The following is a 72,089-nucleotide window of genomic DNA, read 5'->3' as shown; positions in this document are numbered from 1 at the left end:
TAAGAGGTGCCTGTTATACCTTTTATTATTATTACTATCTAAGCTACAACCCTGCTTTGAAAAGCTGGATGCTATAAGCCCAAAGGCTTCAACAGGGAAAAGAACCAGTGAGGAAAGAAAATGAGGAAACAGTATTGTGTGAATGAATGTACCTTCTATATTCAAATGAAGCCAGTAGAGTGGCACGTACTCCTTTTATTACTGCCGAAGGGGGACCAGACTCCCCTTGTATATTCAGATTATTTTAAAGTTGAAGGGTTTTTGTTTGAAATACAGTTGCAAACACTTATGGTTGCATGGCTGGATGATATAAAAGGAACAAGATCCTGAGGATAGATATGTTTACAATTACATTCTATCTCATTTAAAAAAGATTTCAGTATGGTACCAAAAGAACTGAATTCATCTTTAATTAATGGGTTAATAAACCACGGTAAATTCTCAAAAATATGCTTCTTAACTATACCAAATTCTAATGCTGTACGTACCAAGTAGAACACCTCACTTTGCGTCACGCTCCCGTACTGTTAGAAAGTACTGTAATCTCTTATGCTACCATTTTTTTACTTCAAAAAGAGAGAGACTCTGTTTTATTACCTCCACCAACGAAGTGGGAAGAAGGTTATATTTTACCTCTGTTTGTGTGTTTGTTTGTGAACAACTTCCTGGCCACAATTTTAATTGTAGAGTAATGAAACTTGTAGGGATTAAGTGTTATGTAAAAAGCTGGAAATAATTAAATTTTGGAAGGACAAGGTCCATGGTCACAGTTAAGCAAAATGTACAGTTCACGTAATCAGCCATAAGTTTGGACATCGTTGTCACAGAATCTTCAAACTTGGTTTGTATTTGAATGTATTAAAATCCACGCCAATTAATGCCTGTTAAGGTCAAAGTTCAAGGTCGAGCAAAAAGTCAAGAAATATGCAGCTGCGGCGGAGGTCTGCACTCTACTGAGGGCCCCTCTAGTTCATAATGTTTACAATTTATTGAAGGCTGTGACCTATATTCTCGTATAGGCTTTACCTCCTATCATTTGGTCAGATGTTCGTCCATATATGCTAAAAAAGAATGCATCCTTGAATATAACTGAACAGACCACGGTACATAGAATAACATAAAAATCCAGAGGGGCACTCAGTAGAGTGGAGACCTCCGCCGCGACAGCTTATTTCTCGGCCTGTTATTGGCTCATGCTGGCTGATTTTTGTTTGGATCTTTAACTGGTCCATTACCACGACCCGTTTTCTGTTGGTACGAGGACATGAACTACCTGGTATTTCAGTTGTTATTTGATTATCTTGAAAGCACAACACTTCATATCCTTTGTAAATATCAAGTATTATACAAATCAAATTTTTTTCCTTAATTTCCTCCACTTTTATTTTTCAATGAACTTTGGTGAGATCTGTGATTCTGCGGTATGGTGGAATTTCTGAACTTGTTTTAGTTACGGGTACTGGTAACCATGCACCTTAATAGCTAAGCTACAACCCTAGCTGGAAAAGAAGGATGCTATAAGCCCAAGGGCTCCAACAGGTAGAAATAGACCTGTGAGGAAAGAAAGTAAAGAAATAAATAAACTATAAATGAGAAGTAATGAATAATTAATCTAAAATATTATTTTAATATCAGTAACAATGTTATATATCTGTCAAATATATAAACTATGAAGAGACTTATGTCAGCCTGTTCAACATAAAAACATTTGCTGTAAGTTTAATCTGTCCAAATGGCAGTTCAAAAGAAGCTTCAGTTCTGTATGACTATTTTGGTTAGTTATTAAAGTTACTGCATTCTGTAATTGAATAATTATAATTCAATATCCTTACTGGTGGTTTTTGGTTTACGTCTGAATTCAGTTCCACCACGGTGGTGCAAGTCGAAGTTTGGAGAAAGTTGTAACAGCTAAATACTGTATGTAATCACCAAAGTAAATTCCTTATGCTAATGCTGTATAATACTGTAATGCCATAGTCTAAGACATAAATAAACTTTTTAGATGGGGAAACATAAGTAAGGGTAAAAATAAAACATGGAGGACATAGATATTGTAATGTTGAATGATACAAAATGATAGAAAATAAATACAACTCCTTACCTGTACTCCTGTGGTTGGCTTGCTCATTGGAAAGGGTGTTGCAAGGTCTATAGTGAGAGAGCTTTAATGAGTTGAACTGGGGAGGCAGGAAAACCTGCAGAAGGCTCAGGAAATACTTGGGTAGGCAAGTCTGATGAATCTACAGAAGGTGCTAGAGTTACTACTGGTCAAGATGAATCAGAAAGGACTAAAAGAGCTTGGAGGCAAAGAAGCAGCTGAGGTAGAGGGTACGGCTGCTGTTGCTGGAACCTCCTCCTGGAAGTAGCTTTCCAGTCTAGTCTGGAAATTTACTCTTTTTTTAAATCCATGACCCCTTGGTAGTTCTTTTCTTGATAGTGTATCTCGTGTGCTGTTGGGTTGGTATGTCTTCCTCTTCAGTTTAATGAGGTCCTCAACAGATAGTTCCTCTCCATGGGATGCCAGTAGTAAAATCATCAGCATCTACCAACAAATTAAGCTGCTGACTCAGTTGGACAATCTTCTTCGTGACAGAGCTAATTGTCTCAAAGCCATGGAAATAATTCACAAACTGGGCACACAATTCCACACACCATTTTGGTTTGTCTTTACTTCAGTCAAAGCATCAACAATGTTCTTCACAGCTGAAAGGATGTTGTGGGCCTTCTAAAAATCCTTCAGTTTAGAGTCCTTGTTCTCAACTGCTCCTAAGGGCTTAATAAATATCCTTGAAAGGTGCAATGAGATCTTGGTACATAGGCTGTAAAAGACCAGTGGTATTTTCACCTGTAATCCACGGTTTTAGGGTGACCAGGGGAATTTTCCAGCACTAACGACTCTTCTAAGGGCAAACCCTGGGAAGCACAGTAATGCCACACTTGTACAAAAAAGTGTGTATACCAATCTTGAAGGACATGGAGTATCACGCAAGCCTTCTTGTTAGATATTCAAATGACAGGGAATTGACCATTCCAAATGCCTTTGAGTGTTCCTGGATTCTCAGCCTGATAAACCAGCTAGGGTTTCAGCTTGTTAGTCGTCAGTCTCACATTATCTAATTCATGGCCTGGGGCTGACTTTTCCTCTTTGCCATCATAGGTACATTAAAAGCCTATTCAGCGAGGTAACCCCCTTCTTAATTATCTCGGCCAGTGCATCAAGAAACCAACTTGCTACTGTCTGATCACAGCTAGCATCTCCACCTTGAAATTTAATACTTATGATAATTTGCATGCTCCTTAAATAGCCTGAACCAACCCTTACTGGTAACCAGCTCTGCACTCCTTTCCCCTTTTATTTTTTCAATGTGTTAATCTTTTTGCTTTCCCCTTAATTACCATTACGCTCAGTGGGATGCCCAGTTGACTGTCCTTCCAACCAAAGAATTAACAATCTTGCTATCTCAATAATGAGACCACTATGTTGCTTTGTAATCACATTTGATTTTATAGGAGCAGATCCTTTCATGTAATCAAGGATACGATATTTATCCTCGATAATCGTAGTGAGTCGAATGGCTAACTTTGAGTACGCAACTAATGGTTGATGGCATTTCTCCATATTCTTCCGGTTTCACAGTCTCTAACTTTACTTTTATAGTGATGACTTTCCTTTTCTTTGATGCACTACCATCATCGCCTGCCTCATGCTTGGGAACTGATGAAGAGCAAGAATTTTTTGTGGAAAAGTAACCAGAAAAGCACAGAGGCGAAAACATCCGAGCGACTCTCAGAATCAGACCCTGTTTTCGGATGATGAGGAGCATCAGAAATTGATGTAGGGGAGTGGTAAGAAGAAGCATGCGATCTCTTCGTCCCTGAGTGATACTCGGAGGGAGAACGATCACGCTTGGCCTTCTTCCTGTGCCCCCCAAATCTCTTCCACTGGGAGGCAGGCCACTCCCTACCCTCGTTACAGGGCGTGCCCTGCTTGCAACGACGCCCCCTACGGGATGAAGACTCTGAGTGTAGGTCGGTCTCAACTGACAACATGAAGGTCCCGCAAGGGAGACCCTCATGACCAGGGCAGGTTCGCATGGGAGCGTCAATGAAGAAGCGCAGTCACACCTGAACAAACTTCAACTCTTTTTGACATCTTTTCAGTTGGTCATCTGATGCTACACACCTCAATTGGTAGAAAATTTAATGAACTTCCTCTTTAACTGTGGAATTTTTTAGATACTGTTTTTGGGTGGGAGACTTGTCTTTACATCACATAATATTAAGAGAGTAGATGGATAATTATTTAGTTCTGACTCAGACCTTCCCTAAACTAACCCATGACCTCACATAAAAGGAACCAGTCCTTTGAATGGCTCCTTGCTGAGTCTGCAAAATTCCTGCACTATGGGCGTTTCATTCTGATTTTATTGCAGCATCCAAAAATCTGTTTTTTTTTCATTCTGATTTTTTTTTTGCATTATCTAAAGATCTGCTTTCACAAATTCAAATTAGCAAGGTTCCACTTGATAAAAATAGATATATCTCTTGCAGTAAGGTCAGACTATGCATGGCTTGACTTTTCTGCCTCTAAAAGGCATTTTCGATGCCATATACACAGACGGCTAGTGTGAATTCTTATTTTTCTCGATACCATCTGGAGATGGAATTGATACACATGTAGGCTATCGTTAAGTGGTGGCTTTGCCTAAAAAAGTCAATTTAGTTTTTTATAGAATGTATTTTTCATTCAAACCTGTCAATCATATTGAGCCCAAATCAGCCATAGTGTCGTCTGAGACGCCCTTTATTATGAAGTCTTAATGATGAAGATGAAGAGCTAAGAGTGGCTATCTAGTCATATGTACCTGTAATTCATTTATTGAAAGTGTATAGATTACACCTAGTTAAGAGAGAATGAGATGCTATTATTATTATTTATTATTATTATTATCATTATTATTGTTATTATTATTATTATTATTATTATTATTATTATTATTATTGTCGTCATTACTAGCTAAACTACAACCCTAGTTGGAAAAGCAGGAGGCTATGAGCCCAAGGGCTCCAGCAGGGAAAAATGGCCCAGCGAGAAAAGGAAGTAAGGAAATGAATAAACTATGAGAAGTAACGAATAGGTGTAGTTAAATGTCAAGGCTGTAAGGGTCCACAAAGCAGATATTAATCTTGAGCACTGGTTAACTGGATCGTAGTGACAAACCCAGTTGTGTGAACAAACACTCCACTAAAGACCAGATAGGGAGCAGATGAAACTACCAAATAGCTTGTTTACGGGTTGCCAACGCAAGGGCCTTTCTTGCTACAGGCAAGGTTATCTAAAGCGAAAATAGCTTGTTTACGGGTTGCCAACGCAAGGGCCTTTCTTGCTACAGGCAAGGTTATCTAAAGCGAAAATAGCTTGTTTACGGGTTGCCAACGCAAGGGCCTTTCTTGCTACAGGCAAGGTTATCTAAAGCGAAAATAGCTTGTTTACGGGTTGCCAACGCAAGGGCCTTTCTTGCTACAGGCAAGGTTATCTAAAGCGAAAATAGCTTGTTTACGGGTTGCCAACGCAAGGGCCTTTCTTGCTACAGGCAAGGTTATCTAAAGCGAAAATAGCTTGTTTACGGGTTGCCAACGCAAGGGCCTTTCTTGCTACAGGCAAGGTTATCTAAAGCGAAAATAGCTTGTTTACGGGTTGCCAACGCAAGGGCCTTTCTTGCTACAGGCAAGGTTATCTAAAGCGAAAATAGCTTGTTTACGGGTTGCCAACGCAAGGGCCTTTCTTGCTACAGGCAAGGTTATCTAAAGCGAAAATAGCTTGTTTACGGGTTGCCAACGCAAGGGCCTTTCTTGCTACAGGCAAGGTTATCTAAAGCGAAAATAGCTTGTTTACGGGTTGCCAACGCAAGGGCCTTTCTTGCTACAGGCAAGGTTATCTAAAACAAAAATAGCTTGCAACTTCATCACTTATCTTGAAGCAACAGTCTCACCGATGACTACATAAGGGCCACTTTATGAAGCAATATCTAAGGGGGCCCCGTTAGACTTCAGATGACTGAGGAAAGATTATATCCTACCTCTGGAATGTCTTATAGGAAAAGCCTTTCTGGGAGTGATGGAAAGGCCTTCCAAGGTCCCTGAGATTAAGTTCTTCCACAAACCAAGGTTCTGATTCTCGATAGAAGGCTGCTTTATAGATGCAGGTGTTCACAGTCTCCAGAAGATAACCGCAAATTGATTGAGTATGCAAAAACTGAAGTGGTATCATGTTATAAATTGCTCCTCATCACATCCATGAAGAAATCAGCTTTACTGGCTATTAAAGGATAAAAGTCAAGTCTGTTAAGTCAAGTCTGTTTTGACTTTGTTAATAGTTTATATGTGACATATCTGTTTTGACGTTGTTACTGGTTTTAGAATGATTTATTGTTAATTTGCTCTCATCATTTATTTATTTCCTTATTTCCTTTCCTCACTGGGCTATTTTTCCCTATTGGAGCCCTTGGGCTTATAGCATCTTGCTTTTCCAACTGGAGTTGTAGCTTGGCTAGTAATAATAATAAAAAAATGTCAGAAGATGTACAATCTCTGCAGCAGTGACTTCTGAAAAACTTCTCCCTCCGAGGCTGACTGGGAACTGTGATAGAACACTACTTTATAGCAGGGTTACCAGATTATTTCCACTGGATTATCATACATGAACCTTAAAATTATTGTTTTTTAAACCAAAATTATCGTACACACTTTGAACAAGATTATTAAGGAGTAACATATATAGCTTATTTCAAGGTATTTTAGTATAATTGCTTAATCAAACACACACACATATATTGTATATACCCAAGGTATGTATCGTACATCGTACCGGACCCAAAATAATCGTACATGTACAATAATTATCGTACGAATGGCAACCCTGCTTTATAGCATAAACAGATCTGGAAGCAATCTTCTTCTTGTCATAGAAGAGCAATAAATGACATCTTGGAGGGGCTTGAGGCTCCAGAATGCTAGGCTGTACTTGATAAACAGAAAAGGAAGTGTAAGTGGTAGATTATCACAACCATACCATACAATTCCTTGTTGATAGCATCTTGCCTTTCCAACTAGGGTTGTAGCTTAGCAAGTAATAATAATAATATGAAAAAGGAGTTAGTGGTAATGACTCATTACAAAGGTCCTTGTTAAGCCCAATACTTCTAGAATAGACTTTTCAAACTGCATAGAGTGATACTACGCTTATGACAAAACCGGCATATCTATTGAAACAAGTTGATAAAATGTTATGTCTTTCTAGAGTTGAAAAGGGAACTACTCAGATTTCATTGGCCTTCATACAAATAAAAATGTTATTACAGTTATTGAAGAGATACAGTACATGACCTGTTCCTGACGTTGGGTCTTGAACCGGAATTGTGTGCTTAAAAGTTTAACTTTCATCAACTGCCTCAGCAAAGGACTGAAGACACAGGAAAACTTCCTTTGCTTCTTATAAGAATGTACATTATTTCTTGGGATCTCCAACCAGGCTTATGTCGAGCTCTTTAACTGGGAGTATACTTACTGTGAATCCGAGGACTTTGAGAACTCCACAAACTAAATGAACACTCTTCATAAGTCACCGCGGAACCTTCCTCATCGTAAGGTTTGTGAGTACATCCACAGAAATGGCACCGGGAACGCATCCGGGAGATTACAATCCATCTGGTGCTAAGAGAAACAGGTCTTTATGGAACCACATTTAAGTAGTTGTAGAACATTAGCTGTAACATGAATTTTATTGGTAGTTTGACTGGAAGGACAGCCATGGTATAGCTGGAAGGCTTGGCTGTTGAAGGTTCCTGATTACTGAAAATGGACTCAGGACTCAGTCCACTAAAGGATAATTCAACACAAAGAAAAGTCTTGTCTCTGTCATTGGTGTCTCTGCTTCTTTAATGTGACCGAAAAATACTTTAGTGAAACTAGCAATGATGACATACTGCTAGCTACTAGCAACAGTACAACTGAAAAGGATGATTTATGAAAACTAGCAACTATGACAGATACTGCTAGCTACTAGCAACAGTACAACTGAAAAGGTTTATTAATTAGTACAAATATAACTGAAAAATAAGTAATGTAAAAATAAAGAGTAAAACTGTAAACGAAAGCAAAAGCTTTAATTCACACTTGTAGGAAGCTGTCGGTGTTATAAGTACTGTAATACTGATAACCATCTTTTTTTAAAAGGAAAAACAATAAACAAAAAAAGGATACAATTAAAATGACAAAAATATTAAAAGGATCAAAAGGCAATTCACAATTCCTAAATGCTGATATTTAAAATTGCGGGAAAAACAGAAGAAAGACCACGAGTAGTTCGGACAGCTGATGGGTGTGCGAGCAGTGAAGGTCATTATCATTATTATCATTAAGTGCTAAGCTACAACCCTAGTTGGAAAAGCAAGATGCTATAAGCCCCGGGGCCCCAACAGGAAAAATAGCCCAGTGAGGAAAGGAAACATGGAAAAATTAAATATTTTAAGAATAGTAACATTGAAATAAATATTTCCTATATAAACTATAAAAACTTTAACAAAGCAAGAAGAAGAAAAACTAGACAGAACAGTGTGCCCGAGTGTACCCTCAAGCAAGAGAACTCTAACCCAAGACAGTGGAAGACCATGGTACAGAGGCCATGGCACTACCCAAGACTAGAGAACAATGGTTTGATTTTGGAGTGTCCTTCTAGAAGAGCTGCTTACCAAAGCTAAAAAGTCTCTTCGGAGGCTCTTCTACTTTCATATTAGAGACTTCGTAATGGGCACGTCTTAAGATACTATGACCTATCGGGATTTGGTCTCCGTACCATTGGCGGGTTACACATGAATTTTTAGTTGTCGGTTATTCCGTTTCTCTAATTGCGTATCGCATTCTCTTATTTCAGACTTCCCCCGAAAACAGAACTCCATCAATTTGTAGCATCGAATGTTTTGAAATAAACAGGTCAAACGATCAATCTGGCAGTAAGTTGACGCACGCTTTTAAACTGGGTTGTACTGTGATTAAGTATGCTCTTAAACTGGGCTGTACTGTAAGGAAATATTGACTGTACAGGTATTTGATTAACAAGTTCTCATGTAATGGTTTTTAAGTAATCTGTCATCAATTTGTAATGTCAGATGTTTTGAAACAAACAGGTCAAACGATCAGTCTGGCAGTAAGTTCACGTACACTGTTAAACTGGGTTGTACTGTAAGGAAGTATTGACTGTATTTGATTAACAAATTGTCATGTAATGATTTTTAAGTAATCTGTCATCAATTTGTAACATCAAATGTTTTGAAATAAATGGGTCAGTAAGTTGACGTACACTGTTAAACTGGGTTGTACTGTAAGGAAGTATTGACTGTATTTGATTAACAAATTGTCATGTAATGATTTTTAAGTAATCTGTCATCAATTTGTAACGTCAGATGGTTTGAAATAAACAGGTCAAACGATCAATTGGGCAGTAAGTTGACGTATGTTGTTAAAATGGGTTGTACTGTAAGGAAATGACTATTTGATTAACAAGTTCTCGTGTAGCGATTTTCAAGTAATCTATCATTTTGGCTTGTCAACTTGTGAGAATTTTTCATGTAAATCTTTATTGAAGGTAAAAGTTATCTAAATGTAATAGGTTACCCTTGGTTGTGAATAGAATAAGACCAGACTCCTAGAAGCAAATGTATTTCCTTATATAGCTATGTTAAGCTAATATTATTAATTGTATTGAATGTTATTTCTTAAAATGGTTGAAAATTCTTAAGGAGGAAACTTAAAACTTCATGAACAATGAAAGAGGAATTGGAAAGTGAAATAGTTGATAGAAAATTAAGCAGATAAATGCCTAATGTGCAAGTCAGAAAGACTAAGTCATTTGTGTAGAACATTTTAGATTGGCAGAAGTTCTTTCAGACTAAGTCACTGACATCAACAATAACGTCGTACAACAGAGAAAGCAATGAATAAATTAATTCCAATAACTAGGTCTTGTGAATCCATGGCATCCCAAGACATTCCTGGTATAGGAAAAACAGCTCGACCTCCAGTCTGTTATGCAACGTAAAGTGATTGAAAGAAATAAGTAGAGTACAATCTTAAAGAACAGAAGGTTAAAATGAGTATGTTGGAATATATTTTGAAAAATAAAGCTGAAGATCCATTATCACTCTCTACAAGCAATCAGGATAGCGAGTCTTTGGTGGACTGCAGTGTATCTGCTAATGATGAAAAGCGTAATTCTTTGCCTTTGGATTCATTCGTAGAAATCAAGACAGAACCGGAGGTGTACGTCAAATCTGACGTTGACGTGAAACATGAGTGTCTGGTTATTCCAGCTGCAGGTGAAGAAGATTTACCGTCTTGCAAGGAGGAGGACGACAGCGAGGAAGAGGGTCACGGCCACTCCGAAGAGAAGCCTTTCATGTGCCAGGAATGCAAGAAAGCGTTCGCCTGGAAAAGCGATCTCGAAAGACACTTTAGGATTCATTCCGGAGAACGGCCCTTCAAATGCACCGACTGCGACAAAGCGTTCTCCCAGAAGATCCACCTCAAGTATCATAAGAAAATTCACACCGGAGAGAAGGCCTTCAAGTGCGTTGACTGCGAGAAAGAATTCTTCCGGAAGACTAATCTCACGGCACACATGGAGTTTCACACCGGACGGAAACCCCACACTTGCGATAGGTGTGGGAAGGCTTTTGCCAAGAAAAGTAATCTCCGAGGCCATCTGAAGGTTCACACCGGAGAGAAACCCTTCACGTGCGACGATTGTGGGAAAACGTTCTCTCAGAAATCGAAGCTCAAAATTCATATTAGGATTCACACCGGAGAACGGCCTTTCACGTGCCAGGAGTGTGGAAAAACATTCATTCAGAAAAGTACTCTCGATCGTCATATGACGATTCATATGGTATAGCGAGGCCGTTACCTGAACCACCGATGCCGCACCAGTAGCCGTACTGGAGGAAGACATCTTCTAGGCATAAGAAATGTGGAGGAACTTTTTCCAAAAGGCTCTCATGTAAATCCTGACTGTGGATAAGTATTTTCATGGAAAACTAATCTTGATGATTTGTGCGAGGATTTGCCGATTCCTGTACTCGAGGGTTATGAAAAGGTACTTTTATCCCCAAAATTCTTATGGTCTCCCTGCTAACAGCTGTTTGTTATCCCTTCACTCCAGAGAGACTGTGCCAATCTCCCTAGGAACTGTGTAGCTCTGCTCAAGGAGTTTAAATTTGCCATATTACTCATGGTAAAGCAAGGTGCGAGATTCAGAGGTTTCAGGCTGCCTTTTACACCAAGGATACTACAGAGCTTTGGTATATTTTGAAGTTGCCACTTGAGGAACTTAAATGAAGTTGACTACCTACATATTTTTTGGCCTCGTTTTACTCATCCCAAACCATCAAGCCATTTTTTTTACTGATTTCTTCATTGCCAGCAGTGTAAAACTTAACACTTAGAATGAGTGAACTTACATCATCCTTGTGTATTAACCCTTTTATCCCCAAAGGAGATACTGGTACATTTCACAAAACTCATCCCTTTACCCCCATGGACGTACTGGTACGTCCTTGCAAAAAACTACTATTTACATTTTTTTTTTGCATATTTTTGATAACTTTGTGAGAAACTTCAGGCATTTTCCAAAAGAATGAGACCAACCTGACCTCTCTATGACAAAAATTAAGGCTGTTAGAGCAATTTAAAAAATATATATTGCAAAATGTGCTTAAAAAAAAAAACGTCTGGGGGTTAAGCGTTGGAAAGTTCCAGATAGCCTGGGGGTAAAAGGGTTAATAATATGGCAAATCTCACAAGTCCCCTTTTCTCTCATTTGTCTCCACCTTACAGGTGCTTTCGTCATAATAAAACTATTAAATGCACAGGTTTAGATAAGAGAATTACTTAGCAGTGACATACCATTTACATAGGGGTCCGTCCTTCCTTACCCTCAATAGCCGCAAGATGTACATTTTCGAATCCTCAGCCAGGTGGCGCTTGCAATTTACAATTGAGTTTGCATCTGTAACCTATAGATTTGACTTCAAAATGGTAACAGAACCAAATGGGGCCCTAGTTATTAAGATGATACTTTCTCTGTTAAATCTTCTCATTCAGTCTTTACAGAATTTATTTGTATATTAGAATATTTGGTTTTCATATTTACTTTCCCACAAGTCTGTTGAATTATTTAAATATAACATTATTTAATTGTATTTTTCATGCATTGATAAGATTGTATTTTAGAAATTTTATTAAATTATACTTGTAACTGTGTTTGAATTTCATTCACTCGGTAGTTTTTTTAAACTGTTCTATTTTTGTTCTTAGGAGAGTTTCTTTTATTAATCACTGTATTTTTCATACTACAGTCCTGTATTCATTGTACAAGTTTCAGGGGAGAGAAGTAGTCAACATTAAAGAGCATTAGAACAGCAGTATTCTTTTGATATGCCAAGAAGTATTTTTTTCCTATAAAAAAATGCTTTCAGCCAACTATTCTTGTGGTGGCCTGGTGTAGCCTCTTTGCCTGGTGATTGCCAGACTGTGCATCGAGTCCCGCTCAAATTCGTCAGTTCCTTAGGTCGCTGCAACCTCACCATCCTCGTGAGCTAAGGAAGGTGCGTTTGGGGAAGCCAATAGGTCTATCTGCTGAGAAAGATAAACAAACTGCTGTAATGTACACTATATAGTAAAGTTACTATGTCAGAGCCTGTATTTTCTGTATTTTTGGTATGTACAGTAATCAAACTCGTACAGTACATGACGCAGAATATTTTGACTACAGAGGGCGCGTGTGTTAGGTGTCGGTGGCGTGGTCCAAGTGTGGTTTTTAGGGCCTCTGTTACGGCCATTCCCTTTGATGAAGGAATTATCTAAATGGAAGACAGCCTGTGAATAGAGGTTTTCACACGCCACTGCTGTATACACGACACCCACAAGGTGCTCACGCGAGGGTAGTAACCTCTGCATTCCATGCTTTTATCTTTCTCTGGTATATTTGGAAGATTTATATCAGAAAAGTGTAAAGAAGGACCCTTTTCACCGGGCGTCACAGGTATCTCCCCAGAAATAGATTTTTCCTTCGTCAAAATCCCTTTTTGACTACAAATATTGAATGAATATATTATGTCATAATGTCAAAAAAATTCTAATTCTAATACGACCACTGAGATATTGTTACTATAACTGTATCATGGAAATAATATCATTTTGTTATTAATATTTTTATTCTTTATAGTAGTAACAACCATGAATGGCAGAGATAAAGGACAGTGCCATTGCCCAAGAGATTGATCATACATGATCAGTGCCCGAGCCCCCCTCTCCCCCCAAAGCTAGGACCAGGGAGAGCCAGGCAATGGCTGCTGATGACTCAGCAAGTAGACCTACAGGCTCCACCAAACTCACCATCCTTAGCTCGCAAGGATGGTGAGGTTGCAGACGTTACTAGAAACATCTAGCTTGAACAGGACTCGAAGCCCAATCGGGCAGATTGTTAGGTAGGGACGTTTTCAGTAGGCCACCTCAATCGTACCGAGGATGTTTGTTTTGGGGCCACTCATCCCCTGGGATATAACGTCTAGTAGTCTAGCAGTGGTAGAAACAGTAGGACTAGTAGTAGTATCAATTTTAACTGCTTACTGTTTATATTATTACTCTTTTATGCCTGTAGACAAGACTGTAATTGTTCAGTGGCCACTTTCCTCTTGGTAAGGGTTGAAGAGTCTTATCTATAGTAAGCAGCTCATCTAGGACACTCTAAAATCAAACCATTGTTTTCTAGTCTTGGGTAGCACCATGGCCTCTGTACCATGGTCTTCCACTGTCATGGGTTAGAGTTCTCCTGCTTGAGGGTACACTCGGGCACACTATTCTATCTGTTTCCTTATTTTCTCAGTGGGCTATTTTCTTCTGTTGGAGCCCTTGAGCTTATAGCATCCTGCTTTACAACCATAGTTGTAGCTTGGCTACTAAAAAAGGGATTTTGAAGAAGGAAAAATCTATTTTTGGGTGAGATAGCCATGTCGTTCTGATGGCAGTTCCTTCTTGCAACTTCTGCAGTATAATATTTCTGCGATTGATATTACAAGAGAAATACCGTCAGGTATCACACGGTTCCAACCCTCGGAAACGACTATCCGAAGATATCGTGTATAATCAGGGACGTACCCTAAGATAACCAAAGATATCTGCACCCCAAACAGACCTTTCCCAGTCTAGTCTACTAAGGGGTAGGATAAGTAAGGAGCCGTTACACATCCTATCACATTCCAGTGCCTCAATAGGTTCCCGCTTCTCATTCCTTCGATTGCAGCTTATGGCTACAGTTTGGTTGATTTTGTGGGCGCTTTTTTCGCAGTTTTTCTTTTTTTCGCAGTTTTTCTTCAAAAGGATAGCTAGGGGTACACCAGTGAAAATAAAAATCCCTTCCACCCACTCAAGTAATCATCTATCTATTAGTCCCTTCCACCCACTCAAGTACTCATCTATCTATTAGTCCCTTCCACCCACTCAAGTACTCATCTATCTATTAGTCCCTTCCACCCACTCAAGTACTCATCTATCTATTAGTCCCTTCCACCCACTCAAGTACTCATCTATCTATTAGTCCCTTCCACCCACTCATGTACTCATCTATCTATTAGTCCCTTCCACCCACTCAAGTACTCATCTATCTATTAGTCCCTTCCACCCACTCAAGTACTCATCTATCTATTAGTCCCTTCCACCCACTCAAGTACTCATCTATCTATTAGTCCCTTCCACCCACTCAAGTACTCATCTATCTATTAGTCCCTTCCACCCACTCAAGTACTCATCTATCTATTAGTCCCTTCCACCCACTCAAGTACTCATCTATCTATTAGGAATATGACACAAAAACCGAGCTGAGGACACTTTATTTAGACTCAAACCGACATCATTCGAAATCTGGCGGGTCATCGTTGCCCCTCTGGCTCCCGTAGAAGTGGAACGAAGGCCCGACAGACACGCCCTGACATCCCGACATGTTGATGACCTGTCTGCCGCTGCCGCTCGAAGGAGCGGTGTCGTCCAGCATGATGGCCTCGATCGATTGCAGCGTCTGGTGAAAGTTCAAATCTATTTTGATTATAAGCTGCCATGATTACAAGAGGAAGTTTTTAATGTGCTAACAGATGTTAATGAAGCTTCCAGTCTGTATATATCAGGAACTGGTCAATTTTACATACAATATAACAATAAATATACAAACAAATGAATAAATAAACAGTGAGGCCTATACAAACTGGTATGTATAAGAGTATCTGTTAACATTAAAATAGAATATAGTTGTGCATGATTCTGAGAAATGTAATGTGTTGTGGTTGAAACCCTTCACAGATTATCAAGGATTTGAATGGCTGCTGCACTTGCCTGAGGGGTTTTTGGGTTCAGTAAAGTATTATACTTGTTTTAAATAACGTCACGGAGAAATAAATCGTTATCTGGTCAATGTGGCAACTTTGTAAAAAGGGGACCACAGTCGCGTTGTCATCGAACTGTATGTCCAGTTGTTGTTTTACGTAGCCCTTCTTAGTAACTGTGAGGAATACATCAGTTTAGTCACCTACTTAGATCTTTGTACCTAAGTAACTGGCACCATATCAAATATAAAAAAGTATAAATGGCCAGTAGTAGTGGACTCTAAAGTAACTACTATATTTTTAAATATTTAACTTAGCCGGTGAATATATAATAGCTGAGCCTCCGGCAGCTCGACAGAAAAACACACAAAAACTCGCGAGCGATCGCTATGAAGGTTGCGGGTGTGCCCACTAGCGCCAACTATCGGCCAGATACCGCATATACATGTAAACAGACCCAATTTTTCTCTGTCGGCCTTAACGACAAGACGTATCAATACTCGCTGTATAACCTGAAGTTTTCTCAACATATTTGGTGAAGTACTTCCTTTTGGTTTGAGCTTTCGCAGTGCAGGTGTTTTATCTTCAACTTAAATCTTGAACTCGTTTTTGGATAGATTTAATTTTTGATGACTTTGGATTGTTTTTTGGACTTTCTTTGACTTTTAAATGGCCGACCCTTCCCTTAGTACGGAAGTGTGTTTTAGGCTTTTAGCAATTATCTTATCACGTTATAAATTGTTGTTGTTAATTATAGATTTTCCTCTATATATTTTATATCTCAACCGCCTTTATTAGGCCTCTTCGATTAGCTTTCCATTTATAATAAACATCAAGATAGATTTTAATGATTTGTTTATATGCGACCTTTCCTATTCCTCCTCTAATCCGAGAGTAGGCGGTCCTAACTTGGAAACCGAAGTTAAACAACGTTGAGCCCTTTCAATCGTAAATAACTTTTACGGAGCAAATGATTTAAAACTTATTAATTGAATATTTTATGAAAGATTTTCTTTGACTAGTCTTCGTACTGTTTCAAAGATGAACTAACGTTTAGTTTATTTATGCTACGCAGTTTGCGCTCTATCGTTACGATAGAGAGAGAGAGAATCACGGTTTCACTTTGCAGAAAGAGTAAATCGATTCTGACGTTTTGTTCATTCTTCTTTCAAACTTAAATGTTTTAAATACTATTTTAAAGGAACTTGTTAATTGAAAAACCTTTCAGTTTTTTCCTTTGGTCAAATAACCTGTTTATTGACTAAAGGTAAGTGGGCTTTTCTCTTCGGTGCGAAATCAAGAGAGAGAGAAAGAGAGAGAGAGAGAGAGACGGAGAGAGAGAAAGGAAGAGAGAACGTTCCGATCTTTATTCTCGTCCCAAGCGAGTAACGTTGTTCTCGAGTCAGTTTTTTACTCTCGTCCCTAGTCTCTGTACGGGGAGAAAGGATAAAACGTTTTTAGTTTTTATTCTCGTCCCAAGGCACTGTACGGTGAGAGATTGAAAACGTAGTTTTGAATGAACTAGTGTTTAGTCTCCTTCCCAGCCACTGTTCTTTTTATCTTAATATATGTTTACTGTTTTTTTGCTTGTGTTAATGTGCTTACATTATACGACTTATTTCGCAATTATAACCTTTTGATGAGGGTAGAATTGCGTGCTTCAGGTAGAAATCAGTTTTATTCATACCTAATGTGAATTGTTGAAAAATTCGATTTCAGTGAAGTAAGTGCAAAACAGAAAATCGTAGTGATAAAGTGATAATTGCGCAAAGTGTTATCAGTGTTGCGACCGAGGGTTCGTCTGTTCGTGCCTGTCGTTCGCCTAGTCCGAGACCTCTTGCAAGCTCCCAAGCCCAGGGGAGAAGTAATGTCGTACGACTTATGGGTTCGAGAGGACTTGATCAGCGAACAGACGTTCCCTCTATGGTTTCAGGCGTGTCTCATCAACACCGCCTCTACCATAAGACGAGCGAGACGATTTTCTCCTCGTCATCCGAAGGCTTTTCGCGTAAGAAACCGTGGAGCAAGGTTTCGAGGCCCTTTAAGCGAAAGTCAGTCCTTTCAGGACAGGTCCAGCATCCTGGTTGTAACCATTAGGACAGCTCTGACCCTATGCAGTCATCGGAAGACTGCTCGCCGCCTAAACAAAAACGTAACACAGGCTCCGAGAGTCTTTTTGTAGGCAAGGTTTTGCAGTCACAGACGTTACCCTCGTCTCTTACCGCAACCATTCCCGTTGATCCTAAATGGGTTGTACGGCAAGACATGCAGAATAAGCTTGCCTCTCTTATGGAGGACTCTTCTGTTGAGCAGGTTCACGATGATCCTCGCCGCTTAGCTGATCGAGATCCTGGCCGTCAGCCGCCCAAACGAGCCTTTGCTCATCCTGTTGACATTGACGTTACAAAGTCACGTCAATCGTGTTTTGTAGAGCCTCACTCGATGCAGTCCCGTGTTGACTCTCAGCCGCTTGTGGACGTTCAGCCGCTGCCGCTTGCTCTTGTTGACGTTCAGGACGTTCACCAACCAGCATAGTTGACTTGTTTTGACGTTGAGCGTCAAGCACCGCAGTCAAGAGTTGTTTTGACTGCTCAGTCTAAGCAGTCAAGGCAGTCTCGAGTTGACGTCGAACGTCCTCCCGCACCTGTTGTTGTTACTGGTCAGTCCTTTAAGCAGTTACATGACATAGCGTCCTTGACTGCTACTGTTGCTCCTTTGCGTGTGGACTCTGCTTGTCAAGCATTGCCACCACGGCAGGTCTCTCCCTTGCTTGAGACTCGGCAATTGTCGGACAAGGTTCCTTCAGATGAGGAAGTTGCTGATCCCCCTCCTACTGATATTCCCTTGAGGACTCTGTCAGACGGAGAGGAGCCTAAAGCTGCTCAGCCCTCTATGGACTTTAAATAAATCATGCTGATTTTTAAGGATCTTTGTCCGGATCTTTTTGTAACTGCTGCTCCTCGTTCGCCTAAACGTCAGAGTTACACTAGGCCTAGCTACTTCGAAGCCGTTGTTTTCTAAGCTAGTGCTCTCTCGCTCTTCTAAAAGAGCTTTACGTTTGCTAGGCGACTGGTTAATCACCAGGAGGAGTTTGGGGGAGACAGCCTTTGCTTTCCCTACTTTTAAGCTGGCTTATAGAGCGAGAGTCTGATATGACACGGGAGAAGTTCTCGGCTTGGGAGTTCCTGCCTCTGCCCAGATAGACTTCTCAAACCTCATAGCCTCTCCCTGGCGCCTGGCCATGAGACGCTCCAAGATTTTATGGTCGACTTCAGAGCTAGACCATCTCCTGTTAGGAGTTTTTTTCGAGCGTTTGAAGTTTTGCTGTACAATTATGTCATGCATAAACAAGGCTTTCAGGGATGGCTCCAATGATCTGACAGCCACGTTCTCTGCAGGAACAAGTCCCTCAGGGATGGCTCCAATGATCTGGCAGCCATGTTCACTGCAGGAGTACGTAAGAGGCAAGTGCGCTCTTGTGTTCATTGTCAAGACAAACTTCACGATGAAGTCTACCAGGCTGTCTTGACAGCATTAATGGAAGGCGACTGGATGGTCTCTCTCGACCTTCAGGAGGCATACTTCCACATTCCTATACACCCGGATTCCCAACCGTTTCTGAGGTTTGTTTACAGGAATGTGGGGTACCAGTTTCGAGCCCTGTGCTTTGGCCTCAGTCCTGCTCCTCTCGTGTTTACGAGGCTCATGAGGAATGTGGCAAATCCCTCCATCTATCGGGGATCCGAGCCTCCCTGTACTTGGACGACTGGCTTCTCAGAGCATCGTCCAGTCTTCGCTGTCTGCAGGATCTACATTGGACGTTGAGTCTGGCCAGGGAGTTGGGACTTTTGGTCAACCTAAAAGTCCCAACTGATCCCATCCCAGATTATTCTATATTTGGGGATGGAGATTCACAGTCCAGTTTTTTTTTTAGGGCTTTTCCGTCTGCCACCCGAATAGAACAAGCCATGCTCGAAGTCCAACTAATGCTGAAAAGAGAACGTTTGTTCAGTCAGGAGTTGGAACAGTCTCGTAGGGACTCTCTCATCCCTGGAGCAGTTTGTCTCACCAGGGAGACTACACCTTCTGCCTCTCCGGTTCCACCTAGCCTCTCACTGGAACTAGGACAAGACGTTAGAGGCGGTATCATTCCCAGTCTCCGAACCAGTAAAGGCATGCCTGAAATGGTGGGACAGCAATATCAGTCTGAGAGAGGAACTATCCCTAGCAGTCAAGAACCCAAACCACGTGTTGTTCTCAGACGCGTCGGATTTGGGTTGGGGTACGACCCTGGACGGTCGGGAATGCTCGGGTCTGTGGACCTCAAGTCAGAAGAGCATGCACATCAACGGCAAGGAGCTATTAGCAGTCCACTTGGCCTTGATGATATTCGAAAGCTTTCTTCGAAACTAAGTGGTAGAGGTCAACTCAGACAACACCACAGCTTTGGCGTACATCTCCAAGCAAGGAGGCACACACTCCTTCACGCTGCTCGAGATCGCAAGGGACCTTCTCATATGGTCAAGAAATCGAGGCATCTCCCTGTTGACGAGATTCATCCAGGGGGACTTGAACGTCTTGGCAGACTGTCTCAGTCGGAGGGGTCAGGTGATACCCACGGAATGGACCCTCCACAAGGACGTGGGCAAGAGTCTTTGGGCTACTTGGGGTCAACCCACCATAGACCTCTTTGCCTCCTCGTTGACCAAAAGGTTACCAATCTATTGCTCTCTAGTCCTAGATACAGAAGCAATCCACATAGACGCGTTTCTACTGGATTGGTCTCTTCTGGACTTATATGCATTCCCACCATTCAAGATAGTCAACAAGGTACTGCAGAAGTTCGCCTCTCACGAAGGGACAAGGTTGACGTTGGTTGCTACCCTCTGGCCCGCGAGAGAGTGGTTCACCGAGGTACTTCAATGGCTGGTAGACTTTCCAAGAAGTCTTCCTCTAAGGGTAGATCTGTTACGTCAGCCCCACGTAAAGAATGTCCATCAAAGCCTCCCCGCTCTTCGTCTGACTTCCTTCAGACTATCGAAAGACTCTCAAGAGCTCGAGGCTTTTCGAAGGAGGCAGCCAGTGCGATTGCAAGAGCGAGGAGAGCTTCTACCATTAGAGTATACCAGTCGAAGTGGGAAGTCTTTCGAGACTGGTGCAAGTCAGCATCTGTGTCCTCGTCCAGTACCTCTGTAGCCCAAATCGCAGATTTTCTTTTACATCTGAGAAAGGTTCGCTCCCTATCAGCTCCCACGATTAAGGGCTACAGGAGCATGTTGGCTTCGGTCTTTCGACATAGAGGCTTAGATCTTTCCACAATAAAGATCTCCAAGATCTCCTTAAGTCTTTCGAGACCTCTAAGGAACGTCGTTTGGCAACTCCTGGATGGAACTTAGACGTGGTCCTAAGGTTCCTCATGTCAGACAGGTTTGAGCCATTACATTCAGCCTCCCTGAAGGATCTCACCCTCAAGACACTTTTCCTAGTGTGCTTGGCTTCGGCTAAAAGGGTCAGTGAACTTCATGCCTTCAGTAAGAACATCGGCTTTTCTACAGAAAAAGCCACTTGTTCACTTCAACTTGGTTTCCTGGCCAAAAATGAACTGCCTTCTCGTCCTTGGCCTAAATCTTTTGATATTCCTTGCTTATCAGAGATCGTAGGCAACGAACTGGAAAGAGTATTATGTCCTGTTAGAGCTCTTAAGTTCTATTTAGCTCGTACTAAGTCATTACGAGGTAAATCTGAGGCATTATGGTGCTCAGTTAAGAAACCATCATTGCCTATGTCAAAGAATGCTTTGTCATATTTTATCAGATTTTTAATACGAGAAGCTCATTCTCACTTGAATGAGAAAGACCGATGTTTGCTTAAGGTTAAGACGCACGAAGTTAGAGCTATAGCAACCTCCGTGGCCTTCAAGCAAAATAGATCTCTGCAAAGTATTATGGACGCGACTTTTTGGAGAAGCAAGTCAGTGTTCGCATCATTTTACTTAAAAGATGTCCAGACTCTTTACGAGGACTGCTACACACTGGGTCCATTCGTTGCAGCGAGTGCAGTAGTGGGTGAGGGTTCTACCACTACATTACCCTAATTCCAATATCCTTTTTAATCTGTCTCTTGAAATGTTTTTAATATTGTTTTTTGGGTTGTACGGAAGGCTAAGAAGCCTTCCGCATCCTGGTTGATTTGGCGGGTGGTCAAAGTCATTTCTTGAGAGCGCCCAGATTAGGGGTTTGATGAGGTCCTGTTGTATGGGTTGCAGCCCTTAATACTTCAGCTCCTGGGAGTCTTTCAGCATCCTAAGAGGATCGCTGGGCTTCGTGAGGAAGACAGACTAATAAGGCAGAGTAATCGTCTAAGTCAACTTCCTTACCAGGTACCTTTATATATTTGGATTTTGTTATGATATAACTGTCAAAAACTCTAAGCATATACGCTGTAAACTTAATTAACTCTGGTCTCTACCCACCACCATGGGTGTGAATCAGCTATTATATATTCACCGGCTAAGTTAGATATTTAAAAATGATATTTTAATTATAAAATAAATTTTTGAATATACTTACCCGGTGAATATATAAATTAAAGGCCCCCCCTTCCTCCCCGATAGAGACCCAGCGGGATGAGAAAAATTGGGTCTGTTTACATGTATATGCGGTATCTGGCCGATAGTTGGCGCTAGTGGGCACACCCGCAACCTTCATAGCGATCGCTCGCGAGTTTTTGTGTGTTTTTCTGTCGAGCCGCCGGAGGCTCAGCTATTATATATTCACCGGGTAAGTATATTCAAAAATTTATTTTATAATTAAAATATCATTTTTTGTGCAACATTCGTATATATTTGTAGGGAGCCCAACGTAACTCATACTAGCATAGCCCAGCCTCCAAACACAGCAAGAGCTGAAATCCTAATTAATTTTGACAATACAATGAATACTAAGTTATGTCCCTAATTCCCAAACTTGGAAACAAGAGGTCTTTAGTGACCATTTTAATGGCTAATTTATTGTTACTCTTCGCACTCCCCAAGAGAGATTAGTTCAAACTTTCAACTGAGCTTCACAAGACACTAGAAGAGTTGGGAGACCCAGGCTTACATGGCGGAGGACTATGAAGTGTGAAATAGGAGATGATGAATGGAGAAGTACTGATTTAAAAGCTCAAGCTAGAGAGGACTGGCAAAATCTAACTGAGGCCCTTTGCGTCAATAGGCATAGGAGGAGATGATGATGATAAACGAACACAACATCTAAGTCTTTCATGTGCTTTGGCCATCTTTAATACCTGTATATTGCTGTGCTATTTACTGATTATGGAAAAGTAGATTGAAGATTTATCTCTAAATTTCAGTATAAATTAACAGCTATCAGCTGGAAAATAAGACTATTGAAATCAGAAGAAGACTACTGAGGCAAGAATGTCTAGAGCAGAGAGTTCAATCAGTAGACATTCTGATCTGTGTGGGGTTTAACGAGCTGAAGTGTTTGACTGATATTTCATTCTCAACTCCAAGATCTTTACCAAAGGAAATTCACCTCCGTAACTTGTTCGTTTGGATCGTAGTCGTCGCCGTATTCCCTTCTGAGTCCGGAGATGACCTCCCGGATCTCCTGGATGCGATGTTGCCGCAGTTCTCTCAGCTTGTTGCTGAAGGCCAATTGAGCGCGGTCCCTCCTGGCCCGGACTTGCATCTGCTCCTCCAGGTGGATGACTCCTGATACCTGCAAAGACAGTCTTTTTTAGATATATTTCTAAACGGCTGTGTTCGATGTGGTTTTCGTTGGTGTACAATATTGATGTCTTTGTTTTCCCTCACCACAGTTAAAGGTAGAGTGGATTTACTTTACTTTAAGGGCTGTTTTTCTGGTCCTATACAGCAGGGGAACCCTACTCTCTACAGGACCATCACAGTCATTTTGTTATGTTCTTTACAAAAAAAACAAACAATTTACATAAATGGCATCTCATAAATCTCTCCATTACACTGCTTTGTTTTCTGAAATGATTATGATATTGTGACGGCTTAGCATTAAAAAATCCCTAGAAATGGGTTCTTGGCAATGATAGCAAAAATGCGTTGTGTGTGGTGCCAGGGTCCAGTAATAAGGTGCAACGTTACCATATAAAAACAATGTGATTCATATATTTCTTGGTCTTTTAAATGTTTGCTTACATTGAAGAGGTGGATATCTTGATTTCAAAATGGCAGCTATATAACGTTTAAAGATTAGTAATTTGTAACTTTTTCCCACGTTGAAAAACATTCTCAAAATATCTCTTAAACTCATTGTATAGTAACTGCTATAAAATCCAGGTTATTAATTATATCAAAAGTTATTTTGGGCTTGAATGCCATGTCGGCTTAATATTATTAAACAAAAATTAAGGTTTAATAGCTATGGTTTGATATAAGTTAGCATTTTATCTAATTCAAGGAGTCAAAAGGTAAGGTTTTAAGTTAGTACGAGGAATAGAAATATTATGTGTTGGCAACAATAAATATTTTTACAAGAATGAAACTCGTTAGCTTCAAGTTGCACCTTCACGGATGATAAAGCTTTTATACGTTTCTCCCCAGACAGGATATTGACTAATATAAATAGTTGAGACAGTCTTAGTTAATTTAGTATACTGGCAAAGCGAGAAACTACAGCAGCACTTACAAGTTCTACCACACGCGAGTCGTTTCCAATGGACAACCCTTCTATGTTGGCCAGGAAGAGGGGCGTGTACTTGGGTCCACGCGGGTGGAGAGGAATTATCTTACGACGCCAGTTAGGCCTCTGGAGTTCTTGCATCAAAGCAGACTGAAATGTGGAATGAATATTAAGTTGGGGAAGAAATAGAAAGAATTAGGTCCACTTGGTTCATTGTCACTAGAGGTCAGTTCCATGTAAAGTTTGGCTTTGATCACATCAGTGTGGATATTTGAAGCTTCCACAGGATATCTATTGTCAAATTACTTGGGAAAGATTTATTTCAATTCTTGTCAGGGATTTTATTCTAATTCTGGCTAATGAATTTGATGTCATCCAGATACAAATCCAATCTTACAGAATTAATTAGCAGAGCAGAAGGAAACAAAAAATGTCAGAATGAGATTGTCGATTTTACAAGTCTTTAACACTTCTTGCATTTTACTGAGATATTTCTAAAAGTGAAAAGCATTTGGGACTACAGTATTTGAAACACAAAGGGACTTACGTGGAAGACGTATTTTGGAACCGACTGGCTCTCTAGATGTCTGGTGGCAAGAACAAACACTTTGTTGCTCTTCTGGATCATCGTCGTGGCTGCTTGGAGAGTGTTCTCTCCAAGCGCGACGTCTCCGTTACAAGTACCTGAAGGAGTTTGGTGTCCTTAAGGTGGTGTCATATGAGTAAGCTTTCTGGCATCTTTTGGCGACTAGAGTAGGCGTTACTTGTATTTGCATTCGTGCATGAATTATTAAACGCATATTTGCAACTTTGGAAGACCATAACAAGTTTTGAAAATTTAACCAAAATTTCACAATTTTTTGGCCAGAACAGGTGTCGCTCTGATTTGCATTCGTGCATAAATTGTATAATGCGTATTTAAAACTTTACAACACCATGCCAAAAGCTGAGTATATTTCTCAGAATATGCTATAAAAGAATTAGAGTTCTGTGTCAAGAAATGTGAATACTACCATTTACCAACAATTTACAGTTTTGCACCAGAAATTTTGAATACTTCATGGAAAATTGTATTATGAAATTTTAAGATAATAAGAACACTGTCATTGTATATTACCAAATATTCCCAAGGTCGTCTCTAGTAATCTTATAAAGCTTTTGGCTGTCTGCTGGTCAGTCTCGTGCTTCGAATGGATGACGCAAAAGTCCCAGTCTTTGTGCTTGAAATTTCGCTTCTCATCTTCTTCACTGCTAATTACCTGAGAAAAACATCGGATCATTAAATGGCAGAAGTTATAGACCACTTAACCCACTGTTGACCCCGGTCGTGACAAAATCAGTCAGGCTCGTGACTTGCAAACCTTTTTTTACGGTGGGCAATGACGTCACATGTCAACTTTATGTTGTCATTTTGTATCGTAACTGACAAAGGAATAAAGGTAGAAAGAAATTATAAAGTGCTTTGGATAGCTGAATAAATTTTCTATATAGTTGTATGAATAGATAAAATAGATAACGGATCCTCAGAGTGTTAATGACAAAATTAAGAGATGATTGGTGCCATCAGCGCGCCTGACATGCTACACTGTAGGAATGACTAAAATATCTTCACATTTTCACTTCAGGCTCTAAATCGTCCCACATTTCATCGTCCTACATCACCTTTATATCCTACCAACTTCTTTTCTTCCATCTTGCTATCCAACTAATTAAAAATTGTACTTCACAGAGGAACTGCTGTAGTATCCCGTCGTTGTATCTTAGCTGCGAATGACTTCCCAAGCTCTTGTGCTGGGCCATGTTATCCCAAGTGAAACTACTTTAAGAGTACCTTTAAGACTTTGCTAAGTCGAAAATGGGCTGTGGCATACCTTCTAAAGGAGTCATAGATCATGTCTAAGTCAGTAGGAATAGAAACACTTTCAAGCTTTGAGATGGTCTTTTTCATGTGTGTGTGTTGACAGAGAGAAGGGTTCTTCCACCTCACACAAGCTCGAGGAAACGGGCGAAGTTGTAACTGGAATAATAGAGTAAATAAATATGGAAACAATCCTCAAGTGTCCAGTGTGAGTTGCAAGGGTTTGTTGTAAGGACAAATATTCCTAGCGAGTGAGATATAGAGTTTATCGGGCTGTGATTTTGGCGAACAGAAGTAGAGGACAGGCAATTAGCCAAAAAATATCAGACGACGTGAGTTGTGTGCGTATTGCGAGTGACTGTGATAATCTATAGGAAATGACTCTTGCTCATTATACGAATGTTGGTAATTTGATCCCCTCTCAAAGTCTGATAGTCTTTCGTATTGTCTCAAATGCTCCATACGTATGAGCTAGGGAAGGGAATTGGCGGGGGAGGGGGCCAGTGTTTGGAGGCATATAATTCTATCTGTGGAGTCATCAGCATCCATTGGCTGGCCATCTTTGGTTCTGTGGCTGATCTCTAGGAGATTGTGCAACAAATGCAATACCCTTTCCCTCTTCTCTACTGCATACGAGCGACGATCAATCTATTATTTGATGGAGAGGTTCTGCAAACTAACGGTCATCAATAACGAGCTAGTTTTCTCTGATTACTTCAAATCTATTAAGGCAATAGATAAAAGATACTTCTTAACCTTATATCGTAATTCAACAATGTAATTTGCGGACCACTTCATTTTTGACGGCCCTAGAATCGAAACGGTGGAGGAGAAAGAAACTCACCTGCATGTAAAGGGTTAAGAAGAAGCTTCGCCATCTGTGGTAGTTTGGAGGAGGCGGCAGGTCGACTGGACATTCCTGCGTCGCCATTCGGTACTGGTCGGACTCATTCATGCTATGGAATTCCATCTCGGCGGATCTGCCGAGTAACGAATGTCCGTTATTCCTTTGGGACAGTTGCTACTGATAAAAACAGTTGCTATTGATAAAAACAGTTGCTACTGATAAAATGTTACTCATAAAAACAGTTGCTACTGATAAAATGTTGCTCATAAAAGCAGTTGCTACTGATAAACACAGTTGCTACTGATAAACACAGTTGCTACTGATAAAATGTTACTCATAAAAGCAGTTGCTACTGATAAAATGTTGTTCATAAAAGCAGTTGCTACTGATAAAATGTTACTCATAAAAGCAGTTGCTATTGATAAAAACAGTTGCTACTGATAAAATTTTACTCAAAAAAGCTGTTGCTAGCGTTGAAAACAGTTGCTATTAATCAAAACAATTGCCACTGATATAAAATCAGTTGCTAGGGATAAGAACAGTTGCTAGTAATTGAAACAGTTGCCAGTAAGAAAAACAGCTGCTAGTGATAAGAACAGTTGCTAGTAATAGAAAACATTTGTTACTCATAAAACAGTTGCTAGTGATAAAAAAAAGTTGCTATTAATAAAAATGGTTGTTAGTAATAAAAACAGTTAATACTGATGAAAAATGCTGCTACTGGTAAGAATAGTTGCTAGTAATAAAAACAGTTGCTAGTAATAAAAACAGTTGCTAGTAATAAAAACAGTTGCTAGTAATAAGAACAGTTGCTAGTTATAAAAACAGTTGCTTTTGATAAAAAAGTTGCTAGTAATAAAAATAGCTGTGTGATAAGAACAGTTGCTACTCATAAAGGTAGCTAGTAAAATAACAGTTACATGATAAGTAATAAAAACAGCTGCATGATATAAACTGTTGCTAGTATTAAAACAGTTGCTAGTAATAAAGATCAGTTGCTGGTGATAAGAACAGTTGCTAGTAATAAAAACTACTGCTAGCAATAAGAACAGTTACTAGTGATAAGAACAGTTGCTAGCAATATAAAACAGTTGCTAGTGATAAGAACAGTTGCTAGTAATGAAAAGAGTTGCTAGTCGTAAGAACATTTGGTAGTAACAAAAAACAGTAACTAGTGATGAGAACAGTTGCTAGTAATGAAAAGGTAGCTAGTAATGAAAAAGTTGCTAGTGACGAGAACAGTTGCTAGTAATAAACGGATTTTGAGCGAAGCGAAAAATCTATTTTTGGGTGAGATAGCCATGGCGTCCTGATGGAAGGTTCCTGTTTGGTAGCTTCCTTGGGTATAAGACTACTAAGATATTCCCAGAGAATTTAACCACAGGTTATCACAGAATTCTAACTTCTGGAGCGAGTATCTCAAAGGTTTCCCTTTAAGACATCGTAATACAACAGGGGACACGCATGTCTGAACGTGCCACATAGCTATCTTCACCCCGAACAGAGTTAATGCTTCGGTGTGTAAGGGCTGAGAATAGCTGGGAGCCGTTCCACAGCTAATCTCACTCGTGGCTACTACTGATACTCGAGACGTAAACAAACGGACGCCATTGCTCTGATGACGTCACGCCCGTCTTCATCCTGAAGCCAGTTGCTGCCCATCACCATGATACAATTGTGTAGGGTGGGAACAAAACTGGACAAAGTAGTAGGGAGGGTCCATCAGGACGCCATGGCTATCTCACCCAAAAATAGATTTTTCGCTTCGCTCAAAATCCGTTTTTTGGGCTCAAGCCATGGCGTCCTGATGGAAGAGTACCAGAGAATCAATGTATCGTGGTAGATTTTTCCCCCAGTGTTAAGTGCCTGGGCATTGACAAAACAGCAAAGTAATCTTAGGTAAAGAACCATAGGAACGAAGTATCCTGCCCCCCATTGGTAGGAAGTTCCCATGGGCTATGCCGACGTCAAAGTGGTATTGAAGGGCTATTCATCCTGACAGAAGAACTTGAAGAACTTAGAGATGAAGCAGAATGTTTGATATTTGTATAGGAACATTCTAAATAGACCAGTGGTGGTTGGGCACTGTGTATAGAGTTCATCTCTTGGTTATCAGAAGTAAGTATTCGTGTAGGAACCTTACTGAGACAGGGTGAATATAATTTAGGATTAGACATCTTAAATTCTTCATGACCATAAGAAAGGAGGAATAAATAAAACTATGACAGTATGTATTTCATAGTAGGTAGGAGCTGAAAGAGACGCATAAGTAATAAAATAGAAATTTTATTTCACAATGCAGAAATTAAATAATTTACAGCAAAAGTAAAGTTCATTTACAGTAATAATAATGTACATAGAAATAAAGGCTTGCTCTTGAATCTGAAAAGGAATTTCAGGATTAGTAGGTACTCGTTCTCGAGGAACGCAAGTCTTTAAACAACACATCATGCTCAAGGCATGCGGCACTTGTGTGACACTATGACATTTCACCTGGGATAAGAACAGTTATAAAAGCACTAAGTGTTTTTTGACATCACTATGAATCGCTCGAGGGTCAACATAGGCACCCGAAGAGTTAGAGTCCCAAGTAACTCACTGTTCTACGCAGAGTTAGGTGCAGGTTTCATAACACTACCTGCGGCTACCACAAAATGTTTGACTTCGTGCACTTGTTTCGCATAATGTTTAAAGAAAACTCGCGAGGACTTCCAGCCCGTAAAGTTTTTAAGGCTTTCAAAGTCCATGCTCTGAAAGAAGTTCAGAGAAGAAGCCACTTTTCTAGGATCATGACCAGCGGGTGTACTGTTCGGATCCGCTCTGCGAATGAAGTAGGTGATTTTCGCTCTTAATTGTTTCAGTGACAGGTCGCTGCCCGATGTTTCTCCTTTGAAGAGTTGGCCTCCACCAAAGTTCGAAGTTCTGCGAAGATAGACCTTGAGACTCTCTACTGGACATAGAGAGACATCCTCCTTCAGGGGGCATATTCTCCAAGGGCCCCATCTTTTGGTGGGTAATTCGTTTTTAGCGAGAAACGTCGGATCAGGGGAGAGGGTCACTTCTCCTGAATCGGCAAACAGGATGTGTCCCTCTTCTCTTGATAATGCCACTATTTCACTGACTCGAGCTCCCGAAGCGAGAGCAAATAAAAATATAACTTTCTGAGTCAGATCCTTGAGGGGGCATGAATCGTTGTCCAAGTTGGAGGCGAAATGGAGTACCTTGTCTAGTGACCAGGAGATCGGTTTCGGAGGGGGTGCTGGGCGTAGGCGAGCACATGCTTTTGGTAATTTGTTAAAGATGTCGTTGGACAGATCAATTTGGAAAGCATATAGAATTGGTCTAGTCAAGGCCGATTTGCAGGTTGAAATCGTATTGGCTGCTAATCCTTGTCCATGAAGGTGAATGAAGAAGGACATACAGAAATCAATGGTGATTTCTTTAGGATTTTTTGCCTTGACAAAGGAGACCCATTTCCTCCAGGATGATTCATATTGCCGTCTCGTGGATTCGGTCTTGTATTCCTCTAGGAAGTCTAGACTTTTCTTCGAGATCCCAAACCTCTTCTTTGCGGCAAGGGAGAGAAAATCATGAGATGAAGGTCCTTGATTTTCGATGATGAAGCGAAGACAGTCGACTTCTGTACTTGTTGAGAGAGAACTGGGCCCGGGAGAGGGATCAGCTTGGGCTGCAGCTCCAGGACCAGGGGGTACCAGTTGCTCCGAGGCCACTTGGGAGCCACTAGGGCCGCTGTCCCTTTGAAGGTTCTCAGTTTGGAGAGGACTTTCAACAGAAGGTTGGTGGGAGGGAACAGGTATATCTTTGACCATCTGTTCCAGTCCAGTGACATGGCGTCCACCGCTTCTGCTTTGGGGTCCTCGTACGGGGCTACGTACAGAGGAAGTTGATTGTTGTCGCTCGTTGCAAAGAGATCTATCTGAAGTTCTGGGACTTGATGAGAGATGAAGGAGAACGATCTTGCGTCTAGAGACCATTCCGACTCTATCGGGTTTGTCCGAGATAGAGCATCCGCTGTCACATTGCGGAATCCTTGTAGGTGAACTGCAGACAGGTGCCACTTCTTCTTCTCCGCCAGACGGAAGATTGGGAGAAGCACCTGATTTATCTGGGGCGATCTTGAGCCTTGGCGATTGAGACAACGAACTACCACCGAGTTGTCTAGGGTTAGACGGATGTGGATCGAGGGCGGCGGGGATAACTTCTTCAGAGTTAGAAGGACCGCCATGGCCTCCAAGATGTTTATGTGGAACGTCTTGAATAGTGGAGACCAGGTCCCTTGAGCCTGTTTCAGGTGGGAGTGACCTCCCCAGCCTTCCAGTGAGGCATCCGTGTGGATGTTGAGTGATGGAGGAGGGTGTTGGAGAGGAATGGACCTTTTCAGGGCCTTTGCTTCCGACCACGGCTTTAGGAGGCGTCGAAGTCTGTTTGGAAGCCGTCTCTTGAGGTCTCTTCGAGCGATGGATGCCGAGCGTCTCCAGACTCCCGCGGCATCCTTTAGCTGTGCACGAAGCACTGGGTTTGTCACTGAGGCGAATTGTAGAGAGCCTAGAACTCGTTCCTGCTGTCGTCTTGAAATGCGTTTGGATTTCAGTAGTCGCTTGACAGACCCTGCTATTTCCTTCCTTTTCTTCTGGGGGATGGAAAGGCGGTGTGACTGAAGATTCCAGTGGATTCCCAACCACTGAAACTTCTGAGCTGGAGAGAGGCGAGATTTCTTCTCGTTGATCTTGAATCCCAGGTGTTCTAGGTACTGGGTAACTTCGTTGCAAGACTTTGCACACTCTTCGGGCGATGGAGCCCAGACTAGCCAGTCGTCGAGGTAGGCCATCACCTGGACGTTTCTTAGGCGGAGCTGTTGTACTATGGCATCCGCCAGTTTTGTGAAGATCCGAGGGGCCACATTGAGGCCGAATGGCATGGCCCGGAAGGCGTAGCTTTTCCTTTGGAGTCGAAATCCTAGGTAGGAGGAAGCGTGATGGTTCATTGGAATGTGCCAATAGGCATCCGCCAGGTCTATAGAGACCGTGTAGGAACCTTGAGGCAGAAGGGTCCTTATTTGTTGAAGCGTCAGCATCTTGAATTTGTTGTTCTCTATGAACTTGTTGAGGGGGGATAAGTCCAGAATGACTCTGAGTTTGTCTGAGTCCTTCTTGGGAACGCAAAACAGTCTCCCTTGGAACCTGGTGGACTTTACCTTCCTTATCACCTTCTTGTTCAAGAGGTCTAGAACATATTCTTCCAGAAGGGGGGTCGATTGCTGGAAGAACTGCTGGAAGATTGGGGGTGGTTGCGTCCAACTCCAGCCTAGACCGTTCTTGATGATGCTGTGTGCCCAGGGATCGAAGGTCCAACGATCCTGGAATTGGCGGAGTCTTCCTCCCACCGGAAGCACTTCATTGCTTCTGGTGTCCCGAGGACTTGTTGCCTCGGCCGCTAGCTCCCTTTCCTCCTCTACCTCTGGAGGGACGACGAGATGCGTCTCTGCTTGCACCCCTGAACGAGCCTCTACCTTTGGCATGAAAGGTAGTGGATGGTTGCTCAAAGGCAGGGGTGAAGACCGGTGACTGTGACAACACCGGTTGGGGGACCAATTGAAAGGTCTGTTGTGGTTGGGCAACCACTTGGGAGGTAGCGGGTCCCGGAAACTGACGTCGTTGCTGACGTTGCTGGGGTTTTGGTTTTTGAGGTTTTCTCTTAGGCTGAGGTCCTTCGTCCTGAGAGGGTTTCCTTTTTCTGGACATGCCCCACTTGTGGAGAAGGTTCCTATTCTCCGTGGCGGCTCTGTCAGTTATTTCCTTGACAAGGTCAGAAGGAAACAGGTGCTTTCCCCAGATGTTGGAGGAAATCAGCCTCCGGGGTTCGTGTTTCACGGTGGCACCGGCAAACACGAATTCACGACAGGCTCTGCGAGCCTTTATGAAGTGGTACAAGTCCTTCATTACTGTCAGTAAGTGGGATTTGGCTAGTACCATGTAGTGATCTGGTACTCTTGTGTCACAGGCCATCACATCCAGTTGGACTTGATGAGAAAGAGATGCCGCAAGCCTCTCCTTCGTGTCTTGTTCCCGGCGAAGGAGGTGATCGTTGAGCTTAGGGAGGTCTTCATTAAACTGACGTCCGGCGACGTCAGGATCGAGCCTTCCCACGACGAAAGTATGCTGAACATCTTTCCAGTGTCGAGCGTCAGGGGGGGTCACGATGGAGAAGGGTCTGCACTCCTCCAGTGCAGGGCAGGGTTTCCCTTCTTCCGCCGCTTTAAGGCATGCAGCTAAGGCCTTTTCCAAGAAAGGAAGAACCGCAGTGTCAGGTGCAACGTACGTAGGATGCTTCTTGCTCAAAGCCGGAAGCTTAGAGCAGGTAAAGCCCCTACTCTTAAATGCGGAGGCTAGCATAGCCTGGGCCTTTGCGAGATCGAACACTATCTCTTCTTTAGGTTCGGTCTCTTCCTTCGAGGCAGGTTCGGAACGAAGCCGGACGTAACAGTCCGGGTAGGCCTCGAAGCTTGGGAAGAACTCCACATCTTCCAACGGGACCGTGCCGATCTTGTCACTAACAAAGATCCTGCCGGTCGCAATAACCATATGCTCTGCATACCTCCACGGGTTGGCATGAGAGCAAGCTGGGAGATCCTTGACCGAAATCTTCTTCGGTTCTCTGGATCCAATCATCGACCTGATGGACTCCTGGTTCTCCTTCAGCCTGTCGTCCATGACGGCTCTAATCAGCTGGATCAGTTCTTGGGTAGAAGAGGAAGGATCCGGAGTTGAGGAGGTAGACGGAATAGACATTTCCGTCGGTGTAGGAGTAGGAGGAGGGATGGACGAGGGAGCAGCTCCAAGCTCCGACTCGGTGTACTCCACCTTGTCTTCGTCCTCTTCGGCTCCTTGAGCCATAAGCGTCTTCTCCGTGTCTTCCGAGACGTCTGAGATCTGTTCATCATCCTCGGAATCTAAACGACACTCGTGCATGGACTGAGCCATGACCACATCAGGTTCCACCGTAATTTGGACAGTGGGGATCGTATCTTTTGGTACCACTGAGTCAGAGGAGGCCTTAGGGAACAACAGGGACCTCAGTTCTTCGGTGGCCAGGTACGGTCCAGTAGCATTTTTCTGAAAGCCACGCACCCACTTGCGCAGCTTTTCACGAGAAATGTCTCTAACCTCCGCTGAGGGAGGGTTATGGAAGGCCTCAACTAGGTGGGCCTGGCAGACCGTACAATCCAGTGGATTCCAAAACTTCAAGTCCCCTTTCTTGTCTGCACAAGGGGCGTGAGTCCTGCAAGCCGTATGCCCGTAAAACTGCGGGCGTTTCACAGCGCAGAAGGCGAAGTCACACTTCATCTGCTCCTCCTGTGGAAGAAAGAGAAAATGAGTATGGGGGAGTCATAAGAATGGCTCTTAAACTAAGTTAATATTAATCATTAATTTTAACTTAAAGAAGGTGTGATGCATAGAGAATGAAAACAGTAAAGGAGAACAAGCTCCATGCATCCCGCCCGGCTGGTTACCACAAGCTTGGTCCCTGGATAATCCAAATGACCGAGATCATTGGATATAGTTTCCTAGAATTCCTAGTATTTTGGAACTCCATGGAAAACCAAGGACAAGATTGGGATCGAATTCATTCGGTTCCCAGTTAAGAGCCAGAAGGCCTCATTAAAGGGTAACTGCTTCTGGCAACCAGCCGCGCTAAGATGCACATAGCATGCTGGAAATAGAAGAATGCAAAGAGACAGCATGATCACTAATAGAGCAGTACTAGGTACTGATCTTAAAGCGGAAGCAGCTTATCTGTTTGCGATATAGGGCTATCCTAGTCTTATGATAGCTACAGTAAGGGGGTGCAAGTATTCTTGACGCCTCCGGGGCATCCGGCAAGCCGCCGGCATGCCGGAGCTCGCTCCAGCATAGATTCTGGCATTAGAACAGATGATTTTCAAAAGTCAGTTAAATACCAGGATGGCGGCCGCCGGCACAACGGCGGCACGCCGGCAGGAAGCGGCGGCTCCGGCAGTCGGAGGATGCCAGGTTGGTGACTGGGATAAGGATGGTAAAGGCAGTATCGGGTTGCCGGCAGTATATGCCGGCACTCCGGTGATCGACCGGCAAGCGGACGATTAGATAGGAGTAGGAGAGCCGCCGGTGGTAGCCGGCGGCAGCCGGCAGTCCCTCGGTACACGGGGGGCTGGCGGCAAGGGTAGGGAAGTCACCAAGTAGGAGGCAGGTATTGCCGACAGTAGAGGCGGCAAGAGACCGGCACCCGGATAGAAAGAGAGACAGGGGGAGGGGGGAAGGGATGCAGGAAGTACCGTCAGGGTTCCAGACATCCCTCCCCCTCCCTGAGGGGGTGTACCCATGATAGAGGCAGGCTCTAACATCCATGAGCAGGGGTCACTAGGGACCGGGAGCTAGGTAGCCCAAGGGAGGGCTAGGGAACACCCAAGAGGGGGGGGGGGGAGACTCCCATATGCAGAACTATACTAGTAACTAACCTTATAGGACACTATGAGGGTATATGTACCAGAGTGGACTGCACAAGGAAGCTCGGGTAGCCCTACTCTTCCACCCTAAGGAGGAGTTGTAGGACAGGGGACAGATGAGTATAAACTAACCTAAGCATAGGCTAGGCTATACAAGAGATAGGTGGGGAGGGAGAAGAGAGAAGTCTTCCCAGGAAGGGTTTCTGTACCAGAGCGGCCACTAAGGGAAGGGAGGACACTCCCTAACCTAAGATCAGGCTGATCGGCTAAAACGGTGCAAGAGTACCGTTTCAGCATGGAACAGAGAAACCTTCCTAACCCGACCTAGAACAGGGCTAAAAGTCCTGAACTAGGCAAGGAAGAAGACATATCGCTATCGCAGGAAAGTCATAGACTATCCTAGCCATAGAGGTAGGCTAGCCTAACCTCACTCTCAGACGCAGCCCTAAAGGGGGTTCATTCCTTTAGGGAGGACAGAGAGGCGATATATACTCTATTAGACAATTAATCCCTTTACTCAGAAAAGGGATCAAGGCTAAATAGAGGGAATGCCAAGGCAGGGGATGAAGGAAGCATATAGGGGTCCTAATATTAGGTTAGGCTAGAAAGAATCACTGACTAGCCTATCCCCTATATGGTCCCTGAAGGTGAAAACATTTGCATCACTGTCAAAAGTATTGTAAAATAATAATGCCACTATCTTCATAACTTAGTCTAGGATCACTAATAAATCATGCATGAACACTTGTATGTAGGCTCCTGGCCTGGGGGCTATAGTAGCCGACTGGTATGAGGTCAATCGATGACCGATAAAAAGCGTCTAAACACGATATAAAAGTTCCTAGCTATGAAGACTAAATAAACTAATGTATTCGATTAGTATATAATGCCGGAAGCGTTGTTGTGGCTAACTAAATAAGACATGCAAAACAACAACGACGCCATAAAATGGCGGGTCCGGTAGAGGCACAGCTCTGCCACAAAACATCAATTATTTCGCAAAATAATATTTACTTTACGGCCAGAGCTTAATTAAACAATACTGGAACCTTGTACTCAACTTTCCAGAAGAAGGCGAGGCTGAAGGTAACGACATAGCGTAGATGCAAAGCGATAAAGATAACACAAGGGAAAATCCGTCTAAGTAGGGCAGCTACTAAACAAAGGATGAAGACGGGCGTGACGTCATCAGAGCAATGGCGTCCGTTTGTTTACGTCTCGAGTATCAGTAGTAGCCACGAGTGAGATTAGCTGTGGAACGGCTCCCAGCTATTCTCAGCCCTTACACACCGAAGCATTAACTCTGTTCGGGGTGAAGATAGCTATGTGGCACGTTCAGACATGCGTGTCCCCTGTTGTATTACGATGTCTTAAAGGGAAACCTTTGAGATACTCGCTCCAGAAGTTAGAATTCTGTGATAACCTGTGGTTAAATTCTCTGGGAATATCTTAGTAGTCTTATACCCAAGGAAGCTACCAAACAGGAACCTTCCATCAGGACGCCATGGCTTGAGCCCAAAAAAAACAGTTGCTAGTGGTAAGCACAGTTGCTAGTAATAAAAACAGTTGCTAGTAATAAAAACAGTTGCTAGTGGTAAGAACAGTTGCTAGTAATAAAAACAGTTGCTAGTGGTAAGCACAGTTGCTAGTAATAAAAACAGTTGCTAGTGGTAAGCACAGTTGCTAGTAATAAAAACAGTTGCTAGTGGTAAGCACAGTTGCTAGTAATAAAAACAGTTGCTAGTGGTAAGAACAGTTGCTAGTAATAAAAACAGTTGCTAGTAATAACAAAAGGTTGCTAGTAATGAAAAAGTTGCAAGTAATAAGAACAGTTGCTAGTAATAAAAACAGTTGCTTGCGGTAAGCACAGTTGCTAGTAATAAAAACAGTTGCTATTGATAAGAACAGTTGCTAGTAATAAAAAGAGTACCTAGTAATAAAAACAGTTGCTACAGGTAAGAACAGTTGGTAATGGAAAGAACAGTTGTTAGTAATAAAAAGAGTTGCTAGTAATAAAACAGTTGCTAGTAATAAAGAGTTGCTAGTAATAGAAACAGTTTGTAGTGGTAAGTACAATTGTTAGTAATAAAAAAAGAGTTGTTAGTAATAAAAAATAGTTGCTAGTAATAAAAACAGTTGCTAGTGATTAGAACAGTTGCTAGTAATAAAAACAGTTGCTAGTGATAAGAACAGTTGCTAGTGGTAAGAGCAGTTGCTAGTAATAAAACAGTTGGTGTGACAAGAACAGTTGCTAATGATAAGGGCAGTTTCTAGTACTATAAACAGTTGCTAGTGGTAAGAACAGTTGCTAGTGATAGAATGTCATAAAATTACTCGTGGGTGAACTGTGTTAGTTTTCTTGTGATAAGAACAGTTGCTAGGAATAAAATCAGTTGCTAGTGATAAAAACAGTTGTTAGTGATTAGAACAGTTGCTAGTAATAAAACAGTTGCTAGTGATCGCGGAGGAGAGGGTAACAATCCATTAAGTAAAGGACAACAAGATGAAAGATAGGAAGCAGAACAGAAGTGAAATAGAAGGCTATAAGGTGGGCGCAGTCAGCGGTTGAAGACGCGTCACGAGGACGTCTAGAGGATAGATGGCGCTTCTCGCTATGACGCTCGTGCGACTGTTCTTGTAACGTCAGATAACGGCAAAATGGATTTAATGCTAAGAGAAAATGACTGATTACTTATTGCTGATCCTTTTAAAGCCTGTTTTGGTAAAATCCCGAATTGGTGTCAGTAAATTTGACTGAAAATATCGTCTTAATTTTCAACAAGAAAATTTTATTTTCTTTTAATTAAAGCAAGACATTTTCTTGTAGATTTTTCTCGTTTGATCCACTTTTATTATTATTATTATTATTATTATTATTATTATTATTATTATTATTATTATTACTTGCTAAGCTACAGCCCTAGTTGGAAAAGCAGGATGCCATAATCCCAAGGTGCTCCAACAGAGAAAATAGTCCAGTGAGGAAAGGAAACAAGGAAAGTTGAAATATTTTAAGAAGAGTAACAACATTGAAATAAATAAACCATAAACTATAAAAACTTTAACAAAAACAGGAGGAAGTGATATAACACAAATAAGCTAAAACATTGTTCATATTTTATATATAACAATTAAAGCCATCACAATAACAGTTTATAAATGATTCTAATTTCTTGAATAAGGTCAATATGACAGTTGACCTCATGACCTTATCAATCAGGTTTCATCTCTACAAAAATAAATTTTGAGAAAAGGTGGCTTCGCGGGTGTCACTCTGATTCGTGAAAGTTATATATTATTATCTGAAGAGCTTTATTTTCTTTATGAATATTGAAGGTATTATAATGTCATATTTATTAATATTCTGTCATATCTTATTGGAAAGTCTCACTAAAATTACGACCTGTTAAAATTGACACATTCACACACACACTCTACCCTTTCCTAACTACAATATGGCAGTTGTGCTCTCTAGGTGTACCTCTTGGGGTACCCCCTCTCACCTGGGAATAACTACTCCCTCTCCCACTATACGAGAGGGAGACCGAGTAGTTCATACGTCTGGCAAAGCCGCTGAACGTGACAGTAAAAACATTTTCATCCAATGATACTTTTACTCTTTTCTCCAATGCCTTATTTTTCTTCCTGAATTATATAACCTTCCCTTTATCAGAAGGCGTTTTCAACAACTCCCTTTCACAGTTAAGCACATTCATCTTATTGTCTTCGGTTCTGGGCAGTAAAAGGGTATATGCTTTGCATTCAAACTTATTTTTAAGCTACAGAAAAATGATCGTGATTTAATACCAAAGATTTTTTTTTAGTATTGTTTCTATAAAGGATTTGTTAATAGTATATTTCTTTATGGGGAGAATTTTTAGACCTTGCCTCGTAAAAAAAAATCAATGAGGCCGGATGAATAAATTTTATGTTGTTCTCTGGGACAAAAAAAAAAAAAAAAAAAAAAAAAAAAAAAAAAAAAAAAAAAAAAAAAAAAAAAAACCACTTTCGTTTTCATTAACTCTGCCTCAGTTACAGCCTCTTCTAAACGGTATTTTAAACCCATTCCCAATTCTAGCATACACTCGTGTATGCATGCATACATACATAATCATACATTGCATATATATAGCATGTGAACACTTAAAATCACTTGTCTCGTACGAAAGAAAATATGCATCAATTGAGGTCCATATTTTCCTACAGTATATTCCAAAAAGACGCGCTGATGTTCCTTGTATTTGTGAAATTCCAGGTAAATCTTTTCAAAAACATCTCTGCATTCTCTGAATTCTTGAAATTGAACTTACCTTTCTGTGAAACGATGGTTAAAAACAATCCACTCTTTGGGACGTCCAATATGTGTCCATGCCGCAAACTGGCTCACTTTGCACTGACCAAGTTGAGCAATCTTCAACTTGATTCCAGGTACCGTAGACCGTCCTTTCAAGGTCAACTCCTGGCAACTTTCCAGTCTCTCTCTCTCTCTCTCTCTCTCTCTCTCTCTCTCTCTCTCTCTCTCTCTCTCTCTCTCTCTCTCTCTCATAGTTTCCAGATGTCACTTTCCAGGGGAAACTACGCTAGATCGTTTTTGCTATTTACACTGTCGAAGTCCAATATTCATCAGTTTCTTTACTGCTCTGAACTGCTGCCACGAACGAATCAATTAATGACATTGTGATATTTTCGTGGTCTTATTTCTAGAATAGGAATAAAAGTACCAAGTGATTATTATTTCAAATAGAACTCGGTACACCTGCAGAGACCTCAGAAGACCTGTATTAGAGTGTGATGACATGAGAAAAAGAGTTGAATAGACGCATGCAAAGAATCTTCTGATGCTTAAAGACATACAGTATCAGGACATAGGTCATTTGAATGGGTCACTTGTAGAGTTGAGTTAATTCTTCTGTTTATCTGTCATTTTCTGTGAGCCTTTCAAGACTACGAGGTCAACTGCCTGAAGACAACAGTGTGTACATGTTAGTAAGTTGGCCCACTCACTTAACTTTACTTTTACCTCGTAATTACACAGCAAAGAAGAAGAATTAAAGGAAATGTTCATCTTACTCTCAATTACTGATAAATCCAGCTCAAGAAAAACATCAATTTAACGATTCAGGGAACACGGATGAAATGGGAGAATCCCAAGGAGTTAATCCTCAAGTGTCTGACGTCTAAACGTCTTAGTTATGTAGACAAGATCACCTTTCTAGCTGCACTTACTTAATAGCCTTCTACTCAATCTCCTTCCATCTTACTACCCAGCCTCTTCTAACTTCTACTCTGAAGGGTCTCACAGGCCCCAACACCAAGCTAAACACCCCAAATTCAGACATCCAATCTAAGGCTTTGAAACTTGCAACAGACAAATCATCCAATTGGAGATGGCAATAGATAGAACATCAAGATAAGGAAGAACTTGGCTGACTTTATTGTTAAGTAGAATCAGTTGTTCTAAACTAGCCTGAAGAATGGGGTGGATAAAAGAGTGGGGTTCTATACCCCCCCCCTCCTCCTCCTCTCCCCCCATGGACTAAGAAAGGGAGTGATAGCATACTATAGATGTATGGGCATAAATTTTGTCTATAACAATGAGACATTTATTTTTCTTTGAAGTCTGAGATATCTTATGGCTTTGAATATATTTTTCATTAATCAAATTTATGCTCTCTCTCTCTCTCTCTCTCTCTCTCTCTCTCTCTCTCTCTCTCTCTCTCTCTCTCTCTCTCTCTCTCTCTCTCTCTCTCGTTTTGACACTATTATTATTATTATTATTATTACTTGCTAAGCTACAACTCTAGTTAGAAAAACAGGATGCTATAAGCCCAAGGGCTCCACCATGGAAAATAGCCCAAAGGAAACAAGAAAATACAACTACAAAAGATGTAATGAACAATTGAAATATTTTTTTTTAAAGAACAATAACGACATTAAAACTGACATTTCATATATAATGTATAAAAAAAAATAAGAGGAAGATAAATAAGATGGAATAGTTTACCTCAAGCAAGAGAACTCTAACCCAAGACATTGATCATTCCAGATAAATTTACTTTTCAGATACAAACAAACTAATTATTGAAAACTTTAGACTGCAGATTTCAATCTGTCTGGACAGGAAAATAATTATGAAATATGTGACCAAGTTGTGGAATGATCTTCCTAATCGGGTAGTTGAATCAGTAGAACTTCAAAAGTTCAAACTTGCAGCAAATGTTTTTATGTTGAACAGGCTGACCTAAGTTTTTATAGTCTATATATGAATTATCTGTTTTAATGTTGTAAATGGATTTTTCAATATTTTATTTTAATTTTATCATTACTTAATATCTTTTATTTCCTTGTTTACTTTCCTCACAGGGCTATTTTTCCATGTTGGAGCCCTTGAGCTTATAGCATCTTGCTTTTCCAACTAGGGTTGTATCTTGACAAGTAATAATAATAATAATAATAATAATAATAATAATAATAATAATAATAATAATAATAATAATAATAATAATAATAATAATTAAGTTATTTATATTAATAGGTTAACAGTAGCTGGAAATATTGCTTACTGACCCTTGCTTCAACGTTGCCAGACACCAAATCAAACTTGAAAACGGGAAAAATCAAATATTTAATGTTTACCTTTTTAAGAAACTCAAATATCTTATTTAGAAAACATTATTTTTATCAGATGTACCTATAAATTCAATATAGAAATTATTAAAGATTATTCCATGCTTAGAATAATATTAGATTTCACACGACTATTCCTCGTCTTTTCAAAATCATTGGAAGGATTTTGCCTTTTATATCTGGTGTTGGAGACCAGCCGTCGTCAACTGTCCACAAAGCATGAAGTCGTAGAGAAGTTTTTGTAATATTTCTCTTTTATCTAACGATGGAAATGGAGAATTTCTTAGTACATTTAGTGATATATTGAATAATTCTTTACAAACTATTAGTAATTACTTTGATATAATGCATAAATATAATTGATATATCTGCCATAGTCCTTATTCGTTAAGGTAAATCCATTTATTTCTATTTACGTGTTTTATGTATTCCACTTTTATTGGGAACTATTTATTGTCTAGATATTTGAGTAAAATATTGGCTACATTTAAAACTAACATAGATATCTGTTGATCTTTTAAAATGTGTCTAATAGAGTCTAGTTTAGTAAGCAGATATAAATAAAAGTTGAGAAACAATACCCATAAACTCCTGGTAATGTTTCAACATCTGATAACGTAAGTAGTGTATTGTTGCCATTTACATCAATAATTTTGATTTTCTACCATCAATATATTATTATTTTAGGTTTAAAATGATGTCTTAATATATATAAACACAAATGAAGAAGCAATAAATGCAATAAACTACGCTTTATGAGTATATAATAAGAGGTAAATGATTTAGAGAAGATGTAAATGGCATTTATATTTTCGGTTACCACTACGAATTCGAAGTTATTACCAGATCTTAAAAAATTAGCTGAGTTATTTTTAACCCTTTTTGCTAAAAAAAATGACGATACTTATACATAATTAATGATTTTAATTATTAATTCACTTGCTAGATTAATATGCTTTCATAAATGATTTCTTTTACGATAATGAATATATAAATTATTATAGTTTTTTATATCCCACAAGAACTCCTGTCCCATGGACGCTGGAGTCTGCAACTATACTCTATTTGTTTACTTTAAGATCCTTTAAATACAATTTGGCTTCGGTTCAAACAAAGAAAACGGGAGTTTTTACATACACATACTTAAGTTCCCGAATTTAACAATAAATAATTATATTTATTGTTATTATTATCATTATCATATAGATAATTTAAAACAAGTCAGTTAGCCCTTCTCTTTTATCCATCTTGTCATGACAAAGTCTAAAGTCTTATGTCCGAGAATAGTCTATATAACTCCATTCATTATTTTGTTTATTAAAAAGGTGTAAATATGTGTACTTTACATCTAAAAGGGATGTTAAGGATACACATTACGGTTCTTGTGTATGTTTTCACATGAGAATGAAAGAAAGATAGAAAACTTTAATGTAAAAATGTTTTAAAATTTTCCCAAGATTATCCCACTTCGTGAACATTAGGGTGCGTTCTCACTTATTATTTTATTACTTTGATAATCATTGATGACAATATTTTATCAACATTATCAAAACTTATACTAAATTGATTATTAATAACTTTAATTTCCATTTTGATACTTATCTTGCGGTATATTAAGTTAGAAAATTATATTTTAAACATTTTCAAGTTGAACGAACGCAGCCAAATGCCCTTAAAAAGTAAACAAATATGGCCGATCTGAGACCTTCTGTGAGTGTGGAAAATTCTATATCACATTTCGATGGAAAATTACAGGTAACTACCATTTTCAGTACGTTTATTCTATAATTAAATTATATGAAGGTTTCATTGATATATATAGTGAAGATTTTCCACATTCTACGTTTTTAAATAGTGTAAATTTGAAAATTTTTACGATTATGTATGTGATTTTTACTATTTTGCATTTAAAGCGTGTACTAGTATATGGTAGATATATTTATTATAAGTAAATAGTTAAGTAAGTATATTTTCACGGCATTTTATATATCGAAAGCCGAAAACAAAGATTATAACTTTCGTGTAGGCTAGACTGAAGGAAATAGGTATTAACCTATGTTAAGACTGCGTAATTTTATATATCTTGAAATAAAAATCCTTATTTCATGCGGATAACACTACCCCATAGTTATGATCATTTTAAAAACAATGGTATTAAATTAGCCTAACTCAAGGAGAGTTTACAACATATAGTGAAGCCCAAAGTAAATATTTACCCTAACCCCATAGCAGGGACTTTCAACCATTAAAACTTGAACGTTCTTCAACTTAATCTTTTTTTAGGATAATGTGTGTTCATCCTATCTATCCTAAACTTACTAAGGACTATTTTTTAGGTCTCATTATTAAAACAGGCAATGCCACAATTTTTAATGTTGGCCGGTGTGACGGTCTGAACGATCCCCCGGTCTCAGAATTCTCCTTGACATTGTATAATGGTTCTTTTCCGCCATTAGCTCACTTCGCTCGCATGAAAATAAAACATCAAGCTCGTATGTACTGGCAAGCGGTAATGTTGAGCTGCGCATGTTAACATTACGGGAAAATAAAACATCAACCTCGTATGCACTGGCAAACGGTAATGTTCGCGCATGCGTAGATTATCAAGGAGAATTCTGAGACCGTCACACCGGACTATCGTTACGCTTAGAAATGGTATTATGACTGTCCTCTGTAGTTTCCTCTTGACAGTATCCCAGAATTGCCTTAAGAATATCTCTGTAGGCATTCTCAAGCCCCAGCATGGTACAGCCCAGTATTTGAAGTCTGTAACCTGTAAAATCATAATTTCCTATTGCCCTTTCTACTTTGGACGTAAGCCTGGTGCAAAATTACCGTCGTCAATTCCTGATGAGTAAGATTTATTCTGATTGGATTAGAAAAAACTATACTTTAGTTATTTATTGCTTAAAACCTTTTTTCCTCCAATAACTGAATGTTTTTTGGTCTTGTCACCAAAGTAAGATGGGCCCTTACATATGAATTACTAATTTTGTCAAGGTGTGTGAGAAATAATTCTTTTTACTTTGAACAATTGAGATTAAGTATTGTTTTTATTACAGGTTGATGTCATTCACTGAAGATTTTACTTCTACTCGAGAGTGTGGATGTCTCCCGAATTGGTTCAAAAGTCCAGCAGAAAATGGATAATGGAACTTAATTGGCCTCTGGAATAGCGAGAATAGATCAAACCGTAAACAAGAATAGTACGATGGAACTGCAAAAGACTTGAATTGACAGGTACAGTTTTTGAAACTGTAAAGTCTGTATTTGTGGGCCACATACTTAAAGAACATTGTCATATGTTATTAAAGCATTATCTTCTTGTAATTTCAGAGACATGATTTTTCCCCTCACATATCATCTCCATTTTTCCGTTTATTTCTTTAGGTTGACAGAGGTGTCATAGATTCTCGAACTTAGTCCCCCCTGAATAGAGAATACATTCCTTGTCCGTTCGTGTCCTTCCGTTTTCATTGATGGCACAATACAGAACAGAATAGCCTCATTAACACCTAGGTCTTTCTCTATCTCAGTTGTATACAGAGCAAAGAAACCCATTTTATTCATGCCATAGTGCAATGTAGGTTAAGAGGAGGTGACTTTTAATATACTACTAACTGATGAGCAAAAGTAAGTCTTAGAGACTTCTGTTACAGTAGACTGTACAGTACTGGTAATTTTTACCACATTCACATTTATTTTTGCGATTATTGTACAGTTAAGTACAGTATTCCTTTCTATACGTATTTACGTTTGGTCGAGTGCCGTGTAACTATCGGGTGCCATGCTGTATTTAAATGCCTTCGTCAAGCTCTTTACCTCCTGCATCTAGCATTAGTATTTGTTTTTTATCTTTTCATATTTGAGAATGGCTACGATTAGCTACAAGTACTGTTTCTTTCTAAGTACAATAAGACTTTTTTGTATCATAAAAAAAGAATCTTCCTTCAACTGTCACATGTACTTTATGTACTGTACACATCCTTCATCATATGGACCTGTAAAAGCAGATGTACTTTATGTACATTATGCCTCTTTTATAGTATTGAGCAGTCATTGCAAACATACTGCCTTTGGGACAATCAATTATTCCAGCAGGGTAGATGTCTCAAAGATATCTTAATTCTTTCATTTATATCTAAGAACACAACTGAACTCCTCTAAAACTTTCCAGCATTTTGGCATGAATGATAAATGTTTTTTGCTTATTGAAGAAAAACTATCTTTTATTTCAACGTTTGCTTACAGAATAAGGTCACACCAACTCTCAGGTTAGTTCAAAGTCCTAACTTTTATTATGTTGACGGATATCATTATTTTGAAAGATTTCTTCTGAGGGTAATAAAAGATTGAACAGGGCAGTCCTATGTAATTAAGAAAATGCTGTTTGCAGGTTTCCCTAAGGTTGAAATATTCCGTAAAGTAATCCATTACACGATTCTTCTCTCTTTCTAGAATACAGATAGTTTCTTACCTTGACTAAGTGTCATCTTTGAAAAAGAGAAGCAACACACACACACACACACACACACACACACACACACACACACACTCTCTCTCTCTCTCTCTCTCTCTCTCTCTCTCTCTCTCTCTCTCTCTCTCTCTCTCTCTCTCTCTCTCTCTCTCTCTCTCTCTCTCTCTCTCTCTCTCTCATCTCTTTTTTTGTGTGTGTAATTTTCCCAAAGTTTACTTGGGGTTAAATCCATGACACATTTTGGCTAAATTAGGTGGGAGCACTGAGGTAGACTGTTCATTCCATAACATAGAATCCCTTTTTATTAGTAGTAAACACACATTTAAGTTTCTGTGAGAGAATCTTTTGACACCTCCACCACCCATCTGGAAGGTGACGTGAGCCTTTGGGAAGGCTTAGTTGGGAAGAGGCTGATTCCAGGCATCAAGATGTACTATCAACAAGTCAGCATCCCTTTCATCATCTTGGTCCAAATAGCAGATGGTATGTTTGCCAATTTTAAAGTCTAATGATTTTATTTTTTGTTCTTACACGTATGCAAACTGTTGTCGTTTAAATAGGAGTACACTTTCTATTCAGCACAAGCTAGAATGGCGGTTGAATCTTTAACAAGGTAGGTGGCATGACCCACTCTAATGCCCGACTATACAATATCACTTTTGGTTTTGGCTGCAAAGTGTAGAGATATACTCATAGCTACTTTTCTGATTGCTGAATATATTCTTACCCTGCACAGGACAACTATGCAGATCATCTAAGGGATGTTTTCTGTATATGTATTGAGGAGAGGTAGAATGACTGACCCTTTTACCTTTTCTTGTTGTCTTCTCAAAGGGATGAAGCAACATCAAATGTTTTGTGCTGGTCGGATGAATGAGAATGATCAGTTATTTAGCAGAGAATCTTAGAAACAATGCCTCCATCCTTTTGACAAGTGGGAGGATGTGTTAGTGTCTTCCATTCACTTTAGTGGTCTTGATATCGAGTCTGACACTTCCAGCGTTATCTACATTATAGAGAGAGAGAGAGAGAGGTGTTGTGTTATCTACTACTAACTTCCGTCTAAATCAACACTGGGCAAGTCCCTAAAAGATTCTACATCTACATGGTAAGCTGTTTGGAAATTCTTAGAGTCGCCCTCCTCTCTTCCTTACGGGACCAGGATGGATGAAGTATCCAGGGATGAAGAGAACCTTCCTGTCTGCTTCCAGGGGACAGCCTAAGAATAAGCCTCCTATTGGAAGGACATTCATTCCTTGAGCCAAAGGTCATTCTAGGTTGCAGTTATACATACTCCTACATAAAGGACACAGGTTTGCGTAGTTAGGAAAAATATTTTAAATACAGTAGTGGGTTTTGGTAATTTTATTGGAAATTGGAATAATTATTCGATTATTTATTCAGTATCTGTTCACCTGTTTTTATTTCTATGATATTTTTGTCATTTTATAGTGTTCATACTAAAGTCAAAGGCGCTTGTAAAGGATTTGCATAAAAAATTCTATAGATTCTGGTATTAGATGAAATACACCTCTATGTTTTTGGTACAGTAATTGGAGATATGAAAGTAAGGCAGACATCCCACAGAGTGGTATCCACTCTCCAGTCAAACTGTACGATAAGAATTCATTTTATTTCTGCTGCTGACATAACAACCATTCCAAGTGTGTGGCTTCTTTTACATGTTGTAAACTGTATTTGCTTTTTGTTGTGGATTTTTTGTTTAATTATTGAATTAATCTCTGTTGTTATCCATTTCTTTTCTTGGTTGTTTGTGTGGTAATAAAGCAGAAGGTTCTTGCCTTTTCTCATTTTCTTTCTGTGTCGGTTCATAACTATCGAAAGGTTTTCGGCCTGAGAGGAAACATTTGTTCAACTCTTTTTCCCCTTTCCCGGATGAAATCTTTCTATTCTTCATCTTTTGGAAGAAGGAATATTCTTGGACAAATGTGCTTTATAATATGCGAGGTGTCGATGAAGTATTGGTTTTATACCCAGAAGAAGTCGAGTAAAGTAGGATGGGCTGTGAAATATCTGCAGCCTTTATTTTAGGCACATACCCGCAGTGCAACCCTACTAGAAAACTGTTATTGCCGTCTGTTCCTAGAGAATGGCTAAATGTCGGGATTGTGATATAATATTTTTGAAGGCATTGACTTAGCTTGCTTACAAAAGGTTCTTCAGGAATTAATTGTCCTTGCAGAATGCTCTTATAACCCTTGACTTTTATGCCTGCCAGTGCATTCTACCCTTCCAATTTACAAAGAAAGATAATGCAATCTCAAACAGATGAAAAAATGCATGAAGGGTAAGTGAGTATTGTCAATCTATATGTTTTCGAGGGAAGATATTTTATCTGCAAAGAGAAGGTATTCAAATATTGCTGACCTGAATGAAGGATTAGTTTTCAATGCAAGATTTTATTTGACACCTGAAACTATGTTTTAAACTGAAGACGTGGTTTTTTCATGTACCTCTGGTGTAAGATGGACACAATTTACTATTGTTATTATACTGGTGTTGCCTCCGATGCCTTAGATGACCGCGGAGGTAGCAGAAGTAGGGGATTCAGCATTATGAAGCTTCACCTGTGGTGGATAATGTGGGAGGGTGGGCTGTGGCACCCTAGCAGTACCAGCTGAACTCAGTTGAGTCCCTTGTTAGGCTGGAGGAACATAGAGAGTAGAGGTCCCCTTTTTGTGTCTGTTTCATTTGTTGATGTCGGCTACCCCCCAAAATTGGGGGAAGTGCCTTGGTATATGTATGTATGTATTATACTAACATAGAAGAGGATTGTCTGTGTTGAATAAGTCAACATCTAAATGATTTCCTCTCCAATGAAGTGTCTTCTCAAATGGTAATCTGTTTTCTCTCTCTCAACTATGTGAAGGCTGAGCCCTCATTCGAGGCTCAGGAAAAGTCTTGGCAGCTTCATTTTGCACTCTCATGATCAGCAACTAGAATGTCCAAGATGTTTTACAATGAAAGGGTCTTTTCAAGTTCTACACTCAGTTTCCTTGGCTACTCCCACTCCAGAATTACAACTAGTTTATCGTATCATTACTGGAAATAAAGGAGCCTAATTCTTGTTGGAAATAGATGAGTACACACTCTGGATTATAATCAAAAGAAGTTTCCCTTTAGTGAACAAAATTTCTGATTATACAACCTCGGACCAACATTGGCTATCACAATGCCTAAGGACTTTGATGCAGTGTACCTTCTAAACTAACTGGAAACCATATCAGAACTCACATCAGGTGTGGTGTGAAGACACAAGTCACATCCATCTGATTTCAAGATGTGTACCACATTAATATAACGGGGTTTCATTAGTGTTAAACTTTGGTACACTTAATTTTTACTTAAAAGTGGTATTGTCATCTATGGAAGTTTGGAGGAAGTTGTGGTGTATTATAGTAGATAGTCATAGTAAGAGAACTCCATGCTGCAAGAAAATACCTTTACGATATTCTGTTTACCATTTCATCAATCCAGAAGAATTGAACAGAATCACAAATGAATTATTGTGACATCAAATAATTAATTTCCCTTATATTCAGTTTAAAGACTGAATTGTTCCATAGGCTTAGAATTATCTTTATTCAACCAGTGTTATTTCCCAAGATTTGATTAATGGATCCAATTTACCTCTGTGGGACACTCTAAAGTCAAACCTTTGTTCTCTAGTCTTGGGTAGTGTCATAGCATCAGTACCATGGTCTTCCACTGTTTCTGGGTAGAGTTTTCTTGCTTAAGGGTACACTCCAGCATGCTATTCTGTATCCTTATTTCCTTTCCTCGGCTATTTTCCTTGTTGGAGCCTATAAGGCTTATAGTATCTTGCTTTTCTAACTAGGGTTGTAGCTTAGCGAGTAATAATAATACCATTTACATCAAAGATAAAGATACAGAGTTTCTGTTTGTGTGAACTTCCTTAGAAGATCTGCAGCTGGTCTTTGATAACTGCTTCGGTACCTATTCAGCTTTTTGGAAGCAGTGATTTGTACTGTCGCATAATTCGAAGATTGTGTTTTGGAAATCTGTTTATACTCCATGTACAATACTGTACTGTACTTTGTAAATACATGGTGGTCTTTTATTAACCCTTTTACCCCCAGGCTCTTTGGAAATTTCCAACCCTTAACCCCCAGGGTGTTATTTTTTTCCCAGCACATTTTGCAGTATATTTTTTTTGAATTGCTCTAACAGCCTTAATTTTTGTCATAGAGAGGTCAGGTTGGTCTCATTCTCTTGGAAAATGCCTGAAGTTTCTCAAAAAATTATAAAAAATATGAAAAAAAAAAATTTGTTAGCATTTTTTTGCAATGACGTACCAGTACGTCCATGGGGATAAAGGGATGGGTTTTGTGAAACGTACCAGTACGTCCTTTGGGGGTAAAAGGGTTAAATTACTCTGTAGATGTACAGATGAGTATGACGGATAAGCTAAAAGAACAAGTAAAGTATGGGTATTCCCCCAAAATTAATCTCGACTTCAAAAAGAAAGTGTTTTAAAGAGCAATGTCATATCTATGACACATTTTTAGTTTAGTTTATTCTTTAGTTTATTGTGATTCACAGTGAGAATTAATATCACGTTAACTCAAAATTATGCCTTGAAAGTATTGCATCAGAATCTGGGAGATCTGATATGACATGATAATTCTTCTTTTGTAGATTGAAGCACACCTGGGACACCATCGGTCCAAGGATGCACATTCAGACGCAAGAACAACTTGAGACATCTTGAGATGTAAGTTGAATTTTTCTGGGATTATATCTTTAGAAATATTGACTATTATTTACTTTGAGATTAATGAATAATAGATATTTTACATTGATAGAGTTGTACAGTTGTATTAGATATATATATATATATATATATATATATATATATATATATATATATATATATATATATATATATATATATATATATATATATATATATATATATATATATATATATATATATATATATATATATATATATATATATATATATATATATATATATATATATATATATATATATATATATATATATATATATATATATATATATATATATATATATATATATATATATATATATATATATATATATATATATATATATATATATATATATATATATATACCTTATGAATGATATATGTTATATACAAGGAAATATTTTATCTCTAAACCCATAGATAACTTACCTACTGTATTTGTATTATATATAAAATGATAATTTATTTATAACTAATATCTATTTAGATACTACTGAATGCCAGAAAAACGAAAGTAATTTATGATATTTCCCCCACAGATCACGAAAGTTTGAACTAAAAGACAACGTCGAAGCGAATTAATAAAATACACTATGGTACTTAGATCTTCGGCAGTCAACATCATGGAAGTCAAAGCAAAGGATTGAGGAAGGGGGGGAGTTGAAGTCCCCCTCTTGAGCCAGTTACCATTAATTATGTTCACCCGTTTGTCACTGATATATTGTCTTGTCATCGAAAGTCAAATTGAGAAGCAGCTGGTTACTTTGATTGAAATATTACCTTCAGTGAATTAACTTTATTTCTAAAGTAATGACAGTTAATTAGAAAACATTAATGGAGTTTTTCCTTTACTGGATTCCTGCTTTTACTTTAAATTAATTCTGCTGGGAATATATGGTTCTTCACCCTTGCAGGATATCCATTTTTTCATTTTGCTATTGCAGTCCTTTGAAAAAATTTTAATCATATTTACTTTTCCTAACTCACTTGAGTTTTTAATTTTGAGTATATTATTTTGTGGTTTTAACCCACTGAGTAGTGATTTTCAATACAGGAGTGAAACACTTTTGACATTATACCAGCTGCTTCAAGCTTGTAACATCGAGATAGATCGCATAAGCTATTCCAGAAAAGGGATTGGAAAGTTATGGAATTATATATATGAATTTGGAGGTATTAGAAAACAGGCCTGAGTTATGGTTTTTAGTTATTTTGCTTGTAATAAGTAATACACAAATAAGATTTAATCTCAACTTGGCCAAAACATGATTGAATCTATCTTTGTTTTTAGTTGTTATTGAAAAAACTTATCAGAACTGTAAGTTATCATTTGTTATACTCAGAATTTGTGAAGGATAATAGTACTTCTTATCAAAATAGGAATATTAAATTATTTCTTATGTTGCGTTTAGACATTCAGTATCACGATTAGGTAGTTTGACCAGACACCAAATCTTCTCTTTACCAGTTTCATAGAGATACAGAATAGTTGGTCATTTTTTTCTTTAAGCCTCATTTGGACTTGTTTCTGACATCTAGTTGCTTGGTTGAAGTGATTTTTTTAAAGACAATTGAAATTCCCATGCCTTAAACCTACCCCTCCTCTTTTATCCATACGTGTGGAAGATGTTAATGTTTCAACTCTTTCGGTTGTAGAAGGACATTATCTTCTCTAATGCTTTGAACTGTTAATCTATTGAAAGAAATATACAAGTAAATGGAGTTTTGGTAATATTGAAAGTGAGTTGTAAGTTGATATCACCTTAGTATGAGTATAGAATTCTTTTGTATAGAGTCTTATAGATTGAAAGTTCTAACCAGATAGGGCGCTTTTGTATATACAGTAGTTCTGCAGATCTTCAATAACCATCAAAGCTGGTTTATGAAGAGCTGATTTTAAAGTAAAATAGTTCCTCTTTAGTGTCATACATAGGTACCTGTTACACTTCTTCATAGATACCAACAATTGTTAAAGGAGAAAGTAATACTTATGTGAAATAGCATAAATCGATTCCAATTAGGTTGGCAGCTTGTTATATGACCTTGACACTCTTTTTCTTGCCAAATGATAACTTACAGTTCTTGATGTTTGAAGGTTTTTTTGAAGCATTGTTTACAAAGAGGCTCTACAGTATTTGCAATTGTGCAGGAGTTGATGTACCATTAGATTAACATAACCTTAGTTTCTGTTTAGAATTCAAGTATCCATTACTTACGAAGTGGGTAAATTTATATGCTTATGAATAGTGACAATATCAAGTTAATATCAATTATTTTACTTATAGTATATTCTAGCATTTATTGTTTTTATAGGCCAATGTTTATTTTATTAATGTACCTCTATCGAAAGCTATAAAGTTTTAATCTAGTTATAGTTTCTAATGTTTATCAGTATTATGGTGCTCAGATTCTATTATGTATAGGCAGTTGAACAAATTTAGTCATAATATTCATATGTATTGTGTTAGTGTGATTGATATCAGTAGACTAATTTGTTCAAAATAACAATCAGGAAAAGATTTAGGCTTAATGATATTGAGAATCAATTAGTTATGTCAAAAATAACAAAACAAAAGACAGTCTCTTTGCAGAGTTTAGCCTGATAGCATTTAAGAGTTGATTATTTCCAGTCCAACTCATGAAAGATTTGTGTCCGTTAAGTTGGAGAAACTTAATTGAATCCTGCCAATAGTTCCTTTGTAAAATAGATTAGTAACAGTCTATCCAGTCGAGCTTGAATGTATTTGACTCGATTTTACTTTGCAAAATTTAAAAACGGTTTAAACTTGTTCCTCTCATTGTGTGTGGGCCGTTCTTTGTAAGCAATGCTCGTGATGTACTCAGATGATTGTAATGATACCTTTTCAATTACATTTCATATAGGCAGGACACTCCTACAGTAAGGTTTAATTGATAGAAAATATTCTGTTTTAATTCCTGTAACATGTTCCTGTTTGTTGTTCAAATACTCTTGCCTTTTTCGACTACAGTATCAGGTTTTGTATCATTTAAAGTCAACTAAATTATGAAAAAGTTTGGAAGACTTTTTAAGACATCAAAATCTTGTTGTCTGTTTATTCCCTATTGAGGTGGTACACTTCTCTTTGCCTGATTGATGCCTTTGGTCTGTAACAACTTACTAAGCATTAATTCTATAGTTTTTTATTTTTTTTATTTGCCACATTTTCAATATTGTTATCTTATGGTATTCTGGAGCCGACTCATTTTGAATTGTTGGTGACGGACTAATTCTTTTATATATTTTATGTCTGATTTTGGTATTAGTTACATCAGTGGCACTGTTGTTCCTTTAGGTCTTTGTACATCAACTTGAAAGTCTTCCTTGATTTCATCCATCCTTTGTATTTAAGTCTTCCCTTACAGCATTAGATAAGCAGTTAATTCCAAGTCTTGCCTTTTGAAAGTCCTCCTATGTGAGGCTTGTCACCATTCGGTATTCTAGAAGTTTTATTCCGGCCATGATCAAATGAAACAATCCTCCTCATCATATAGTTGAGTTAGTGGCAGAAGTTCATCTTGGTCTAGATACTTATCACTTGAGCAGCTTGATATGTCTCATCATAGTTTAGCTGTTATTTGTTTTATTATGCACTTTCACTCGCTCACTCCACTGGTTACGTGTCCATGTGGTCCTTAGCCACCTCTACAAGACTCCTCCAATCTTCCCTATCCAGTGTGATATCATGCCAGCGGCAAGGTGTTTCAGGTCCCAGGTGTCAATCATCTCTTTTTAACATTTATCTTCCCACCTCATACGTGGTCTCCCCACAGGTCGTCTTCCCTCCAGACTTCCATGCATCATTCCCTGGCCATCCTGCTGTCCATTCTGGCTCTTATTATGTTGGTTATTAAGGGCAGCTCTGTTGATTATTTAAATTTGTGGTTGTGTCTCCTTCACCAAATCTCATTGTTGTCACATAATAGTCCCATATTGTTCTCAATACTCCATTTTCAAACACTTAAAGTCTTCTCTCCAATTCTTTTGTTTACCTCCATGTTTCACAACAGTAAGTCAAGATAGGCCTGACTATTTTTGTGTAGTTAATTTAGATTTTCTTCTCAGGTTTCTAGACTTGAAAATTTCTTCTGTGGCCAGAGGCACCTTGCTCCTCCTGTGGCTATCCTTATCTTTATTTCTTCTTCAGCTCTGTTGTCTGAGGTGATTGTTGAACCCAGATACTTAAATTTATCTGCACCCTCCAAGTTTAATCCTGCATGTGCTATGTTACCAATTTCACTTCATTGTCTTGAAACCTTTAGAATTTTAGTTTTTTCTTCACTGATCTTTAAACCAATTTCTGAGCTGGCCTCTATAAAACCTCCAAACATATGCTGCTCTGCTTGGAAATCCTCTCATGATCAGCATAGACTAAAGGATCACAATTGACTTCTCCTAGGTTTACTATTGCTGTCGTTGGTATCTGCCTCGTTATCCACTCAAAGGCCAAATTAAACGTTGACAAAGGACAGCCTTGTTCAAGTCTAATGACAGTTGGAAGGCATCTGTTAGTTCGCCTCTTATTACTAAAACACATTTTTGTCAGCCTAATCAGTTTTGCTCATATTTTGAAATAGTGGAGGATTTTCCATGAGGAGTCTCGGTGATTGCTATCTTAAGTCTGTTTAAAGTCAATAGATATGTGACAACTATCTTTACTGTACTCCCAGTATTTCTCTAGAATCTGTCTCCAGGTAAAAGTTTAATCAACTGTGGATCTCTCTTCCCTAAAACCTGCTTGGGAAGCACCAAGTTCTCTCTCACAATACAGTAAATATAGTCTTTTGTAAATGAATTTGGCTAAAATCTTATAACATACTGACATTAGGCAGATCCATTTATAAATTGAACACACTGTTCTGTCATTTTCCTTGTGGATTGGCACTTTCACTCCTCCTTGCCATTTGCTAGGCATAATTTCTTTGTTCCTTATGCTTAGCACAATTTTTATGATTTCTCTGTGTAGTCTTCGTCCTCCATGCTTCATAAGCTCTCCACTGACACCATCATACCAGCCACCTTTTTATTTTTCAGATCTTTGTTTTCCCTCAGGATTTCATCCCATGCTGGTAACTCTACCTCTTGTGGTCTCTCGTCTTTCATCACCTTGATATTCCCTACCTTTTCTGGTTTTGATTTATTTATTTATACTTTTTTGTTAACCAGTATATTTCCTTGTTTATCTCTGATCAATTCCTGCCTTGGTTGGCATCTTTTTCTGATCCGATTGATTCCCCGATGTTGCGTTCTTGAATGACCATGTCCCCTATTTCGTTGTATATCATCCAGTTCTCTCTCTAAGCTTTGCTTCTTTTTCCTCCTGGTCATTCTAACGACAACACCCACTGCCTGTGTAAAATCCTCTTCTCTTCTTATGACTATTTTGATCCTCCAGTCACTTTTTATTATTATTCGTTGCAATTTCTTATTTCTGTTTGGAAGTATATCCTTTACTTTTCTGCTTCTTGTTTTGGTCCATTGGGTGTGTAGCATTCTGCATTGCCATCTAGGGTTGTTGCTTGTCTTATTTAGCTCATATGTATGTTTGTGAGGCTTTGCTGTTATTTTTTTTATTGGATATCATATGTTACAATAGTCTTTTTATTGTCATTGTGCATAATTAAACCTCTTGCATTGCTAAAACTCTTCATTCTAAACCTCCTCGTGTCTCGAAGTGACTCTGGCACATTGTTAGATTCTGATACTCTGGCTGGAAAGGACTTTGGAAAATAGGTGAAGCAAGAAAGTTGCTGACTAAGGGATTCTGCAAAATGGCCCCATTTGCATATCTCTCTAATTACCGTATACTGTATAAGACTCTGTACCACAAATATGGTAGAGTACTGTATCTCGCTGGAACTTTTTTTTTCTGTAGGTCTTACATTCTTACACTTGGTAAATTCAGTGATCGTAGAATAACATAAAAATTGAAAGTCCTGGATTTCTAGAGACCTATGTTCATTAATTGATATAATTTAGGGATTAATCCTTTGATGGTGTATTGGATTAAATTATCGTTCTTTTGCGTCGTTTGTGAGAGCATTGTCTTCTACTATGTGCACATCAATGATCTTTTGTCTCTGTGAGTTTTTTCTCTTTCTATCAATAAAGTGTATAGTAATTCCTTTAACTTATACACTATAGAACTGTCTTTTAATTGGGGTACAGTACTGTATATCAAAGATGATAAATTCATACATCCAAGTGCTTTTTTAAGTAAAGTTCCCCTTTGAGGATTTGATAATAGTCTTCCATTTAACTTGGCAGTGCTTTGCCAATTGGTCGTTTAAAAAACAATATAGTAATACATTAGTTGTTGATTTAACATGTCTTGTCTTTCACGAAGCTTTATATTATACGGTATGTGTATCGCGAAAGTTTTATTTAGGCTATGACCAAATTGTGGAATTTTCTTCCTAATCACTTCCAGAAGTTGAATTGGTGGAGCTTGAAAATGTCAAATCTGATTTAACAGATTTTTTGTGAAGTAGGTTGATATAAATATTGTTTTATACCTTTTCTTATTTACTATGTTTCAATTTGTAATTTATCATGATTTATTGATATTTTGCTGCTTTTCCTATTGAGCCCCTTGGGCTTATAGCATTCTGCTTTTCCAGTCCTTGTTTGCAGCTTGTCTTTTGATGAAACTTCTCCAGAAAGTAATCCAATGTCATCCATGTTTGGACTTGAATAGCTTGAACACAAAAGAGATATGTTAGAGTTCTTTTGTTTGAGGGTACACTCTGGCACACTGTTCTATCGTATTTCGCTTCCTCTTGTTTTATTAAGTTTTTTTGTAGTTTATATAGGAAATATTTATTTTAATGTTACTGTTCTTAAAAAAATTTCATTTTTCAATATTAAACTTACCCGATAATCATGTAGCTGTCAACTCTGTTGCCCGACAGAATTCTATGGAGGGATACGCCAGCTATCACAATACTAGAAGGGGGTGTACTTACCAGCGCCACCTGTGGCCAGGTACTCAAGTACTTCTTGTTGACACCTCCTCAATTATTCCTCTGTCGTGCTTCTGACAAGACGTTCTGGGATACGCTTATGTTCTTGGAGTATTTTCACAACTTTGGTGAAGTATTTCTCTTTGATTTCGGCTGTCGCTTTACTGGAAACTTCTATTTTAGCTTAGTTAGCTTTTGGAATTAATTTGATTAATTTTGGTGACGAAGAGAGTATGAACTCTCGTTCACCTTTCAATGGCCGACCCTTCCCTTAGACGGAAGTGTTGGTGTCTAAGAGAGTATAGACTCTCTTTCTTAATTTTGCTTAACAAAAGTTATAGATTTATTTTATATCTCTCCGCCTCTTATAGGCCTCTTCGATTAACTTCCTTTTATTATAAACTTATTAAAATTAATTTTTATATTTGTTTATATTCGACCTTCCTAATAGTAGGCGGTCTTTTCTTGGTACCGAAGTTAATTATCGTGAGCCCGTCATTTCGGTTTTACCTGTTAACATATTATGCTATTTTAAGGTCTTTGAAAGAATTTCTTTGATAGTCTCGTTCTTTTTCAAAGTTGAACTAACGTTTTGTTTGTCTCGGCAGTTGTTGACGTTCAGAACGTTTCAACTTGCACTCTATCGTTACGATAGAGAAAGAATGTTCACGGTTTCACGTTGCAGTAAGAGTAACCGTGTCTAGCGTTTTGTTCATTCTTTCTTAACTTAATGGTTTTAATCCTAATAAAGGAACTTTTCATTTTGGGAAATATTTCAGTTTTTTCCTTTAACAATAATATGTTTTAACGATATATATGATTGGGCTCTTCTCTCAGGTTCTAAGTCAAGAGAGAGAGAGAGAGAGAGAGATAGAGACGGAGGGAGAAAGAGGATAAACGTTTCCCTCAAGCCTGCCAGGCGTACGAGTAACGTCGTTATCGTTTTGCTCTTATCCCTAGTCTCTTTAGGGGAAGAAACTAAACGTTTCTAGAGTGATCTAGTGTTTAGTCTCTTTCCAGCCACTGAATTTTCTTTCATTAGATTTTTCTGTTACATTGTAATTCTGTTTTCGCAATTACTAACTTTTGAGAAGGATAGAATTGCGTGTTTCAGGTACAAACCACTTAAAGTTTCGAGTTCAGTGAAATAAGTGCAAACAGAAATCAAAGTGATAAGTGATTAGCGCAAAGTGTGTCAGTGTTGTGCGTGAGGGTACTTCTGTGCGCGCCAGTCGTCCTCCCAGCCCGGGACCTCTTGCAAGCTCCCAAGCCCAGGGGAGAAGCAATGTCGAAGGGCAAAAGGGTTCGGCAGGCCTTGATCGGCGCACAGAAGTATCCTCGGTGGTTGTGGGCGTGTCTTACCGAGACCGTCACTCCCACCCGCAGACGATTGAGCCCTTATTTTGCTCGTCTGCAGAAGAGATTTAGAGGAGAAAATAAAGGCAGAGTAACGCTGGTCTCAGGTCTCAAGACCTCTTAAACGTAAAGTCCAGACCTATGCCAGACGTACGAAGTAAAGTTCAACAACCCGGATGCAGTCATTGGGTTAGCTCTGACTCTCCTCAGTCATCAGTTTGTCGGGCTGAGAGTACGCCTACACTCCCCCCGCCTATGCTCGCTCCGCCTGATCGCAGTACCACCTGCCAGGCGTACGATGTTATGGACTCTACTACAGTCCATGCAAGCACAGCTTTCGGACCTGATGCGTGAGTGTCGTGCTGAGAGTGTTGCACCTCCTCCTCCTCCTGCACCGGTGGTGCACCAACCGCCTGCACCCGTTCAGCCTGTGCTGCACCCGCCTGCACCGGTGGTGCACCAACCGGCTGCACCCGTTCAGCCTGTGCTGCACCCGCCTGCACTCGCTGCACCCAGTCGCAGCACCATCTGCCAGGCGTACGATGTTGTGGACTCTACTACAGTCCATGCAAGCACAGCTTTCGGACCTGTTGCGTGAGTGTCGGGCTGAGAGTGTTGCACCTCCACCTGCACCCTTTCAGCCTGTGCTCAACCCGCCTGCACTCGCTGCACCCAGTCGCAGCACCATCTGCCAGGCGTACGATGTTGTGGACTCTACTACAGTCCATGCAAGCACAGCTTTCGGACCTGTTGCGTGAGTGTCGGGCTGAGAGTGTTGCACCTCCACCTGCACCCGTTCAGCCTGTGCTCAACCCGCCTGCACTCGCTGCACCCAGTCGCAGCACCATCTGCCAGGCGTACGATGTTGAACCTCTTTCTGTGTTCGCTGTTCCCAGTGTTGTTCAGCCTCAGCCTTCTTTAAGGCAACCTTCGGTTTGGGATCAGGAGGATTACTCCACTCTTCCTCCTCCTCCCCTGGCTGCTCCACCGGTGGTGCAACTCTCGGTGGAGGTACAACCTCTTCCACCTGTGAGTCAGTCTCCTCAGCTGCTGCACCGAGCTCAACCCGTGCACCCTGATCCTGAGGAACAGGAACTTTCTGCACCTTCCACTGTTGTTGTTCCAGCTCGTTCTGACTCTGCTGTTCAGCATACCTTACCTCCTTTTCAAACCATGGCAAAAATATGAATCATGAGTTATGAATGTAAGGTAAACATTATGTTGATTTTTAAAACCCCATGCAAGCATGCATAAAGCACTCTAGCACTGGTCATGGAATTTCTGAGAAATGTTAAACGCCATGCACACGCTCTGCTTTCCTTACAGCAGGCTCTGCTTACAGCAGGCTCTGCTTACTACATGCTCAGCATTCAGCATGCTCTGCATTCAGCATGCTCTGCATACAACATGCTCTGCATACAGCATGCTCTGCATTCAGCATGCTCTGCATACAACATGCTCTACATACAGCATGCTCTGCATACAGCATACTCTGCATTCATCATGCTCTGCATACCTTACCGCATGCTTCTCAACATATCTTGGGTTGTTGCCAACTCACTAGACTGTCAAGCAGTTTCATAACGTTGCCTTCTAGTCTGCTGCTTTTGCACCAGTGAACCCTCACTCAGAGAACTTAGCTTTTCTAGGATAAGGTCCCTGTAGATGAGAAAGTTCTTTTCTCCCTCCTTCTGATATTCCCTTGAGGACTCTGTCATTTGGAGGGAGCCTTTAGCTGCATAACCTCTTATGGACTTTTTTTTTTTAAGGATAACATGCTCACAGGGAAGGTAATGGTTCCACTTCAGCCGCTAATCCCGTCTGTTACCACACCTGCTCCCATAGACCTTGAGCTGTGTTGCATGACATGCAGTCCAAGCTTAGTCCTTGTTAGAGGATTTTTTGTTTACGGAGTCAATGTGTCACGGGGAAGACGTTCAACAACCAACAGAAGGGACTTGTTGTGACGCAGTGCGGCAACCTCAGCAACCCGTTAAGGAGTTGTCTGTACGACCCAGATAGTCTAGACAGATTCGGGTTGTCACTGTACTTCCTCGCTTGCCCATGATTGACAGTTTACAGACTGTGCAGCAGTATCATGATCTTGTGTCCGGCTCCGTCAGACGACTGGCTTTTAAGAGCTCCCACAAGTCGTCGCTGTCTGGAGATTTTCAAATGGACTATGGATCTGACCAAGGAACTGGGCCTCCTGGTCAATTTTGAGGAGTCTCAGCTCGTTCCATCCCAGACCATTGTTTCCTTGGGTATGGATCTTCAGAGTCGAGCTTTTCGGACTTGTCCGTCGGCCCCAAGGATCTTCCAAGCCCTAGAATGCATCCAGAGCATGCTGAGAAGGAACCGATGCTTAGTCAGGCAGGGGATGAGTCTAACAGGGACACTTTCATCGCTGGCCCTGTTCATCGAGTTAGGGAGACTCCACCTCCGCCCCCTTCAGTATCATCTAGCTGCTCACTGGATAAAGGACATGACGCTAGAGACGGGCTCAGTTCCTGTTTCCGAAGAGATGAGGTCACTCTAACGTGGTGGAAGAACAGCATTCTTCTCAAGGAAGGTCTACCTTTGGCTGTTCAGACCCCCGACCACCGTCTCTTCTCGGACGCATCGGACACGGGCTGGGGTGCGACACTGGACGGACAGGAATGCTCGGGAACATGGAATCAGGAGCAAAGGACACTTCACATCTATTGCAAGGAGTTGTTGGCAGTTCATCTGGCCTTGATAAACTTCAAGTCCCTCCAGCTTAACAAGGTGGTGGAGGTGAACTCCGACTACACCACAGCCTTGGCTTACATCTCCAAGCAGAGAGGGACTCATTCGAGGAAGTTGTTCAAGATCGCAAGGGACCTCCTCATTTGGTCAAAGATCGAAAGCTCACGCTGGTAACGAGGCTCATTCAGGGCGATATGAATGTCATGGCAGATCGCCTCAGCCGTAAGGGTCAGGTCTTCCCCACAGAGTGGACCCTTCACAAGAATGTTTGCAGCAGACTTTGGGCCCTGTGGGGTCAGCCAACCATAGTTCTATTCGCTACCTCGATGACCAAGAAGCTCCTCTTGTATTGTTCTCCGATTCCAGACCCAGCAGCAGTTCGCGTGGATGCCTTTCTGCTGGATTGGTCCCATCTCAACCTGTATGCATTCCCGCCGTTCAAGATTGTCAACAGGGTACTTCAGAAGTTCGCCTCTCACAAAGGGACACGGTTGACGTTGGTTGCTCCCCTCTGACCCGCGAGAGAAGGGTTCACCGAGGTACTGCAATGGCTGGTCGACGTTCCCAGGACTCTTCCTCCTAGAGTGGACCTTCTGCGTCAACCTCACGTAAAGAAGGTACACCCAAACCTCCACGCTCTTCGTCTGACTGCCTTCAGACTATCGAAAGTCTCTCAAGAACTAGAGGCTTTTCGAAGGAGGCAGCCAGAACGATTGCCAGAGCAAGGACGACATCCACTCTCAGAGTCTTTCAGTCTTAATGGGAAGTCTTCCGAAGCTGGTGCAAGGCCAATGCAGTTTTCCTCAACCAGTACCACTGTAACCCAGATTGCTGACTTCCTGTTACATCTAAGGAACGTAAATCCCTATCAGCTCCTACGATCAAGGGTTACAGAAGTATGTTGGCAGCGGTTTTCCGCCACAGAGGCTTGGATCTTTTCTCCAACAAAGATCTACAGGACCTCCTTACGTCTTTTGAGACCTCAAAGGAACGTCGGTTGTCCACTCCAGGCTGGAATCTAGACGTGGTCCTAAGGTTCCTAATGTCATCAGGATTTGAACCGTTCCAATCAGCCTCTTTTAAGGACCTCACATTAGAAACTCTTTTCCTCGTGTGCTTAGCAACAGGTAAAAGAGTAAGTGAGATCCACGCCTTCAGCAGGAACATAGGTTTCACATCTGAAACGGCTACATGTTCCTTGCGGCTCGGTTTTTTTTTTTTTGGCTAAAACGAGCTTCCTTCCCGTCCTTGCCCTAAGTCGTTCGAGATCCCAAGCCTGTCCAACATGGTGGGGAACGAACTAGAGAGAGTACTTTGCCCTGTTAGAGCTCTTAAGTACTATCTAAGAAGGTCAAAACCATTACGAGGACAATCAGAAGCCTTATGGTGTGCTATCAAGAAGCCTTCTCTACCAATGTCTAAGAACTCAGTTTCTTACTACATCAGGCTTCTGATTAGAGAAGCAAATTCTCATCTGAAGGAAGAAGACCTTGCTTTGCTGAAGGTAAGGACACATGAAGTGAGAGCTGTGGCTACTTCAGTGGCCTTCAAACAGAACCGTTCTCTGCAGAGTGTTATGGATGCAACCTATTGGAGAAGCAAGTCAGTGTTCGCATCATTCTATCTCAAAGATGTCCAGTCTCTTTACGAGTACTGCTACACCCTGGGTCCATTCGTAGCAACGAATGCAGTAGTAGGCGAGGGCTCAGCCACTACATTCCCATAATTCCATAACTTTTTAACCTTTCTCTTGAATACTTTTTATGGGTTGTTCGGTCGGCTAAGAAGCCTTCCACATCCTTGTTGATTTGGCGGGTGGTCAATTTTTTCTTGAGAAGCGCCGAGGTTAAAGGTTGTGATGAGGTCCTTTAGTTTGGGTTGCAGCCCTGTATACTTTAGCACCTTTGGGTTGATTCAGCTTCCAAGAGGAACGCTGCGCTCAGTAAGGAAGACGAACTTAAAAAAGAGACAGAGTAACGGTTCAATTCGACTTCCTTACCAGGTACTTATTATTTCATTGTTATTTGAGATAACTGTTATATGAAATATGGGATACTTAGCTATCCTTTAATCTTGTACACTGGTTTTCACCCACCCCCCTGGGTGTGAATCAGCTACATGATTATCGGGTAAGTTTAATATTGAAAAATGTTATTTTCATTAGTAAAATAAATTTTTGAATATACTTACCCGATAATCATGATTTAATTGACCCTCCCTTCCTCCCCATAGAGAACCAGTGGGACCGAGGAATAATTGAGGAGGTGTCAACAAGAAGTACTTGAGTACCTGGCCACAGGTGGCGCTGGTAAGTACACCCCCTTCTAGTATTGTGATAGCTGGCGTATCCCTCCATAGAATTCTGTCGGGCAACAGAGTTGACAGCTACATGATTATCGGGTAAGTATATTCAAAAATTTATTTTACTAATGAAAATAACATTTTTCCTTGTTTCCTTTCCTTACTGGGCTATTTTCCCTTTAGGGGTCCCTTGGGCTTATTGCATCCTGCTTTTCCAACTAGGGTTGTAGCTTAACAAGTAATAATAAGAATCATAATACATACAAATATATACCAAGGCACTTCCCCAAATTTTGAGGGGTAGCCGACATCAAACAAATGAAACAAAAAAAGGGGACCTCTCCTCTCTACGTTCCTCCCAGCCTGACAAGGGACTCAACCAAGTTCGACTGGTACTGATAATAATAATAATAATAATAATGTGTCTGTTCTAAAAGCCTTTGCACCGGCAACTCATTTCTTTCAGCTGGCAAAGGAACTTGAAGGAATAATTAATTATAATTTCTGTTATATTCACCAACAAATATGAAGATGCTTGAGTGTTTGGTTCTTATTTTTAAATATTTAACTTAGCCGGTGAATATATAATAGCTGCTGCTCCAGCGGCTCGACAGAAAACACACACAAAAACTCGCGAGCGATCGCTATGAAGGTTGCGGGTGTGCCCACCAGCGCCAACTATCGGCCAGATACCGAATATACATGTAAACAGACCCAATTTTTTCTCTGTCGGCCTTAACGACAAGACGTACCAATACTCGCTGTATAACCTGGAGTTTTCTCAACATATTTGGTGAAGTACTTCCTTTTGGTTTGAGCTTTCGCAGTGCAGGTGTTTCATCTTCAACTTAAATCTTGAACTCGTTTTTGGATAGATTTAATTTTCGATTACTTTGGATTGTTTTTGGACTTTCTTTGACTTTTAAATGGCCGACCCTTCCCTTAGTACGGAAGTGTGTTTTAGGCTTTTAGCAATTATCTTATCACGTTATAAATTAATTATAGATTTTCCTCTATATATTTTATATCTCAACCGCCTTTATTAGGCCTCTTCGATTAGCTTTCCATTTATAATAAACATCAAGATAAATTTTAATGATTTGTTTATATGCGACCTTTCCTGAGAGTAGGCGGTCCTAACTTGGAAACCGAAGTTAAACAAAGTTGAGCCCTTTCAATCGTAAATAACTTTTACAGAGCAAATGATTTAAAACTTATTAAATGAATATTTATATGAAAGATTTTCTTTGAATAGTCTTCGTACTGTTTCAAAGATGAACTAACGTTTAGTTTATTTATGCTACGCAGTTTGCGCTCTATCGTTACGATAGAGAGAGTATCACGGTTTCACTTTGCAGAAAGAGTAAATCGATTCTGACGTTTTGTTCATTCTTCTTTCAAAGCTTAAATGTTTTAAATACTATTTTAAAGGAACTTTTTAATTGAAAAACCTTTCAGTTTTTTCCTTTGGTCAAATAACCTGTTTATTGACGAAAGGTAAGTGGGCTCTTCTCTTCGGTGCGAAATCAAGAGAGAGAGAGAGAGAGAGAGAGAGAGAGATAGAGACGGAGAGAGAGAGAGGAGAGAGAACGTTCCGATCTTTATTCTCGTCCCAAGCGAGTAACGTTGTTCTCGAGTCAGCTTTTTACTCTCGTCCCTAGTCTCTGTACGGGGAGAAAGGATAAAACGTTTTTAGTTTTTATTCTCGTCCCAAGGCACTGTACGGTGAGAGATTGAAAACGTAGTTTTGAATGAACTAGTGTTTAGTCTCCTTCCCAGCCACTGATCTTTTTATCTTAAAATATGTTTACTGTTTTTTTGCTTGTATTAATGTGCTTACATTATACGACTGATTTCGCAATTATAACCTTTTGATGAGGGTAGAATTGCGTGCTTCAGGTAGAAATCAGTTTTATTCATACCTAATGTGAATTGTTAAAAAATTCGATTTCAGTGAAATAAGTGCAAAACAGAAAATCGTAGTGATAAAGTGATATTGCGCAAAGTGTTATCAGTGTTGCGACCGAGGGTTCGTCTGTTCGTGCCTGTCGTTCGCCTAGTCCGAGACCTCTTGCAAGCTCCCAAGCCCAGGGGAGAAGTAATGTCGTACGACTTATGGATTCGAGAGGCCTTGATCAGCGAAGAGACGTTCCCTCTATGGTATCAGGCGTATCTCACCAAGATCTCCCCTACCATAAGACGAGAGAGACGATTTTCTCTTCGTCATCCGAAGGCTTTTCGCATAAGAAACCGTGGAACAAGGTTTCGAGGCCCTTTAAGCGAAAGTCAGTCCTTTCAGGACAGGTCCAGCGTCCTGGTTTTAACTATTAGAACAGCTCTGACCCTATGCAGTCATCGGAAGACTGCTCGCCGCCTAAACAAAAGCGTAACACAGGCTCCGAGAGTCTTTTTGTAGGCAAGGTTTTGCAGTCACAGACGTTACCCTCGTCTCTTACCGCAACCATTCCCGTTGATCCTAAATGGGTTGTACGGCAAGTCATGCAGAATAAGCTTGCCTCTCTTATGGAAGACTATTCTGCCGATAAGGTTCACGTTGATCCTAGCCGTTTATCTCATCAAGATCCTGGCCTTCAGCCGCCCAAACGAACCTTTGTGCGTCCTGTTGACGTTGGCGTAGCTAAGTCACGTCAGTCACGATATGTAGAGCCTCACTCGATGCGGTCACGTGTTGACTTTCAGCCGCATTTGGACGTTAGGCCGCTACCTAATGCTCCTGTTGACGTTCAGGACGTTCGCCAACCAGCGGAGTTGACTTGTTTTGACGCTGAGCGTCAACTACCGCAGTCTAGAGTTGTTTTGACTGCTCAGACTAGGCAGTCAAAACAGTCTCGAGTGGACGCCGAGCGTCCTCCCGCACCTGTTGTTGTTGACAGTTCACAGACTGTTAAGCAGTTACATGACGTTGCGTCCTGGTCCGCTACTAATGCACCAGTGTGTGTGGACTCTGCTTGTAAAGCATTGCCACCACGGCAGGTCTCTCCCTTGCTTGAGACTCGGCTATTGTCGGACAAGGTTCCTTCAGATGAGGAAGTTGCTGTTCCCCCTCCTACTGATATTCCCTTGAGGACTCTGTCAGACGGAGAGGAGCCTAAAGCTGCTTAGCCCTCTATGGACTATAAATAAATCATGCTGATTTTTAAGGATCTTTGTCCGGATCTTTTTGTAACTGCTGCTCCTCGTTCGCCTAAACGTCAGAGTTTACACTAGGCCTAGCTACTTCGAAGCCTTTGTTTTATAAGCTAGTGCTCTCTCGCTCTTCTAAGAGAGCTTTACGTTTGCTAGGCGACTGGTTTATCACCAGGAGGAATTTGGGGGAGACAGCCTTTGCTTTCCCTACTTTTAAGCTGGCTTATAGAGCGAGAGTCTGATATGACACGAGAGAAGTTCTCGGCTTGGGAGTTCCTGCCTCTGCCCAGATAGACTTCTCAAACCTCATAGACTCTCCCTGGCGCCTGGCCATGAGACGCTCCAAGATTTTATGGTCGACTTCAGAGCTAGACCATCTCCTGTTAGGAGTTTTTTTTTCGAGCGTTTGAAGTTTTGCTGTACAATTATGTCATGCATAAACAAGGCTTTCAGGGATGGCTCCAATGATCTGACAGCCACGTTCTCTGCAGGAACAAGTCCCTCAGGGATGGCTCCAATGATCTGGCAGCCATGTTCACTGCAGGAGTACGTAAGAGGCAAGTGCGCTCAATGTGTTCATTGTCAAGACAAACTTCACGATGAAGTCTACCAGGCTGTCTTGACAGCATTAATGGAAGGCGACTGGATGGTCTCTCTCGACCTTCAGGAGCCATACTTCCACATTCCTATACACCCGGATTCCCAACCGTTTCTGAGGTTTGTTTACAGGAATGTGGGGTACCAGTTTCGAGCCCTGTGCTTTGGCCTCAGTCCTGCTCCTCTCGTGTTTACGAGGCTCATGAGGAATGTGGCAAAATCCCTCCATCTATCGGGGATCCGAGCCTCCCTGTACTTGGACGACTGGCTTCTCAGAGCATCGTCCAGTCTTCGCTGTCTGCAGGATCTACATTGGACGTTGAGTCTGGCCAGGGAGTTGGGACTTTTGGTCAACCTAAAAGTCCCAACTGATCCCATCCCAGATTATTCTATATTTGGGGATGGAGATTCGCTTTTCCATCTGCCACGGAATAGAACAAGCCCTGCTCGAAGTCCAACTAATGCTGAAAAGAAAACGTTTGTTCAGTCAGGAGTTGGAACAGTCTCGTAGGGACTCTCTCATCCCTGGAGCAGTTTGTCTCACTAGGGAGACTACACCTTCTGCCTCTCCGGTTCCATCTAGCCTCTCACTGGAACTAGGACAAGACGTTAGAGACGGTATCATTCCCAGTCTCCGAACCAGTAAAGGCATGCCTGAAATGGTGGGACAGCAATATCAGTCTGAGAGAGGGACTATCCCTAGCAGTCAAGAACCCAAACCACGTGTTGTTCTCAGACGCGTCGGATTTGGGTTGGGGTGCGACCCTGGACGGTCGGGAATGCTCGGGTCTGTGGACCTCAAGTCAGAAGAGCATGCACATCAACGGCAAGGAGCTATTAGCAGTCCACTTGGCCTTGATGATATTCGAAAGCTTCTTCGAAATTAAGTGGTAGAGGTCAACTCAGACAACACCACAACTTTGGCGTACATCTCCAAGCAAGGAGGCACACACTCCTTCACGCTGCTCGAGATCGCAAGGGACCTTCTCTTATGGTCAAGAAATCGAGGCATCTCCCTGTTGACGAGATTCATCCAGGGGGACTTGAACGTCTTGGCAGACTGTCTCAGTCGGAGGGGTCAGGTGATACCCACGGAATGGACCCTCCACAAGGACGTGGGCAAGAGTCTTTGGGCTACTTGGGGTCAACCCACCATAGACCTCTTTGCCTCCTCGTTGACCAAAAGGTTACCAATCTATTGCTCTCCAGTCCTAGATACAGAAGCAATCCACATAGACGCGTTTCTACTGGATTGGTCTCTTCTGGACTTATATGCATTCCCACCATTCAAGATAGTCAACAAGGTACTGCAGAAGTTCGCCTCTCACGAAGGGACAAGGTTGACGTTGGTTGCTACCCTCTGGCCCGCGAGAGAGTGGTTCACCGAGGTACTTCAATGGCTGGTAGACTTTCCAAGAAGTCTTCCTCTAAGGGTAGATCTGTTACGTCAGCCCCACGTAAAGAATGTCCATCAAAGCCTCCCCGCTCTTCGTCTGACTTCCTTCAGACTATCGAAAGACTCTCAAGAGCTCGAGGCTTTTCGAAGGAGGCAGCCAGTGCGATTGCAAGAGCGAGGAGAGCTTCTACCATTAGAGTATACCAGTCGAAGTGGGAAGTCTTTCGAGACTGGTGCAAGTCAGCATCTGTGTCCTCGTCCAGTACCTCTGTAGCCCAAATCGCAGATTTTCTTTTACATCTGAGAAAGGTTCGCTCCCTTTCAGCTCCCACGATTAAGGGCTACAGGAGCATGTTGGCTTCGGTCTTTCGACATAGAGTCTTAGATCTTTCCAACAATAAAGATCTCCAAGATCTCCTTAAGTCTTTCGAGACCTCTAAGGAACGTCGTTTGGCAACTCCTGGATGGAACTTAGACGTGGTCATAAGGTTCCTCATGTCAGACAGGTTTGAGCCATTACATTCAGCCTCCCTGAAGGATCTCACCCTCAAGACACTTTTCCTAGTGTGCTTGGCTTCGGCTAAAAGGGTCAGTGAACTTCATGCCTTCAGTAAGAACATCGGATTTTTTCTACAGAAAAAGCCACTTGTTCACTTCAACTTGGTTTCCTGGCCAAAAATGAACTGCCTTCTCGTCCTTGGCCTAAATCTTTTGATATTCCTTGCTTATCAGAGATCGTAGGCAACGAACTGGAAAGAGTATTATGTCCTGTTAGAGCTCTTAAGTTCTATTTAGCTCGTACTAAGTCATTACGAGGTAAATCTGAGGCATTATGGTGCTCAGTTAAGAAACCATCATTGCCTATGTCAAAGAATGCTTTGTCATATTTTATCAGATTTTTTAATACGAGAAGCTCATTCTCACTTGAATGAGAAAGACCGATGTTTGCTTAAGGTTAAGATGCACGAAGTTAGAGCTATAGCAACCTCCGTGGCCTTCAAGCAAAATCAATCTGCAAAGTATTATGGACGCGACTTTTTGGAGAAGCAAGTCAGTGTTCGCGTCATTTTACTTAAAAGATGTCCAGACTCTTTACGAGGACTGCTACACACTGGGTCCATTCGTAGCAGCGAGTGCAGTAGTGGGTGAGGGTTCTACCACTACATTACCCTAATTACAATATCCTTTTTAATCTGTCTCTTGAAATGGTTTTTTTTTTTTTAATATTGTTTTTTGGGTTGTACGGAAGGCTAAGAAGCCTTTCGCATCCTAGTTGATTTGGCGGGTGGTCAAAGTCATTTCTTGAGAGCGCCCAGATTAGGGGTTTGATGAGGTCCTGTTGTATGGGTTGCAGCCCTTAATACTTCAGCTCCTGGGAGTCTTTCAGCATCCTAAGAGGATCGCTGGGCTTCGTGAGGAAGACAGACTAATAAGGCAGAGTAATCGTCTAAGTCAACTTCCTTACCAGGTACCTTTATATATTTGGGTTTTGTTATGATATAACTGTCAAAAACTCTAAGCATATATGCTGTAAACTTAATTCACTTTGGTCTCTACCCACCACCATGGGTGTGAATCAGCTATTATATATTCACCGGCTAAGTTAAATATTTAAAAATGATATTTTAATTATAAAATAAATTTTTGAATATACTTACCCGGTGAATATATAAATTAAAGGCCCCCCCCTTCCTCCCCGATAGAGAACCAGCGGGATGAGAAAAATTGGGTCTGTTTACATGTATAATCGGTATCTGGCCGATAGTTGGCGCTGGTGGGCACACCCGCAACCTTCATAGCGATCGCTCGCGAGTTTTTGTGTGTGTTTTCTGTCGAGCCGCTGGAGCAGCAGCTATTATATATTCACCGGGTAAGTATATTCAAAAAATTTTTTTATAATTAAAATATCATTTCTGGGGGGCCTGTGACGGCCGGTGAGAAAGGTGAGAAAGGTCCTTCCTTATACCTTTCCTAATATAAATCTTCCAAATATACTAGAGAAAGATAAAAGCATGGAATGCAGAGGTTACAACCCTCGCGCGAACACCTTGTAGGTGTCGTGTATTAAACAAAGGCGTGTGTAAACCACTATTCACAGGTTGGCTTCCATTTAGATAATCCCTTCATCAATGGGGAGGGCCGTGACAGGCCCTAGATAACATGGTTGAACTCCCCAACGACACCTACCACGCGCGCCCTCTAGGACATCCTTCTTTAATTGGACTTCAAGCAAGCATAGTTTTTTTGGGCACAGTGTTTTTTCGAAGAATTTCTCGTTATTTTAACATGACTGACGTTGTTACTTCACCCTTACCAATGTTAAGTACCATAGTTTGTTTTGGCAGTTTTTGACAGTACCGGGCATTTGTTCTATTTCCATTATGGTGGTTTTTAGTTTTGGAA

At 40.4% G+C, this 72,089-nt stretch overlaps 2 protein-coding genes across 2 annotated transcripts; one reads left to right on the top strand and one right to left on the bottom strand.

Annotated features, from left to right (window-relative positions):
* Positions 1-9,087: 9,087 nt before the first annotated feature.
* LOC137626467 (gastrula zinc finger protein XlCGF7.1-like) lies at positions 9,088-12,223 on the top strand. The gene has a single exon (XM_068357482.1). The coding sequence runs from the start codon at positions 10,148-10,150 to the stop codon at positions 10,946-10,948; it is 801 nt and encodes a 266-aa protein (XP_068213583.1). The 5' UTR covers positions 9,088-10,147; the 3' UTR covers positions 10,949-12,223.
* A 2,704-nt stretch (positions 12,224-14,927) lies between these two features.
* Positions 14,928-39,766, bottom strand: LOC137626668 (uncharacterized). The gene is made up of 7 exons (XM_068357682.1): positions 39,607-39,766; positions 26,791-26,926; positions 25,206-25,347; positions 24,636-24,772; positions 24,095-24,238; positions 22,967-23,152; positions 14,928-15,127 (listed from the first exon to the last, which is right to left on the bottom strand). The coding sequence occupies exons 2-7, from the start codon at positions 26,914-26,916 to the stop codon at positions 14,963-14,965; spliced, it is 900 nt and encodes a 299-aa protein (XP_068213783.1). The 5' UTR covers positions 26,917-26,926; positions 39,607-39,766; the 3' UTR covers positions 14,928-14,962.
* Positions 39,767-72,089: the final 32,323 nt, after the last annotated feature.

The sequence above is a fragment of the Palaemon carinicauda genome, chromosome 34, assembly GCF_036898095.1.
Source record: "Palaemon carinicauda isolate YSFRI2023 chromosome 34, ASM3689809v2, whole genome shotgun sequence".
Taxonomy (NCBI): Eukaryota; Metazoa; Arthropoda; class Malacostraca; order Decapoda; family Palaemonidae; genus Palaemon; species Palaemon carinicauda.
This window is presented reverse-complemented; position numbering and strand designations above follow the sequence as displayed.

What these genes read in the sequence shown, in the direction of transcription:
- LOC137626467 (XM_068357482.1), top strand. Translation starts at nt 10,148, where the DNA reads ATGAGTATGTTGGAATATATTTTGAAAAATAAAGCTGAAGATCCATTA.
- LOC137626668 (XM_068357682.1), bottom strand. Translation starts at nt 26,916, where the DNA reads ATGGAATTCCATAGCATGAATGAGTCCGACCAGTACCGAATGGCGACG. An exon ending in TTCCAAAATACGTCTTCCAC is followed by an intron (nt 24,239 to 24,635) that starts GTAAGTCCCTTT and finishes TCCACATTTCAG; the next exon opens with TCTGCTTTGATGCAAGAACT. An exon ending in ACTCGCGTGTGGTAGAACTT is followed by an intron (nt 23,153 to 24,094) that starts GTAAGTGCTGCT and finishes CTGTCTTTGCAG; the next exon opens with GTATCAGGAGTCATCCACCT.